The sequence below is a fragment of the Zootermopsis nevadensis genome, unplaced genomic scaffold (assembly GCF_977971745.1).
Source record: "Zootermopsis nevadensis isolate Lab colony 2312 unplaced genomic scaffold, Znev_1.0 Znev_ptg000064l, whole genome shotgun sequence".
Classification (NCBI taxonomy): Eukaryota; Metazoa; Arthropoda; class Insecta; order Blattodea; family Termopsidae; genus Zootermopsis; species Zootermopsis nevadensis.
In genome coordinates this window covers 1,360,896-1,432,984 of record NW_028259195.1, presented here as the reverse complement: position 1 = coordinate 1,432,984, position 72,089 = coordinate 1,360,896, and the positions used below count along the sequence as shown (strand labels likewise).

Below are 72,089 nucleotides of genomic sequence, written 5' to 3'. Positions count from 1 at the left end.
GTTCCCTCAAAATGACATAAGTTTTGTCTCTCAGATTAAAAGAGATCGGGAGATATTTGCCTTTTCAAAAATTGACTTTCGAATAATCTCGAAAAATTTTATTGTCTCTATCCTCGAAACCCTTGGACACACATTGACGTGACTCTGACATGAAATTGACATATACGTTCCCTCAAAGGGACATAAGTTTTGTTTCTCAGATTCCTACGGCTCGGGAGATATTTGCCTTTTCAGAAATTGACTTTCGAATAATCTAGAAGAATTAAAATATCTCTATTGTAAAAACCTTTGGACATACATTGACGTGACTCTGACATCAAGTTGACATTTACGTTCCCTCAAAGTGACATAAGTTTTGTCTCTCAGATTCCTACAGATAGGGAGATATTTTCCTTTTCAAAAATTGACTTTCGTGGAACCTCGAAAAATTTCAATGTCTCTATCCTCCAAACCCTTGGACATACGTTTACGTGACTCACACATGAAGTTGACATATACGTTCCCTCAAAGGGACATAAGTTTTGTTTCTCAGATTCCTACGGCTCGGGAGATATTTGCCTTTTCAGAAATTGACTTTCGAATAATCTAGAAGAATTAAAATATCTCTATTGTAAAAACCTTTGGACATACATTGACGTGACTCTGACATCAAGTTGACATTTACGTTCCCTCAAAGTGACATAAGTTTTGTCTCTCAGATTCTTACAGATCGGGAGATATTTTCCTTTTCAAAAATTGACTTTCGTGGAACCTCGAAAAATTTCAATGTCTCTATCCTCCAAACCCTTGAACATACGTTTACGTGACTCACACATGAAGTTGACATATACGTTCCCTCAAAGGGACATAAGTTTTGTTTCTCAGATTCCTACGGCTCGGGAGATATTTGCCTTTTCAGAAATTGACTTTCGAATAATCTCTAAAAATTAAAATGTCTCTAACCTCCAAACCCTTGGACATACATTGACATGACTCTGACATGGCGTTGACATATACGTTCCCTCAAAGTGACATAAGGTTTGACTTTCAGATTCCTATAGATCGGGAGATATTTGCCTTTTGAAAAATTGTCTTTCGAATAATCTCGAAAAAATTAAAATGACTCTTTCCTCCAAACCCTTGGACATACATAAACGTGACTCTGACGTGTAGTTGACATATACTTTCCCTCAAAGTGACATAAGGTTTGTCAGTCAGATTCATACAGATCGGGAGATATTTGCCTTTTCATATTTATTATTTATTTATTATTTATTTGACTGCAAATGGGTTTTTACCCGGTGGCAGTGGTCCTACAATAAGACACAACAAAACATAAGACAACAAAAACAATAAGAAACAACAGAACAATGAGACAGAACAAAACAATAAGACACAAAAATCATAAGACAACAAAAACAATAAGAAACAAGAGAACAATGAAACAGAACAAAACAATAACACAAAAAACATAAGACAACACAAACAATAACAATAAGAAACAACAGAACAATGAGACACAACAAAACAGTAAGACAAAAAGACATAAGACACAACAAAACAATAAGACAACAAAACAATGAGACACAAAAAACATAAGGCACAACAAGAACAGTAAGACACAACAAAGCAATGAGACACAACAATACAGTAAGACAAAAAGACATGACACAACAAAAACAATGAGACACAAAAGCATAAGGCACAACAAGAACAATAAGACACAACAAAACAACACACCACACTCAAAATAAAACAGCTCATAATATTACAAAACCGTATAACCTAAAGTACATAACTTAAAAATTAATACCAACTAGACATAAGTCAGTAACAGTAATGAATCACACGTTTCATCAGGACCTTCTCTTCACTTCACTACACTTATGAAACCTTCCCATCCTCACCCCAATTTACCCCCCTTCACTGCACCCACCCATCTATTCCCTTTACTTCACCTCATTTATCACTTTCTTAACCTTCTTCCTAAACGTACTTGGTTTACAGGAGAGAGTCCCTAAAACCTCAGCAGGTAGCTGGTTCCAGAGTTGGATGGTCCTATTTACAAAGGAATATTTTCCGATATCTGTTCTTTGTTTTCTGCTCCTAACTTTCCGAATATGATCGACTCTGCTCAGGTAGTATGGCCTTTGCAATCTGACACCTATAGCTTTCCATGCCCGATCTCCCGTGTACGCCTTGAAGAGAGCACATATTCGTGCTATCTTTCTACGCTGTGCCAGGGTTTCCCAGTTCGAATCGCTCCTGTGATATGCAAATTTACATGCTTTCCTTTGCACCCGTTCTAACGCATTTATCTGCCCCTCCCTGTAAGGATCCCAGCACGCCGCCCCATATTCCAGAATCGGACGCACTAGTGATGTGTAGGCTAGACTTTTAGTGTTACTATTCCCCTTTTTGAGAACACGCATTGTAAAATGAAGTGCCTTCCAGGCTTTTTTCACCGTATAATTTACTTGATCAGCCCAGCTTAAATCGCTGCTTAAGATAATTCCCAAGTATTTACAACTGCTCACTTCCGGAATTATTTGGTCCCGTAACGAATAGTTTAGTGGTGCCTTCACCCGACTTCTCGTGAAACTAACTGCCTTACTTTTACTTGGGTTAATTTTCATATCATTTTCAACCGCCCACTCCCCCAGACTGTTTAGATCCATCTGCATCTTTTCTATATCTTTACTATTTATAATTTTCCTATATATTATACAGTCATCTGTAAAAAGTCTAATAGTCGATTCAATGTTCCTCCAAATATCATTTACGTACGCGAGGAATAGAAGTGGACCCAATACACTCCCTTGCGGTACTCCTGATGTTACTCTGACTTCCTCTGATAATTGCCCTCCTACTCTAACTCTCTGCGTTCGGCCTAAAAGAAATTCTCTTATCCATACGACTATCCTCGAGTCCACGCCCGATGCCGCGATTTTCATAAGCAGCCGATCGTGAGGAACTAAATCGAAGGCCTTCGAAAAATCTATTATAATCGCGTCTAACCTTCCTCCGTTATCCAGTGTGTCTGCAATGTCCTGACAAACCGTGATTACTTGACTTTCACATGAATATCCCGGCCTGAACCCATGTTGACCCTCGAATAACCAATTCTTTTCCTCCCAGTTTTTCCTCAGGTACGATGCTATAACGTGTTCCATTTGTTATAACGTGTTCCATTTGTTATAACGTGTTCCATATATTGACTTTCGAATAATCTCGAAAAATTAAAATGTCTCTATCCTCCAAACCCAATGGACATACATTGACGTGACTCTGACATGAAGTTAACATATACGTTCCCTCAAAGTGACATAAGGTTTTTCTCTCAGATTCCTACTGATCGGGAGATATTTCCCTTTTCGGAAATTGATTTTCGAAAAATCTCGAAAAATTAAAAAGTCTCTATCCTCCAAACCCTTGGACATACATTGACGTGACTCTGACATGAAGTTGACATATACGTTCCCTTAATGTGACATAAGTTTTGTTTCTTAGATTCCTACGGATCGGGAGATATTTGAATTTTCAGAAATTGACTTTCGAATAATCTCGAAAGATTTAAATGTCGCTTTCCTCCAAACCCTTGGACATACATTGACCAGACTCTGACATAAAGTTGACATATACGTTCCCTCAAAGTGACATAAGTTTTGTCGATCAGATTCCTACGGATCGGGAGATATTTACATTTTCACAAATTGACTTATGATAATCTCGAAAAATTGAAATGTGTCTATCCTCCAAACCCTTGGACATACATTGACGAGACTCCGACATGAAGTTGACATATACGTTCCCTCAAAGTGACATAAGTTTTGTCTCTCACATTCTTACAAATCGGGAGATATTTGCCTTTTCAGAAATTGACTTTCGAATAATCTCGAAAAATTCAAATGTTTCTATCCTCCAAACCCTTGGACATACATTGACGTGACTCTGACATGAAGTTGACATATACGGTCCCTCAAAGTGACATAAGTTTTTTCTATCAGATTCCTACAGATCGGGAGATATTTGAATTTTTAGAAATTGACTTTCGCATAACCTCGAAAATTAGAATGTCTCTATCCTTCAAACCCTTGGACATACATTGACGTGACTCTGACATGAAGTTGACATATACGTTCCCTCAAAGTGACATAAGTTTTGTCTCTCAGATTCCTACAGATTGGGAGATATTTCCTTTTCAAAAATTTACTTTCGAATAATCTAGAAGAATTAAAATGTCTCTATCCTCCAAACCCTTATACATAGATTAACGTGACTCTGACATGAATTTGACATATACGTTCCCTCAAAGTGACATAAGTTTTGTCTCTCACATTCCTACAAATCGGGAGATATTTGCCTTTTCAGAAATTGACTTTCGAGTAATCTGGAAAAATTCAAATGCCCCTATCCTCCAAACCCTTGGACATACATTGACGTGACTCTGACATGAAGTTGACATATACGTTCCCTCAAAGTGACTTAAGTTTTGTCTCTCACATTCCTACGGATCGGGAGATATTTTCCTTTCCAGAAATTGACTTTCGAATAATCTCGGAACATTTAAGTGTCTCTATCCTCCAAACCCTTGGAAATACATTGACGTGACTCTGACATGAAGTTGACATATACGTTCCCTCAAAGTGACATAAGTTTTGTCTCTCAGATTCCTACAGATCGGGAGATATTTGCCTTTTCAAAAATTGACTTTCGAATAATCTGGAATAATTAAAATGTATCTATCCTCCAAACCCTTGGACATACATTGACGAGAACCTGACATGAAGTTGACATATACGTTCCCTCAAAGTATCATAAGTTTTGTCTCTCAGATTCCTACAGATCGGGAGATATTGGCCTTTTCAGAAATTGACTTTCGATTAATTTCGAAAAATTAAAATACCTCTATCCTCCAAACCCTTGGACATACATTGACGTGACTCCGACATGACGTTGACATATATGTTCCCTCAAAGTGACATAAGTTTTGTCTCTCAGAATCCTACAGATCGGGAGATATTTGCCTTTTCATAAATTGACTTTCGCATAATCTCGAAAAATTAAAATGTCTTTATCCTCCAAACCCTTTTACATACATTGACGTGACTCTGTCGTGATGTTGACATATACGTTCCCTCAAAGTGACATAAGTGTTGTCTCTCAGATTCCTACGGATAGGGAAGCATTTGCCTTTTCGTAAATTGACTTTCGAATAATCTCGAAAAACTAAAATGTCTCTATTCTCCAAACCCTTGGACATACATTGACGTGACTCTGACATGAAGTTGACAGATACATTCCCTCAAAGTGACATAAGTTTTGTCTCTCAGATTCCTACAGATCGGGAGATATTTGCCTTTTCAAAAATTGACTTTCAAATAATCAAGAATAATTAAAATGTTTCTATTCTCCAAACCCTTGGACATACGTTGACGTGACTCTGACATGAAGTTGACATATACGTTCCCTCAAAGTGACATAAGTTTTGTCTCTCAGATTGCTACAGATCGGGAGATATTTGCCTTTTCAAAAATTGACTTTCGAATAATCTCGAGAAATACAAATGTTTCTATCCTCCAAACCCTTGGACATACATTGACGTGACTCTGACATGAAGTTACATATACGTTCCCTCAAAGTGACATAAGTTTTGTCTCTCACATTCCTACAAATCGGGAGATATTTGCCTTTTAAGAAATTGACTTTCGAGTAATCTCGAAAAATTCAAATGCCTCTATCCTCCAAACCCTTGGACATACATTGACGTGACTCTGACATGAAGTTGACACATACCTTCCCTCAAAGTGACTTAAGTTTTGTCTCTCACATTCCTACGGATCGGGAGATATTTTCCTTTCCAGAAATTGACTTTCGAATAATCTCGAAACATTTAAATGTCTCTATCCTCCAAACCCTTGGAAATACATTGACGTGACTCTGACATGAAGTTGACATATACGTTCCCTCAAAGTGACATAAGTTTTGTCTCTCAGATTCCTATAGATCGGGAGATATTTGCCTTTTCAAAAATTGGCTTTCGAATAATCTGGAAAAATTAAAATGTATCTATCCTCCAAACCCTTGGACATACATTGACGTGACCCTGACATGAAGTTGACATATACGTTCCCTCAAAGTATCATAAGTTTTGTCTCTCAGATTCCTACAGATCGGGAGATATTTGCCTTTTCAGAAATTGACTTTCGATTAATTTCAAAAAATTAAAATGCCTCTATCCTCCAAACCCTTGGACATACATTGACGTGACTCCGACATGACGTTGACATATATGTTCCCTCAAAGTGACATAAGTTTTGTCTCTCAGAATCCTACAGATCGGGAGATATTTGCCTTTTCATAAATTGACTTTCGCATAATCTCGACAAATTAAAATGTCTTTATCCTCCAAACCCTTTTACATACATTGACGTGACTCTGTCGTGATGTTGACATATACGTTCCCTCAAAGTGACATAAGTGTTGTCTCTCAGATTCCTACGGATCGGGAGGCATTTGCCTTTTCGTAAATTGACTTTCGAATAATCTCGAAAAACTAAAATGTCTCTATTCTCCAAACCCTTGGACATACATTGACGTGACTCTGACATGAAGTTGACATATACATTCCCTCAAAGTGACATAAGTTTTGTCTCTCAGATTCCTACAGATCGGGAGATATTTGCCTTTTCAGAAATTGCTTTCGAATAATCTCGAAAAATTAAAATGCCTCTTTCCTCCAAACCCTTGGACATACATTGACGTGAATCTGACATGAAGTTACATATACGTTCCCTCAAAGTGACATAAGTTTTGTCTCTCAGATTCCTACAGATCCTGAGATATTTGCCTTTTCAAATATTGACTTTCAAATAATCAAGAATAATTAAAATGTTTCTATTCTCCTAACCCTTGGACATACGTTGACGTGACTCTGACATGAAGTTGACATATACGTTCCCTCAAAGTGACATAAGTTTTGTCTCTCAGATTGCTACAGATCGGGAGATATTTGCCTTTTCAAAAATTGACTTTCGAATAATCTCGAGAAATACAAATGTTTCTATCCTCCAAACCCTTGGACATACATTGACGTGACTCTGACGTGAAGTTACATATACGTTCCCTCAAAGTGACATAAGTTTTGTCTCTCAGATTCCTATAGATCGGGAGATATTTGCCTTTTCAAAAATTGACTTTCGAATAATCAAGAATAATTAAAATGTTGCAATCCTCGAAACCCTTGGACATACGTTGACGTGACTCTGACATGAAGTTGACATATACGTTCCCTCAAAGTGACATAAGTTTTGTATCTCAGATTCATACCGATCGGGAGATATTTGCCTTTTCAAAAATTACTTTCGAATAATCTCGAAAAATTAAAATGCCTATATCCTCCAAAACCTTGGACATACATTGACGTGACTCTGACATGAAGTTGACATATACGTTCCCTCAAAGTGACATAAGTGTTGTCTCTCAGATTCCTACGGAACGGGAGATATTTGCCTTTTCAAAAAATGGGTTTCGAATAATCTCGAAAAATTAAAATATCTCTATTCTCCGAACCCTTGGACATACATTGACGTGACTCTGACATGAAGTTGACATATACGTTTCCTCAAAATGACATAAGTTTTGTCTCTCAGATTCCTACAGATCGGGAGATACTTGCCTTTTCAAAAATTGACTTTCGAATAATCAAGAATAATTAAAATTTTGCAATCCTCCAAACAATTGGACATACGTTGACGTGACTCTGACATGAAGTTGACATATACGTTCCCTCAAAGTGACATAAGTGTTGTCTCTCAGATTCCTATAAATCGGGAGATATTTGCCATTTGAAAAATTGACTTTCGAATAATCTCGAAAAATTAAAATATTTCTATCCACCAAACCCTTGGACATACCTTGACGTGACTCTGACATGAAGTTGACATATACGTTCCCTCAAAATGACATAAGTTTTGTCTCTCAGATTCATACCGATCGGGAGATATTTGCCTTTTCAGAAATTTACTTTCGAATAATCTAGAAGAATTCAAATGTCTCTATCCTCCAAACCCTTGGACATACATTGACGTGACTCTGACAAGAAGTTGACATATACGTTTCCTCAAAATGACATAAGTTATGTTTCTCATATTCCTACAGATCGGGAGATATTTGCCTTTTCAAAAATTGACTTTCGAATAATCTCGAAAAATTAAAATGTCTCTATCCTCCAAACCCTTTGACATACATTGACGTGACTCAGACATGAAGTTGACATATACGTTCCCTCAAAGTGACATAAGTTTTGTCTCACAGATTCCTACAGATCGGGAGATATTCGCCTTTTCAAAAATTGACTTTCGAATAATCTCGAAAAATTAAAATGTCTCTATCCTCCAAACCCTTGGACATACATTGACGAGACTCTGACATGAAGTTGACATATACGTTTCCTCAAAATGACATAAGTTATGTTTCTCAGATTCCTACAGTTCGGGAGATATTTGCCTTTTCAGAAATTGACTTTCGAATAATCTCGAAAAATTAAAATGCCTCTATCCTCCAAACCCTTGGACATACATTGACGAGACTCTGACATGAAGTTGAGATATACGTTCCCTCAAAGTGACATAAGTTTTGTCTCTCAGATTTCTACAGATCGGGAGATATTGGCCTTTTCAAAAATTTACTTTCGAATAATCTAGAAGAATTAAAATGTCTCTATCCTCCAAACCCTTGGACATACATTGACGTGACTCTGACATGAAGTTTACATATAAGTTCTCTTAAAGTGACATAAGTTTTGTTTCTCAGATTCCTACGGATCGGGAGATATTTGCCTTTTCAGTAAATGTCTTTCGAATAATCTGGATAAATTTAAATGTCTCTATCCTCCAAACCCTTGGACATACATTGACGAGACTCTGACATGAAGTTGACATATACGTTCCCTCAAAGTGACATAAGGTTTGTCTCTCAGATTCCTACAGATCGGGAGTTATTTGCCTTTTCAAAAATTTACTTTCGAATAATCTAGAAGAAATTAAATGTCTCTATCCTCCAAACCCTTGGACATACATTGACGTGACTCTGACATGAAGTTGACATATACGTTCCCTCAAAGTAACATAAGTTTTGTCTCTCACATTCCTACAAATCGGGAGATATTTGCCTTTTCAGAAATTGACTTTCGAATAATCTCGAAAAATTCAAATGTTTCTATCCTCCAAACCGTTGGACATACATTGACGTGACTCTGACATTAAGTTGACATATACGTTCCCTCAAAGTGACAAAAGTTTTGTCACCCAGATTTCTACAGATCGGGAGATATTTGCCTTTTCAAAAATTGACTTTCGAATTATCTCGCAAAATTAAAATTCCTCTATCCTCCAAACCCTTGGACATACCTTGACGTGACTCTGACATGAAGTTGACATATACGTTCCCTCAAAATGACATAAGTTTTGTCTCTTTGATTCATACCGATCGGGAGATATTTGCCTTTTCAAAAATTTACTTTCGAATAATCTAGAAGAATTAAAATGTCTCTATCCTCCAAACCCTTGGACATACATTGACGAGACTCTGACATGAAGTTGACATATACGTTTCCTCAAAATGACATAAGTTATGTTTCTCAGATTCCTACAGTTCGGGAGATATTTGCCTTTACAAAAATTGACTTTCGAATAATCTCGAAACATTTAAATGTCTCTATCCTCCAAACCCTTTGACATACATTGACGTGACTCTGACATTAAGTTGACATATACGTTCCCTCAAAGTGACATAAGTTTTGTCTCCCAGATTTCTACAGATCGGGAGATATTTGCCTTTTCAAAAATTGACTTTTTTAATTATCTCGCAAAATTAAAATTCCTCTATCCTCCAAACCCTTGGATATACATTGACGTGACTCTGACATGAAGTTGACATATGCGTTCCCTCAAAGTGACATAAGTTTTGTCTCTCAGATTCCTACAGATCGGCAGATATTTGCCTTCTCAAAAATTTAATGTCGAATAATCTAGAAGAATTTAAATGTCTCTATCCTTCAAACCCTTGGACATACTTTGACGTGACTCTGACATGAAGTTGACATATACGTTCCCTCAAAGTGACATAAGTTTTGTATCTCAGATTCCTACGGATCGGGAGATATTTGCTTTTTCAGAAATTGACTTTCGAATAATCTCGAAAAATTAAAATGTCTCTATCCTCCAAACCCTTAGACATACATTGACGAGACTCTGACATCAAGTTGACATATAAGTTCCCTCAAAGTGACATAAGGTTTGTCTCTCAGATTCCAATAGATCGGGAGATATTTCCCTTTTCAGAAATTGAATTTCGAAAAATCTCGAAAAATTAAAATGTCTCTATCCTCCAAACCCTTGGACATACATTGACGTGACTCTGACATGAAGTTGGCATATACGTTCCCTTAATGTGACATAAGTTTTGTCTCTTAGATTCCTACAGATCGGGAGATATTTGCCTTCTCAAAAATTTACTTTCGAATAATCTCTAAAAATTTAAATGTCTCTATCCTCCAATTCCTTAGACATACATTGACGTGCCTCTGACAGCAAGTTGACATATGCGTTCCCTCAAAGTGACATAAGTTTTGTCTCTCAGATCCCTACAGATCGGAAGATATTTGCCTTTTAAAAATTGACTTTCGAATAATCTCAAAAAATTTAAATGTCTCTATCCTCCAAACCCTTGGACATACATTGACGTGACTCTGACAGGAAGTTGACATATACGTTCCCTCAATGTGACATAAGTTTTGTCTCTCAGATTAATACAGATCGGGAGATATTTGCCTTTTCAAAATTTGACTTTCGAATAATCTCGAAAAATTAAAATGTCTCTATCCTCCAAACCCTTTGACATGCATTGACGAGACTCTGACATGAAGTTGACATATGCGTTCCCTCAAGGTGACATAAGGTTTGTCTCTCAGATGCCTATAGATCGGGAGATATTTGCCTTTTAAAAATTGACTTTCGAATAATCTCGAAAAATTAAAATGTCTCTATCGTCCAAAACCTTGGACATGCATTGACGAGACTCTGACATGAAGTTGACATATGCGTTCCCTCAAAGTGACATAAGGTTTGTCTCTCAGATTCCTACAGATCGGGAGTTATTTGCCTTTTAAAAATTGACTTTCAAATAATCTCTAAAAATTTAAATGTCTCTATCCTCCAAACCCTTGGACATACATTGACGTGACTATGACATGAAGTTGACATATACGTTCCCTCAAAGTGACATAAGTTTTGTTTCTCAGATTAATACAGATCGGGAGATATTTGTCTTTTAAAAATTGACTTTCGAAAAATTTCGAAAAATGAAAATGTCTCTATCCTCCAAACCTTTGGACATACATTGACGTGACTCTGACAGGATATTTACATATACGTTCCCTCAAAGTGACTTAAGTTTTGTCTCTCAGATTCCTACAGATCGGGAGACATTTGCCTTTTAATAATTGACTTTCGAATAATCTCTAGAAATGTAAATGTCTCTATCCTCCAAACCCTTGGACATACATTGACGTGACTCTGACAGGAAGTTGACATATATGTTCCCTCAAAGTGACATAAGGTTTGTCTCTCAGATACCTATAGATCGGGAGGTATTTGCCTTTTAAAAATTGACTTTCGAATAATCTCGAAAAATTTAAATGTCTCTATCGTCCAAAACCCTGGACATACATTGACGAGACTCTGACATGAAGTTGACATATGCGTTCCCTCAACGTGACATAAGTTTTGACTCTCAGATTCCTACAGATCGGGAGATATTTACCTTTTAAAAATTGACTTTCGAATAATCTCGAAAAATTAAAATGTCTCTTTCCTCCAAACCCTTGGACATACATTGACGTGACTCTGACAGGACATTTACATATACGTTCCCTCAAAGTGACTTAAGTTTTGTCTCTCAGATTCCTACAGATCGGGAGATATTTGCCTTTTAAAAATTGACTTTCGAATAATCTCTAGAAATTTAAATGTCTCTATCCTCCAAACCCTTGGACATACATTGACGTGACTCTGACAGGAAGTTCACATATATGTTCCCTCAAAGTGACATAAGGTTTGTCTCTCAGATACCTATAGATCGGGAGGTATTTGCCTTTTAAAAATTGACTTTCGAATAATCTCGAAAAATTTAAATGTCTCTATCGTCCAAAACCCTGGACATACATTGACGAGACTCTGACATGAAGTTGACATATGCGTTCCCTCAACGTGACATAAGTTTTGACTCTCAGATTCCTACAGATCGGGAGATATTTGCCTTTTAAAAATTGACTTTCGAATAATCTCGAAAAATTAAAATGTCTCTTTCCTCCAAACCCTTTGACATACATTGACGTGACTATGACAAGAAGTTGACATATACGTTCCCTCAAAGTGACATTAGTTTTGTCTCTCAGATTAATACAGATCGGGAGATATTTGCCTTTTCAATAATTGACTTTCGAATAATCTCGAAAAATTAAAGTGTCTCTATCCTCCAAACCCTTGGACATGCATTGACGAGACTCTGACATGAAGTTGACATATGCGTTCCCTCAAGGTGACATAAGGTTTGTCTCTCAGATGCCTACAGATCGGGAGATAATTGCCTTTTAAAAATTGACTTTCAAATAATCTCTAAAAATTTAAATGTCTCTATCCTCCAAACCCTTGGACATATATTGACGTGACTATGACATGAAGTTGACATATACGTTCCCTCAACGTGACATAAGTTTTGTCTCTCAGATTAATACAGATCGGGAGATATTTGTCTTTTAAAAATTGACTTTCGAAAAATCTCGAAAAATGAAAATGTCTCTATCCTCCAAACCCTTGGACATACAATGACGTGACTCTGACAGGACATTTACATATACGTTCCCTCAAAGTGACATACATTTCGTCTCTCAGATTCCTACAGATCGGGTGATATTTGCCTTTTAAAAATTGACTTTCGAATAATCTCTAAAAATTTAAATGTCTCTATCCTCCAAACCCTTGGACATACTTTGACGTGACTCTGACAGGACATTTACATATATGTTCCCTCAAAGTGACATAAGTTTTGTCTCTCAGATTCCTACAGATCGGGAGATATTTGCCTCTTAAAAATTGACTTTCGAATAATCTCGAAAAATTTAAATGTCTCTATCGTCCAAAACCTTGGACATACATTGACGAGACTGTGACATGAAGTTGACATATGCGTTCCCTCAAAGTGACATAAGTTTTGTCTCTCAGATTAATACAGATCGGGAGATATTTGCCTTTTAAAAATTGACTTTCGAATAATCTCGAAAAATTAAAATGTCTCTTTCCTCCAAACCCTTCGACATACATTGACGTGACTATGACAAGAAGTTGACATATACGTTCCTTCAAAGTGACATTAGTTTTCTCTCAGATTAATACAGATCGGGAGATATTTGCCTTTTCAAAAATTGACTTTCGAATAATCTCGAAAAATTAAAATGTCTCTATCCTCCAAACCCTTGGACATGCATTGACAGGACTCTGACATGAAGTTGACATATGCGTTCGCTCAAAGTGACATAAGGTTTGTCTCTCAGATGCCAATAGATCGGGAGATATTTGCCTTTTAAAAATTGACTTTCGAATAATCTCGAAAAATTAAAAAGTCTCTATCGTCAAAAACCTTGTACATTCATTGGTGTGCCTCTGACAGCAAGTTGACATATACGTTCCCTCAAAGTGACATAAGTTTTGTCTCTCAGATTCCTACAGATCGGGAGATATTTGCTTTTTAAAAATTGACTTTCGAATAATCTCGAAAAATTTAAATGTCTCTATCCTCCAAACCCTTGAACATACATTGACGAGACTCTGACATTAAGTTGACATATGCGTTCCCTCAAAGTGACATAAGGTTTGTCTCTCAGATGCCTACAGATCGGGAGATATTTTCCTTTTAAAAATTGACTTTCGAATAATCTCGAAAAATTAAAATATCTCTATCGTCCAAACCCTTTTACATACATTGACGAGATTCTGACATGTAGTTGACATATACGTTCCCTCAAAGTGACATAAGGTTTGTCTCTCAGATGCCTACAGATCGCGAGATATTTGCCTTTTAAAAATTGACTTTCAAATAATCTCTAAAAATTTAAATGTCTCTATCCTCCAAACCCTTGGACATACATTGACGAGACTCTGACATGAAGTTGACATATGCGTTCCCACAAAGTTTCATAAGGTTTTTCTCTCAGATGCCTACAGATCGGGAGATATTTGCCTTTTAAAAATTGACTTTCAAATAATCTCGAAAAATTAAAATGTCTCTATCGTCCAAACCCTTGGACATACATTGACGAGACTCTGACATGAAGTTGACATATGCGTTCCCTCAAAGTGACATAAGGTTTCTCTCAGATGCCTACAGATCGGGAGATATTTGCCTTTTAAAAATTGACTTTCGAATAATCTCTAAAAATTAAAATGTCTCTATCGTCCAAACCCTTGGACATACATTGACGAGATTCTGACATGAAGTTGACATTTACGTTCCCTCAAAGTGACATAAGTTTTGTCTCTCAGATTATTGCAGATCGGGAGATATTTGCCTTTTAAAAATTGACTTTAGAATAATCTCTAAAAATTTAAATGTCTGTATCCTCCAAACCCTTGGACATACATTGACGTGACTCTGACAGGAAGTTGACATTTACGTTCCCTCAAAGTGACATAAGGTTTGTCTCTCAGATTCCTACAGATCGGGAGATATTTGCCTTTTAAAAATTGACTTTCGAATAATCTCTAAAAATTTAAATGTCTGTATCCTCCAAACCCTTGGACATACATTGACGTGACTCTGACAGGAAGTTGACATTTACGTTCCCTCAAAGTGACATAAGTTTTGTCTCTCAGATTAATACAGATCGGGAGATATTTGCCTTTTCAAAAATTGACTTTCGAATAATCTCGAAAAATTAAAATGTCTCTATCCTCCAAACCCTTGGACATGCATTGACGAACCTCTGACATGAAGTTGACATATGCGTTCCCTCAAAGTGACATAAGGTTTGTCTCTCAGATACCTATAAATCGGGAGATATTTGCCTTTTAATAATTGACTTTCGAATAATCTCGAAAAATTTAAATGTCTCTATCGTCCAAAACCTTGGACATACATTGACGAGACTCTGACATGAAGTTGACATATGCGTTCCCTCAAAGTGACATATGTTTTGTCTCTCAGATTCCTACAGATCGGGAGATATTTGCCTTTTAAAAATTGACTTTCGAATAATCTCGAAAAATTGAAATGTCTCTTTCCTCCAAACCCTTCGACATACATTGACGTGACTATGACAAGAATTTGACATATACGTTCCCTCAAAGTGACATTAGTTTTGTCTCTAAGATTAATACAGATCGGGAGATATTTGCCTTTTCAAAAATTGACTTTCGAATAATCTCGAAAAATTAAAATGTCTCTATCCTCCAAACCCTTGGACATGCATTGACGAGACTCTGACATGAAGTTGACATATGCGTTCCCTCAAGGTGACATAAGGTTTGTCTCTCAGATGCCTATAGATCGGGAGATATTTGCCTTTTAAAAATTGACTTTTGAATAATCTCGAAAAATTAAAATGTCTCTATCGTCCAAAACCTTGGACATACTTTGACGAGACTCTGACATGAAGTTGACATACGCGTTCCCTCAAAGTGACATAAGGTTTGTATCTCAGATGCCTACAGATTGGGAGATATTTGCCTTTTAAAAATTGACTTTCAAATAATCTCTAAAAATTTAAATGTCTCTATCCTCCAAACCCTTGGACATACATTGACGTGACTATGACATGAAGTTGACATATACGTTCCCTCAAAGTGACATAAGTTTTGTCTCTCAGATTAATACAGATCGGGAGATATTTGTCTTTTAAAAATTGACTTTCGAAAAATCTCGAAAAATGAAAATGTCTCTATCCTCCAAACCCTTGGACATACATTGACGTGACTCTGACAAGACATTTACATATACGTTCCCTTAAAGTGACATAAGTTTCGTCTCTCAGATTCCTACAGATCGGGAGATATTTGCCTTTTAAAAATTGACTTTTGAATAATCTCTAAAAATTTAAATGTCTCTATCCTCCAAACCCTTCGACATACTTTGACGTAACTCTGACATGAAGTTGACATGTGCGTTCCCTCAAAGTGACATAAGGTTTGTCTCTCAGATGCCTACAGATCGGGAGATCTTTGCCTTTTAAGAATTGACTTTCGAATAATCTCGAAAAATTAAAATATCTCTATCGTCCAAACCCTTCGACATACATTGACGAGATTCAGACATGTAGTTGACATATACGTTCCCTCAAAGTGACATAAGTTTTGTCTCTCAGATTAATACAGATCGGGAGATATTTGTCTTTTAAAAATTGACTTTCGAAAAATCTCGAAAAATGAAAATGTCTCTATCCTCCAAACCCTTGGACATACATTGACGTGACTATGACACGAAGTTGACATATACGTTCCCTCAAAGTGACATAAGTTTTGTCTCTCAGATTAATACAGATCGGGAGATATTTGTCTTTTAAAAATTGACTTTCGAAAAATCTCGAAAAATGAAAATGTCTCTATCCTCCAAACCCTTGGACATACATTGACGTGACTCTGACAAGACATTTACATATACGTTCCCTTAAAGTGACATAAGTTTCGTCTCTCAGATTCCTACAGATCGGGAGATATTTGCCTTTTAAAAATTGACTTTTGAATAATCTCTAAAAATTTAAATGTCTCTATCCTCCAAACCCTTGGACATACTTTGACGTAACTCTGACATGAAGTTGACATGTGCGTTCCCTCAAAGTGACATAAGGTTTGTCTCTCAGATGCCTACAGATCGGGAGATCTTTGCCTTTTAAAAATTGACTTTCGAATAATCTCGAAAAATTAAAATATCTCTATCGTCCAAACCCTTCGACATACATTGACGAGATTCTGACATGTAGTTGACATATACGTTCCCTCAAAGTGACATAAGTGTTTTCTCTCAGATTCCTACAGATCGGGAGATATTTGCATTTTAAAAATTGACTTTCGAATAATCTCTAAAAATTTAAATGTCTCTATCCTCCAAACCCTTGGACATACATTGACGTGACTCTGACAGGAAGTTGACATATATGTTCCCTCAAAGTGACATAAGGTTTGTCTCTCAGATACCTATAGATCGGGAGGTATTTGCCTTTAAAAAATTGACTTTCGAATAATCTCGAAAAATTTAAATGTCTCTATCGTCCAAAACCCTGGACATACATTGACGAGACTCTGACATGAAGTTGACATAAGCGTTCCCTCAACGTGACATAAGTTTTGACTCTCAGATTCCTACAGATCGGGAGATATTTGCCTTTTAAAAATTGACTTTCGAATAATCTCGAAAAATTAAAATGTCTCTTTCCTCCAAACCCTTTGACATACATTGACGTGACTATGACAAGAAGTTGACATCTACGTTCCCTCAAAGTGACATTAGTTTTGTCTCTCAGATTAATACAGATCGGGAGATATTTGCCTTTTCAATAATTGACTTTCGAATAATCTCGAAAAATTAAAATGTCTCTATCCTCCAAACCCTTGGACATGCATTGACGAGACTCTGACATGAAGTTGACATATGCGTTCCCTCAAGGTGACATAAGGTTTGTCTCTCAGATGACTATAGATCGGGAGATATTTGACTTTTAAAAATTGACATTCGAATAATCTCGAAAAATTAAAATGTCTCTATCGTCCAAAACCTCGGACATACATTGACGAGACTCTGACATGAAGTTGACATACGCGTTCCCTCAAAGTGACATAAGGTTTGTCTCTCAGATGCCTACAGATTGGGAGATATTTGCCTTTTAAAAATTGACTTTCAAATAATCTCTAAAAATTTAAATGTCTCTATCCTCCAAACCCTTGGACATACATTGACGTGACTATGGCATGAAGTTGACATATACGTTCCCTCAAAGTGACATAAGTTTTGTCTCTCAGATTAATACAGATCGGGAGATATTTGTCTTTTAAAAATTGACTTTCGAAAAATCTCGAAAAATGAAAATGTCTCTATCCTCCAAACCCTTGGACATACATTGACGTGACTCTGACAAGACATTTACATATACGTTCCCTCAAAGTGACATAAGTTTCGTCTCTCAGATTCCTACAGATCGGGAGATATTTTCCTTTTAAAAATTGACTTTCGAATAATCTCGAAAAATTAAAATATCTCTATCGTCCAAACCCTTTTACATACATTGACGAGATTCTGACATGTAGTTGACATATACGTTCCCTCAAAGTGACATAAGGTTTGTCTCTCAGATGCCTACAGATCGGGAGATATTTGCCTTTTAAAAAATGACTTTCAAATAATCTCTAAAAATTTAAATGTCTCTATCCTCCAAACCCTTTTACATACATTGACGAGACTCTGACATGAAGTTGACATATGCGTTCCCACAAAGTGGCATAAGGTTTTTCTCTCAGATGCCTACAGATCGGGAGATATTTGCCTTTTAATAATAGACTTTCAAATAATCTCGAAAAATTAAAATGTCTCTATCGTCCAAACCCTTGGACATACATTGACGAGACTCTGACATGAAGTTGACATATGCGTTCCCTCAAAGTGACATAAGGTTTCTCTCAGATGCCTACAGATCGGGAGATATTTGCCTTTAAAAAATTGACTTTCGAATAATCTCTAAAAATTAAAATGTCTCTATCGTCCAAACCCTTGGACATACATTGACGAGATTCTGACATGAAGTTGACATTTACGTTCCCTCAAAGTGACATAAGTTTTGTCTCTCAGATTATTGCAGATCGGGAGATATTTGCCTTTTCAAAAATTGACTTTCGAATAATCTCTAAAAATTTAAATGTCTGTATCCTCCAAACCCTTGGACATACATTGACGTGACTCTGACAGGAAGTTGACATACGCGTTCCCTCAAAGTGACATAAGGTTTGTCTCTCAGATTAATACAGATCGGGAGATATTTGCCTTTTCAAAAATTGACTTTCGAATAATCTCGAAAAATTTAAATGTCTCTATCCTCCAAACCCTTGGACATGCATTGACGAGACTCTGACATGAAGTTGACATATGCGTTCCCTCAAAGTGACATAAGGTTTGTCTCTCAGATACCTATAAATCGGGAGATATTTGCCTTTTAATAATTGACTTTCGAATAATCTCGAAAAATTTAAATGTCTCTATCGTCCAAAACCTTGGACATACATTGACGAGACTCTGACATGAAGTTGACATATGCGTTCCCTCAAAGTGACATATGTTTTGTCTCTCAGATTCCTACAGATCGGGAGATATTTGCCTTTTAAAAATTGACTTTCGAATAATCTCGAAAAATTGAAATGTCTCTTTCCTCCAAACCCTTCGACATACATTGAAGTGACTATGACAAGAAGTTGACATATACGTTCCCTCAAAGTGACATTAGTTTTGTCTCTCAGATTAATACAGATCGGGAGATATTTGCCTTTTCAAAAATTGACTTTCGAATAATCTCGAAAAATTAAAATGTCTCTATCCTCCAAACCCTTGGACATGCATTGACGAGACTCTGACATGAAGTTGACATATGCGTTCCCTCAAGGTGACATAAGGTTTGTCTCTCAGATGCCTATAGATCGGGAGATATTTGCCTTTTAAAAATTGACTTTTGAATAATCTCGAAAAATTAAAATGTCTCTATCGTCCAAAACCTTTGACATACTTTGACGAGACTCTGACATGAAGTTGACATACGCGTTCCCTCAAAGTGACATAAGGTTTGTCTCTCAGATGCCTACAGATTGGGAGATATTTGCCTTTTAAAAATTGACTTTCAAATAATCTCTAAAAATTTAAATGTCTCTATCCTCCAAACCCTTGGACATACATTGACGTGACTATGACATGAAGTTGACATATACGTTCCCTCAAAGTGGCATAAGTTTTGTCTCTCAGATTCCTACAGATCGGGAGATATTTGCCTTTTAAAAATTGACTTTCGAATAATCTCTAAAAATTTAAATGTCTCTATCCTCCAAACCCTTGTACATACATTGACGTGACTATGACATGAAGTTGACATATACGTTCCCTCTAAGTGACATAAGTTTCGTCTCTCAGATTCCTACAGATCGGGAGATATTTGCCTTTAAAAAATTGACTTTCGAATAATCTCTAACAATTTAAATGTCTCTATCCTCCAAACTCTTGGACATTCATTGACGTGACTCTGACAGGAAGTTGACATATATGTTCCCTCAATGTGACATTAGTTTTGTCTCTCAGATTCCTACAGATCGGGAGATATTTGCCTTTTAATAATTCACTTTCGAATAATCTGGAAAAATTAAAATGTCTCTATCCTCCAAACCCTTGGACATACATTGACGAGACTCTGACATGAAGTTGACATATGCGTTCCCACAAAGTGGCATAAGGTTTGTCTCTCAGATGCCTACAGATCGGGAGATATTTGCCTTTTAAAAATTGACTTTCCAATAATCTCTAAAAATTAAAATGTCTCTATCGTCCAAACCCTTGGACATACATTGACGAGATTCTGACATGAAGTTGACATATACGTTCCCTCTAAGTAACATATGTTTCGTCTCTCAGATTCCTACAGATCGGGAGATATTTGCCTTTGAAAAATTGACTTTCGAATAATCTCTAAAAATTTAAATGTCTCTATCCTCCAAACCCTTGGACATACATTGACGTGACTCTGACAGGAAGTTGACATATACGTTCCCTCAAGGTGACATAAGTTTTGTCTCTCAGATTCCTACAGATCGGGAGATATTTGCCTCTTAAAAATTTACTTTCGATTAATCTCTAAACATTTAAATGTCTCTATCCTCCAAACCCTTGGACATACCTTGACGTGACTATGACATGAAGTTGACATATACGTTCCCTCAAAGTGACATAAGTTTTGTCTCTCAGATTAATACAGATCGGGAGATATTTGCCTTTTCAAAAATTGACTTTCGAATAATCTCGAAAAATTAAAATGTCTCTATCCTCCAAACCCTTGGACATACATTGACGAGACTGTGACATGAAGTTGACATACGCGTTCCCTCAAAGTGACATAAGGTTTGTCTTTTAGATTCCTATTGATCGGGAGATATTTGCCTTTTAAAAATTGACTTTCGAATAATCTCGAAAAATTAAAATGTCTCTATCCTCCAAACCCTTGGACATACATTGACGAGACTGTGAAATGAAGTTGACATACGCGTTCCCTCAAAGTGACATAAGGTTTGTCTCTCAGATGCCTATAGATCGGGAGATATTTGCCTTTTAAAAATTGACTTTCGAATAATCTCGAAAAATTAAAATGTCTCTATCGTCCAAAACCTTGGACATACATTGACGAGACTGTGACATGAAGTTGACAGATGCGTTCCCTCAAAGTGACATAAGGTTTTGTCTCTCAGATGCCTACTGTTCGGGAGATATTTGCCTTTTAAAAATTGACTTTCAAATAATCTCTAAAAATTTAAATGTATCTATTCTCCAAACCCTTGGATATACATTGACGAGATTCTGACATGAAGTTGACATATACGTTCCCTCTAAGTGACATAAGTTTCGTCTCTCAGATTCCTACAGATCGGGAGATATTTGCCTTTTAAAAATTGACTTTCGAATAATCTCTAAAAATTTAAATGTCTCTATCCTCCAAACCCTTGGACATTCATTGACGTGACTCTGACAGGAAGTTGACATATATGTTCCCTCAATGTGACATTAGTTTTGTCTCTCAGATTCCTACAGATCGGGAGATATTTGCCTTTTAATAATTCACTTTCGAATAATCTGGAAAAATTAAAATGTCTCTATCCTCCAAACCCTTGGACATACATTGACCAGACTCTGACATGAAGTTGACATATGCGTTCCCACAAAGTGGCATAAGGTTTGTCTCTCAGATGCCTACAGATCGGGAGATATTTGCCTTTTAAAAATTGACTTTCAAATAATCTCGAAAAATTAAAATGTCTCTATCGTCCAAACCCTTGGACATACATTGACGAGACTCTGACATGATGTTGACATATGCGTTCCCTCAAAGTGACATAATGTTTGTCTCTCAGATGCCTACAGATCGGGAGATATTTGCCTTTTAAAAATTGACTTTCGAATAATCTCTAAAAATTAAAATGTCTCTATCGTCCAAACCCTTGGACATACATTGACGAGATTCTGACATGAAGTTGACATATACGTTCCCTCTAAGTAACATATGTTTCGTCTCTCAGATTCCTACAGATCGGGAGATATTTGCCTTTGAAAAATTGACTTTCGAATAATCTCTAAAAATTTAAATGTTTCTATCCTCCAAACCCTTGGACATACATTGACGTGACTCTGACAGGAAGTTGACATATATGTTCCCTCAATGTGACATTAGTTTTGTCTCTCAGATTCCTACAGATCGGGAGATATTTGCCTTTTAATAATTCACTTTCGAATAATCTCGACATATTAAAATGACTCTATCCTCCAAACCCTTGGACATACATTGACGAGACTCTGACATGAAGTTGACATATGCGTTCCCACAAAGTGGCATAAGGTTTGTCTCTCAGATGCCTACAGATCGGGAGATATTTGCCTTTTAAAAATTGACTTTCAAATAATCTCGAAAAATTAAAATGTCTCTATCGTCCAACCCCTTGGACATACATTGACGAGATTCTGACATGAAGTTGACATATATGTTCCCTCAAAGTGACATAAGTTTTGTCTCTCAGATACCTACAGATCGGGAGATATTTGCCTTTTAATAATTGACTTTCGAATAATCTCTAAAAATTTAAATGTCTCCATCCTCCAAACCCTTCGACATACATTGACGTGACTATGACATGAAGTTCACATATACGTTCCCTCAAAGTGACATAAGTTTTGTCTCTCAGATTAATACAGATCGGGATATATTTGCCTATTTAATAATTGACTTTCGAATAATCTCGAAAAATTTAAATGTCTCTATCCTGCAAACGCTTTTACATACATTGACGAGACTCTGACATGAAGTTGACATATGCGTTCCCTCAAAGTGACATAAGGTTTGTCTCTCAGATGCCTATAGATCGGGAGATATTTGCCTTTTCAAAAATTGACTTTCGAATAATCTCTAAAAATTTAAATGTCTCTATCCTCCAAACCCTTCTACATACATTGACGTGACTCTGACAGGAAGTTGACATATACGTTCCCTCAAGGTGACATAAGTTTTGTCTCTCAGATTCCTACAGATCGGGAGATATTTGCCTTTTAAAAATTTACTTTCGATTAATCTCTAAACATTTAAATGTCTCTATCCTCCAAACCCTTGGACATACCTTGACGTGACTATGACATGAAGTTGACATATACGTTCCCTCAAAGTGACATAAGTTTTGTCTCTCAGATTAATACAGATCGGGAGATATTTGCCTTTTCAAAAATTGACTTTCGAATAATCTCGAAAAATTAAAATTTCTCTATCCTCCAAACCCTTGGACATACATTGACGAGACTCTGACATGAAGTTGACATACGCGTTCCCTCAAAGTGACATAAGGTTTGTCTCTTAGATTCCTATTGATCGGGAGATATTTGCCTTTTCAAAAATTGACTTTCGAATAATCTCTAAAAATTTAAATGTCTCTATCCTCCAAACCCTTAGACATACATTGACGTGACTCTGACAGCAAGTTGACATATAAATTCCCTCAAAGTGACAAAAGGTTTGTCTCTCAGATGCCTAAAGATCGGGAGATATTTGCCTTTTAAAAATTGACTTTCGAATAATCTCGAAAAATTAAAATGTCTCTATCCTCCAAACCCTTGAACATACATTGACGAGACTCTGACATGAAGTTGACATATGCTTTCCTTCAAAGTGACAAAAGGTTTGTCTCTCAGATGCAAACAGATCGGGAGATATTGGCCTTTTAAAAATTGACTTTCGAATAATCTCGAAAAATTAAAATTTCTCTATCGTCCAAACCCTTCAACATACATTGACGAGATTCTGACATGTAGTTGGCATATACGTTCCCTCAAATTGATATAAGTTTTGTCTCTCAGATTCCTACAGTTCGGGAGATATTTGCCTTTTAAAAATTGACTTTCGAATAATCTCGTAAAATTAAAATATCTCTATCCTCCAAACCCTTGGACATACATTGACGTGACTCTCACAGGACGTTTACATATACGAGGGTCGCTCATTAAGTAATGCCCCACATTTTTTTTCTCAGCCAATAATGAAGATAGAAAAGTGTACTTTTACATGCTTGAGATTTGATGTTTCCCGCGTTCGTGTACGGAGTTTCAAATGATTCCAACCGATAGCGGAGCTGTAGTGAACTGTTAAAATGGCGTCTGTGAACGACTCTCGTTACAAGCAACGAGCTGTAATTGAATTCCTTGTTGCTGAAAAAGAAACGGTGGTGAACATTCATAAACGTTTGTGTGCTGTGTATGGAAGCTGTGCAGTCGATAGGAGCACCGTTGGTCGCTGGGCTAAGAGAGTTAAAGCTTCAGGAAGTGAAGAAACCGAGCTCCGTGATCTGCCGCGCTCTGGGCGTCCTGCCACAGCCACCACTCCAGACATGTTGAACCGCGCGGATGCCATTATTCGTGAGGATCGGCGCATCACAACTCGACAATTGGCCCAACAGCTTTCAGTCAGCAATGGAAGTGTGATTGCAATTATCCAGGCTCTCGCATATTCGAAGGTGTGCGCAAGATGGGTTCCACGAAGTCTCACAGCAGACCACAGGATTCAAAGGAAAACGATTTCTTCTGAATTGTTGGAGCGTTTTGATGCTGAGGGAGAGGTCTTTCTGTCCCGGATCATTACAGGTGACGAAACCTGGATACACCTCTTTGAGCCAGAGACAAAAAGGCAGTCAATGGAGTGGCATCATCCTCAATCACCGAGAAAGAAGAAATTCAAGACAACTCCCTCCGCCGGAAAAGTCATGATGACTGTCTTTTGGGACAGTGATGGGGTCATTCTTGTGGATGTGATACCAAGAGGTGCGACCATCAATTCAGACGCGTACATCAGGACCCTGAAAACCCTCAAGAAGCGTTTTCGACGAGTTCGGCCTCACAAGCAATTTTGCTCCTGCACGACAATGCACGCCCTCACACAAGTCTGAGAACCCGGGAAGAAATCACCAAATTGGGTTGGACGGTGCTACCCCATCCACCCTACAGTCCAGATCTGGCACCCTCCGACTTCCATCTCTTTGGGCCACTTAAAGATGCTATCCGCGGAACAAGATTTGAAGATGACGAGAGCGTGATTCAAGCAGTGAGGACATGGCTACGTGCACAGGACAAGAGCTGATACCGGCAAGGCATGCATGCACTTGTTCCACGCTGGCGTAAAACCGTACAAGTTGATGGGGACTATGTGGAAAAATAGTATGTGTAAAGGAAACATTGATTTATATTGTCACTAAATTTGAGCCATCTTGAATAAATATGTTCTGAGGAAAAAAATGTGGGGCATTACTTAATGAGCGACCCTCGTACGTTCCCTCAAAGTGACATAAGTTCTGTCTCTCAGATTCCTACAGATCGGGAGATATTTGCCTTTTAAAAATTGACTTTCGAATAATCTCTAAAAATTTAAATGTCTCTATCCTCCAAACCCTTGGACATACATTGACGTGACTCTGACAGGAAGTTGACATATATGTTCCCTCAAAGTGACATTAGGTTTGTCTCTCAGATTCCTACAGATCGGGAGATATTTGCCTTTAAAAAATTGACTTTCGAATAATCTCCAGAAATTAAAATGTCTCTATCGTCCAAACCGTTGGACATACATTGACGAGACTCTGACATGAAGTTGGCATATGCGTTCCCTCAAAATGACATAAGGTTTGTCTCTCAGATGCCTGCAGATCGGAAGATATTTGCCTTTTACATATTGACTTTCAAATAATCTCGAAGAATTTAAATGTGTCTATCGTCCAAACCCTTGGACATACATTGACGAGAATCTGACATGAAGTTGACATATACGTTCCCTCAAAGTGACATAAGTTTTGTCTCTCAGATTAATACAGATCGGGAGATATTTGCCTTTTAAAAATTGAATTTCGAATAATCTTGTAAAATTAAAATGTCTCTATCCTCCAAACCCTTGGACATACATTGACGTGACTCTGACAGGACATTTACATATACGTTCCCTCAAAGTAAAATAAGTTTTGTCTCTCAGATTCCTACAGATCGGGAGATATTTGCCTTTTAAAAATTTACTTTCGAATAATCTCGTAAAATTAAAATGTCTCTATCCTCCAAACCCTTGGACATACATTGACGAGACTCTGTCATGAAGTTGACAAATCCGTTCCCTCAAAGTGACATAAGTTTTGTCTCTCAGATGCCTACAGATCGGGAGATATTTGCCTTTTAATAATTGACTTTCGAATAATCTCTAAAAATTTAAATGTCTCCATCCTCCAAACCCTTCGACATACATTGACGTGACTATGACATGAAGTTCACATATACGTTCCCTCAAAGTGACATAAGTTTTGTCTCTCAGATTAATACAGATCGGGATATATTTGCCTATTCAATAATTGACTTTCGAATAATCTCGAGAAATTTAAATGTCTCTATCCTGCAAACGCTTGGACATACATTGACGAGACTCTGACATGAAGTTGACATATGCGTTCCCTCAAAGTGACATAATTTTTGTCTCTCAGATGCCTACAGATCGGGAGATATTTGCCTTTTAAAAATTGACTTTCGAATAATCTCGAAAAATTTAAATGTCTCTATCGTCCAAAACCTTGGACATACATTGACGAGACTCTGACATGAAGTTGACATTTGCGTTCCCTCAAAGTGATATCAGGTTTGTCTCTCAGATGCCTACAGATCGGGAGATATTTGCCTTTTAAATATTGACTTTCGAATAATCTCTAAAAATTTAAATGTCTCTATCCTCCAAACCCTTGGACATACATTGACGTGACTATGACAGGAAGTTGACATATACGTTTCCTCAAAAAACATAAGTTTTGTCTCTCAGATTCCTACAGATCGGGAGATATTTGCCTTTTAAAAATTGACTTTCGAATAATCTCGAAAAATTAAAATGTCTCTATCCTCCAAACCCTTGGACATACTTTTACGTGACATTGACAAAAAGTTGACATATGCGTTCCCTCAAAGTGACATAAGGTTTGTCTCTCAGATGATTACAGATCGTTAGATATTTGTTTTTTAAAAATTGACTTTCGAATAATCTCGAAAAATTTAAATGTCTCTATCCTCCAAACCCTTGGGATATACATTGACGTGTCTATGACATGAAGTTGACATATACGTTCCCTCAAAGTGGCATAAGTTTTGTCTCTCAGATTCCTACAGATCGGGAGATATTTGCCTTTTAAAAATTGACTTTCGAATAATCTCTAAAAATTTAAATGTCTCTATCCTCCAAACCCTTGTACATACATTGACGTGACTATGACATGAAGTTGACATATACGTTCCCTCAAAGTGACATAAGTTTTGTGTATCAGATTCCTACAGATCGGGAGATATTTGCCTTTTAAAATTTGACTTTCGAATAATCTCGAAAAATTTAAATGTCTCTATCCTCCAAACCCTTGGACATACATTATCGTGACTCTGACATGTAGTTGACATATGCGTTTCCTCAAAGTGACATAAGGTTTGTCTCTCAGATTCCTACAGATCGGGAGATATTTGACTTTCACAAATTGACTTTCGAATTATCTCGAAAAATTAAAATGTCTCTATCCTCCAAACCCTTGAACATACATTGACGTGACTCTGACAGGAAGTTGACATATAGTTTCCCTCAAAGTGACATAAGGTTTGTCTCTCAGATTCCTACAGATCGGGAGATATTTGCCTTTTGAAAATTGACTTTCGAATAATTTCTAAAAATTTAACCCATTGACAGGGGCTTGCTCTGTTGTGGTAATTGTGTTGCAAGTGTGATAGCAACTTAGATATGAATTATGTGAACGTGTAAGGTGTGGATGTCTAGTTATGTGTGTGGGGTGTTCTACGGAGTGTAGTAAAATAGTAGAAATGTCGGCCGCAATCACATTGCGTTGATAAGAGTCTGCTTCCTGGAAAGAATATGTTATTTCCTTTTATCTGCTTCATCCCATTTCACATTCTCAGTTCAAGCTAATACCACAGAAAGATCTTCAAAACGTCAGTCATTGTGAATATGTTCGGAAGCAGATGGGGGGGGGGGGGCTCTGCAGTTTCACTCGTTTAGGAAGTGCGGTAATGAAGATCTCTGGCATAGCTATACCGGACAGTCTTGATAATAGTGGGTGTCCGTTCTCTGACCCAGGAGGGCTTTAAAAGTGTGCTGACCACGCATTACTTAGTTTGTATTTTCTTCATGTAAATCTGTAAAGTGATGTCAAAGCGGGAGGTAACGGGAATACTTGGTGATCATCACCGAGAGGGAGTTTCCAAACAGTCGTTAACGGGAGATGCGCAATAGCAGTTGTCCTATGATCGAAAAGTTTGACTTGCCAGTGATGAGATTGCTTTTTGTAAGTCAGGTAAGTGCAATGAGTTTTATGGATTGTGTGTGTTTTTCTGCAAGTGGTTTTCAGCGAATATTGCCGGCATTAATTTTGTTGGTAGTGTATTAAGTGTTGATTGCTGCATGTGCCAAAATGAAGTCTGACGAAGTGAAGTTGGTGTTGTTGAAGTACGGTCACCAGTGGGCTGGGTCGTTGGGTGTGTTATAGATGCTCGTGAAGTACAACCTGGTGGCAGAGGGGCTGTGTAGTGGCGACATATGCAATAATCGTTAATAGTGCTTCGTTCATTGAGCTGTAGTTTACGAAATCCCACCTGTTTTCATAAATGATGGAAGATATTTAGGTTATGGAAATGTTTATTAGTTGGTGTCTTATAGGTGATGTTGGTCGTATTTTTCAAATGACTCAGCTCGCGAGACATTTTCGCCCTTCTGCAAAATTACTTGTGAGAAATTATCGCGCAGGGAGAATGTCTGTGCTGAATTTGCGTGATGTCTTGAGTGCCAACATGAAATGTGACGAGGATAAGTTCGTGTTGGAAAGGACGTGGACGATTTCACTGGGTGATTTATAGGTAGACGTGCAGGTATTCAAGAGTTGTGTCTGGTATCAATCTGAGCAGTAACATAACGGCGACCGACAGGTTATGTGACAAATGTGCCCTAGGATGTAGGCGATGTAGATGCAAATTGTGGGCTACTTGTTTCATAGTGCTTCGTGCTAAGTTGATTGAGCTGTAGTTTATTGGGTGTGGTTGGATCCATAAATTATTTTATGATTTTTGAGGTGATGGAAGTGATTGGTAGTTGGTTTCTTATAGGCGAAGTTGGTAGCTCGTTTCGCCTTAATTTTTTTCTTTACTTCCTGTCGTTTTTAAAGGAGAAGATGTGTCACTAATGGTATTCACGGAATAAAGTTTGAGGTCTTCATAATTTTACAGTCTTTGGAGTGGTATTTCAGTCAGCATTTGGTTCGTCAGTGCCGTGTAGTGTTCGCGGACGGGCATGTACCTCAGGTGTATTGTCGGTAGATGACAGGACAGTTCGTCAGGGTGCGCACATATTGATCATTGAATATCCCTCATGCTCCGCCGGTGGCGGGATGTGTTCGCTGTTTTTCAGACGTTGCCGTCCCTGCGTGCGAGAAAATGGCGCAGCTCTTCTGCTGTTATTGTTTACTTCGGACGGCGTGATGGTAGGATGCATGGCCAGTCGAGTGCAGCTTTACTCTCTTATATTTCCAATGCTTGCAAGTTTATTTGAACTGATGTTTGTCATCTTTCTCCTGTGTGAAGTACGTAAAGTGGGAAATATTTTGGTTGCACGAAAGGCCGGATTAGTTGCCAGTAGGTTATTAATGTGGTGTAGAGTGCCTTCGTTGTAAGAATTAATACTGGTCTCTCAATGCGGATGTTTATTTCTGTACATGGTTTTGTTTCAGGTAGGCGTGAATGCAAGCATATGGGATACTTCAGCCGTTATGCAGTTTCGAGTCCATCATTACTACGGAGGTAGCAAGACTTTGCTCCGGTAGCTGACATGACCACTGTGCATGATGGACACAATTCATCAGTCGATGCGGTTGGGATGACCCACAGACTCGTGGTGGCAGCCTCTGTTTTTGTGACTTGCATGTGGAAATTCAGTAGCTGTTGATTTAACTTTGTGCAAGAGCTTATCGCAGTGAAGAAGGTAGAAGTAAGCAGCTAGGGTTACAGGTTGTAATGTTGGTTATGTGGCCACCACACCACACCACACCACAGTTGCCCACTTTTGATTCCTAGTGACCAAGTATGGGGTGTTCGTAGCATGCCTCACAATGCCACAAGGAAGACCTCAGGCCCTCGTGCGATTATATACCTTGCTTTCCGAGGAGGTGTACTGTTATAGATTTAGTGGGAGTGCCTAGTCTGTCTCAAAGAGGAGTTTGAGATCAGGGGATGTGCTGAGTAGCAACTTTCATGTGAACTGTAGCTGTAGTGTGTGTTTACTGGCATCAACGAAGACATGGAGGACCAATTTGTCTGAATATCAGTGTTTCAGAAGATCAGTTGTGTGCGTGATGGGGAAGCAGCTTATTTGGAGTTGGAGTTGTGAAGAACCAGACAGAACGAAGCACCTGGAGTGTTTGTGACTTGGATAAGGAATTGCATTATTCAGGTATGTTAGAGAGTAGAGTTTCTTTGCATTCCATAGATCTTTCTTAGGACTAAACCATGGGATGCAGAGCAAGTCATTTCATACAGTAAACATAAACTTCAGGACTTCATTCAATATACTTTTGACACAATTACAAGAACGTGTTTCACATATGAATGTACATAACCTTCAGATTTTGCAATTCAAGTATGAAAGCTAATTTCAGTGCAGGCTTGAATACATTTATATCACAATTTAGAGTTTTAATTGTTGGTTGGTGATTATTAAATAACTTGACACGTGTAAAGTACACTCCTCTTTGACATTTAGCAAGGTTTACATCTTGTAATTCAATTATGTACATCTGTATTTCTTTTAAAATTATCCAACTTTTCCACCACAAATGATAGCAAGCAGAATATAAATTCACTTGCAAGTGGAAGTATATTAAATTTACGAAATTATTCTCTATAAGGTAAGCAGCTTTTGACACCTGCCATTGTTGTGATTATTTTCTTTTGCATGTAAAAAGCCTTATTAGTGTGTGTGATAAGGAATTGCATTATTCAGGTATGTTAGAGAGTAGAGTTTCTTTGCATTCCATAGATCCTTCTTAGGAGTAATCCAAAGGATGCAGTACAAGTCATTTCATACAATAAACATAAACTTCAGGACTTCATTCAATATATGTAAACCTCAGTACTTTTGACACAATGCAAGGACGTGTTTCATATGTGAATGTACATAACCTTCAGATTCTGCAATACAGGTATTAAAAAAAATTACAAATTAATATACATAAACCTCAGAATTTTAAATAGAAATGCAAAACCACTTTAAATATAGATTATAGATATACATAAAACTGAGGAAATTTCAGCAGAGGTGAAATAAACTGCAGAATGGAAAGTGTGAGTGATGAGGTGACCTCTCAATGCACGCTTGAACACCTTTAAATCATTTAGAGTTTAAATTGTTGGTGGAAGATTATTAAATAACTTGGTACGCGTATAGTACGTTCCTTTTTGACGTTTATTAGGGTTAGCATAGACTATACAAAAATTATATGCTTGTAGTTAATTTTTATTTCAGTGTTGTTGAGATTTGTCAAACTTGTTTCCACTTGCAAAATAAAAGTCTAGGTGTCCATGAAACCCAAAGTTTCTGGAAATAAATATGACATGCGCCCTGATGTGGAGAAAAGGTGTTTAGAGTATTACAGTAAGTGCAGTACGTGAAAGTATTATAACAATGCCGCATGGAAGTTACTGTAACTAAAACATTTCACTTTCCTTAGTCGTTATAACTTGAAACTGTCGCTTGTGTTTTCCAGGTCGTGGAGACAGCATCTAGTGCTCAGAAGTCAAGCACGACGGATCCGTTCTACCGTCGTCAGTGCTGGGAAATAATTTGCTGTTTCTTGGTGGCATCCCTGAATTTTAATGATGATGAGAATAGAGTGCAGCAGCTTTTCTCCTGTCCAAGGTATATAAGAGCAGTTGGAGGCAGAAGAATATTGTCAAACTAACCTCATTCTTGATATTAAAATAGTGTACAAAATAAAAGATGTTTTTCCAGCCTGATGGTACTAACATGACATAACAGATTGTTAATCACTGGCTTTTCTTCGCAGAATTGTAAGCGAGTCCCAAGGCAGTCTATGAGGCACTGATATAGATTTTTCTCTGAGCACCCAGAACTCATTATTTACTGGTACAGTGAGCCCGTTAGAGGCTGTATCACAATTAGTTTGTGTTTAGTATCCTGCCAGTACCAGGAGGCTTCTACAAGTAATGTATTTCTTTGTCATATCATAAACCCAGTTTTCCCATTTGCTCTGTGCCTCTTACATCAGTTGCTGATTTAGGAAGCAGCTACTGCATTGGCCACTGTTGTGACCATTGAACATTAGGATGTGAGTGTAATTATCTGTACTCATTGTGATTCGCTGTTGCAGTTTTGATGATCCACATGTGGAGATCTCCGCAGTCCATGGGATTCCGTTCAGATTGCAGGACAAGCAAGACAGAGCCACTCACCAGATGGCAGTCACAGGTAAGTTCATCCATTTGAGTAAATTGTTTAATAAACTTCTTTTCTGAATTACAATGCCATTATTGAAGGAAGAAGACCTTTTGTCCTGAAAAGTAGTAAATGGTTTTAATGAAATAAAGAACTTGTCTATTTCTTCTATTGAGACTACAAAGAAACAATGAAGAACGTGATTTTTCTTTGCCAGTTTAAGGAACCACATTTTGAGGCTGACCTCCACATAGTTCTATAATTGAGAATGCATGGAGTTTACCTCCATGCTCCCACTGCCTCATGGCATTGCGCTTAGTCACAAGGATAACTTCAGCTGATATAGCGAACCATTAAATGTTTAAAAACCATAATCGGTGTTGGTTTTCTGTAAGTCCAAGTGGTGTTAGAACCCAAAGACCACTGTGAGAACCTGAAATCTCTCTTAAAACCACATTTAGTACGTGAACTTGTTGAAAGCGTCTGCTTCATATCTGGAACAGCCAGTAAGGCCTGTTGTGTATGTTGGTAGGTGTGTTTGTTGCTGCAGCCATGAAAGAGTTACGACGGTGTTCCTTGTGTGTCACTGCACAATGGTGGCGATATCACAGGCAGCTGGTGAGTTCAGTTTTATAAATTTAGATTGTTCAACATTGAAACAATTTATATTACTGTTGGTGAAGTTTCCACCTTTGCTTCCAGAAGGCATTATAAAGTGGCATTACTGATGGTGATATGGAAAATAAATCTAATTGATACGGCTACCTCTTGCCCCTTGTCGGTTGAATTCACCTTAGTAGTAGAAGTGCTACAGATGTTGGCTGTGTTGTAGTGGCTTGCCATTTCTTAATCTTTCATTTACGTCCTTTCTTTATGACATCAAAACAGGCGAACCTGAAGGGCATGGACCGACTGGTGTTTATAGACTCCCTTGCTGTCATAATGGGGCACGAGGAGAGGGAGCCGTGTAAGCCGGGACACCTGGCACTTGTTCCTATCTTGGAGACAGCGATCAACATCCTCGGCTCCAGACAGACGGCAAGCGAACTGTTCGTTAAATATCCACTGAATCAGTGGCAAGGGAAGTTGCGTGGGACTGACGTGACGTGTGTGAGTTGTAGAGTTTGTAGTTGCAGTATTATGACGTGTGGAATAATGGCCCACTTGGCGAATGTTTTAAATTTGCTGGGGAGGAGGAAAGAAAGGCTCCAGTATGAATCTGTGAGCGAGGGAGTTAAGAATTTGTCAGGTCGCTGGTTGTGACCCGTATTTAAAGTTAACTTGTGAATGGGTTTGTAATGAACTTGACAGAATTTGTCTTCTGAAAATGGAAGGTCCTTGTTCATTGGCTAAGGTGGGAGTGTTAACTGCTTGGTGAAGTAAAACTGTGTGTTCTTAGAAGAGTGTGATGTCTTGATTTCTTGAATGTGAATGTATTTTCTCTTTCTGGGAGTAGCAGATTACGAGAAACAGAATGATCCTTCAGATTCTACTGAGCACCACGTGATCCGCGTACTGCCAGCCAGAGAAGCGTTGAAGTACGTGCGGCAACAGTTGGCAGACCGACTTGATGTCAGAAGATTAAACCTGCTGGGACAAAGAAGGAACCTCGTATCCGCAAGAGACTGATATCGGTCTGAACCAGGCATTCGTTGTGTGAGTACATGAGCATTAGAATGTATTTGATGTGGTTGTTGTGTGAGAGAGATGAGTCTGTCCAATTTTATTAGGTACTTTAGATGTTGTGACTGTAAGTGTGAGAGTTGATATGTTGAAAGACGTAAATGTGGTGAGGGATTGGCATTATTGCAGTATCTGTGGTACGCTAGAGGCATTCATGATATTGTTCATAGGATATCAGAATGTGAGGTTTATTTATCCTTTTTAGACGAGGGTGGTGACTATTTGTGATAAGGTTTTGTTACATGTGAGATGTGTGCAGTGCTGAGGAGCCTTTAATGTGGTCTGTTTACTAATTAATAAGTGAGCATTTGCCAGTGTAAGTAATTTAGTTTTGTGCACAGTGAGCGGAGCTGCCGGGATATTTTCTGTGCTTTTGGTTAATTTTGAGAGTTTGCTGTGTTGAGCAAGGGGATCGGTTACAAAACTTGTAAGTTTGTGGTGTGGTATTCGTTATGAATTTGGATTTGCTTGCAAAAATGGAGATGACTGTCAGAGGTTCCATTTATTTGAGACTTAACCATAAGTTGAGAGTTGTCAGGTGTCAGTCTCATGGACATGTGATGAGGCTCAGTATTACTTCTGGTATATTTCATGGTTGGGGGTGGGGATGGGATTTGCATTAGGATCGAGGAGTGGTGTGGTTGGTTGGAACCAAGTATAGAAAGGCAGTGCCACTTATGTGGGTCACAATGTACCAGTGCTGGTGTTGTCAGGATTGTTATATTATGTGTGTAAAATGGTTGTGAAGAGTTCTTGGCTTAGGAAAGACTAATTTGTTAGTCTTGTCAGTCAGATTGTTTATAGGAAGAATGTAGAGTTATTGACCATTTAGTTTGGTTAAAGATTGTTGACCTGGAAATGAAATGATATATGATGTCTGTTTGGTGTTCGTTGACCACCTTGGCTGCTCCCTCATAAATATATTTTTACATAACCCCTCCTTCCTCTCATCTTGGGCTCCCATATCGCACCCACGAAACCCTCAGTTATTTTTTTTAGAGGGCAGAAATCAGGAAGGAAATGCATACAATACGAAACCCGTGTCTCCCCTCCTTTCATTTCTAAAACGTATTACTACTGTAAGAATCTGTGCTGAAATGGAAGGGAGAGGACTTTAAGTGGTACAGCTCTTTTGCAGGATGTTTGTTAAAATATTAGATGTTCGAGCCGTCTGTGAGTGAAGATTCCTTTGCGTATGATTCTTGGAGGCAGAACGTAGCTTTGTTTGTTGCACGTTTTATTGATCTTGTTATTGGGTAGTCAGTCAACATACGATGACGATGTTGAAGGGGTCCCGGGATCTTAATAAACATTGTGACCACAATCAGAAATTCTCATGCAGACATGCTGGCAATTCAGTAATCAGCGTGCACTAAAACTCATCTCGTAAAACTGTTTATTGACGTAATGTCAGATGCAAAATATTGTTTTGTAGAATTGCTTTCTTTATTTTGTTGTGTTTCTACTTGTTAAAGTTGTTACATTGAGAGTGCTGCTGCTGGTGTCATGGAGAGATGTTTCCTCAAAGTAAGAAATTTTTGGTGGCTCTCCTTTACTTAGTGGGGAATCCCCATGTCCACAGTACAGAGTGTCTAAGTATTTGCGACCGGGTTGGTGGCCCCAGCACCCTGCCAGTTTCTTTAGCACTTACAGTCATCCTTCCATCATGTTATGTGAATTGGGTGTGGAGCGACAGAGAGAAGGCAGGCAGTTGTCTGCTGGTTCTGTAATTGCTGGAAATGTGACCATACGAGTAACCAAGACTTCGAATAAAAATCTTCCCCAAGATGTGGGCGTAGGTGTGCGGATTGTTTTAAAAAGGGTAGCAGAAAAATTGAACGTAGTTTAGCATAATGAATGGCGCGTTGCTTTGGTTAACAAGGAAATGATCATTTTTTTTACCGTAGCCGAAACAAATTATTTACGAACACACAGTCACGAAGGTCATATTGAACGGCTTTTCGCGTTTGCTTTACTTCATCGTTTTGTAGTCTGATTTGACTTCGTTTGTCCCCACCATTTTCCTACGTAATACGACCATAATTCGTTGCGTTGGATACGTTACTGGGGGGGGGGGGGGAAGGGTCCCTTTGTAATTTATGAAAGTGACATTTGACAACTTCCTGAAGCGTAGCCTAGAACGTTTGTACATTGGCCGACAGAATTCGTGTATTTCTACATTGTTTTGAGGTCTTGTTCGTCCTCGTAATCTTTAAAAAACAACTCAGCTCAATTTGAATACTAAGAAAAGTGTTAAAACTAGTTACTACGTGTTTGTCCAGGAAGGCACTGATGTTTTGTAGTTGGTAATATTACCAGTTTGTTACGATTCTAGTGAGGCAGTCAGAAAGGGAAAGAATGAGCACGGAAGTTGCATATGGCAGATTAGATGTTTGGAAGAAGATGGCAATAATGATGATGACAGTAATTGCAGTAAACTTGTCTTCGCGATGTGTGTGTTACTTTTTCTTCAGAATCGTCACCTTTACTCGGAACACCTGATGTGATCTGGATATGCCATTCTGGTCGCTGTGGTGTGACAGCAGATAGGTTGCGGTGTTTAAATATCAGTGTTGTAATGCAGTTTGGAATATGCAGGGTTCCTAATGACGTAGGATGTGGAAAGAGGCAACTCCATTCTGAATGAACCTGGTTTCATGCGGAATGTCACAGACATTGCACTTTGGAATTTCCTGGAAACTCGGCTATGCTGTCAGAGGAATTTTGCACTTATCTTCATCCAAGATTGTTTCCTTCCACACAAGAGACTGAGCTACTGTCGCAGTTTAAAATATAAGGTGACATTTTCATTGATCTGTCTTTTACACGAACATTTGTCATTTCAGAGTTGGTGACCTTGAAATAATGACTTTTTGTACAGACTGGATGCAGCGGCTTGTCACCATTTAGATTCAGCTGTAACGAGTATTGCCCAGGTAAATGTTAGGTGGAGGGAATATGTTGTTTGTGGCAATTCTTACTAATATAGAATATCACAAGTTCTTATCTAATAAAAGAATTATTAAGAAATCTGTGCTCCTGCCCTCCACTCTCTCCGTTTTAGTTTTGATTAGATCGATCATTGACGGTGGACGTCATGGTCTCTTACAATTGAACAAAGTTTGAGATAAGGGATTCCTATTTATTATTAATGTTCATCACATTTAATGTTTTCGTCTGAATTTGTGAACTCTTGTAAGAGAATTAAACTTTTTTAACACAATTTCAAGTAACATTAGATTGACTTCTGTTTGTTCACGGCAACATTGATAATAAAAGAATATTCCAGTAGGCAATTAATATTTTAAAGGAATGAAAGGTGTTTCGTATCCCAGAATCTTAATAAAAATTAATGGATCTTAAGAAGTGGGGTTTATATTCTGAACAATAATTCTAACACTTTACATCTCTTGATACATGGACATTATTAAAGCGTTTTAGGGAGCTGAAAGAAATTTTTATTCCGGATTTAGAGGAATAAATATCGAAGAATCTCCCTCTCATTATCTCCTACATCAGCAGATTAAATCCGGGGAATGCTTGCTATTATTGAGTGCAAAGTATTTATGGGTGCAAAACGTGGTCTTTCACATTGAGGGAGGAACATAGACTGAGGAGCTCTGAGAACAGAGTGTCGAGGAAGATGTCTGGACCCAAAATGAAGGTGGGACGGATAATAGAGAAAAATGCATGACGAGCTCCTCAGCCGATGTTTTTAGGGCGAGTTGAAAGTTTACAAGGCCTGAAGGGAACACCTCGGCGTAGGTGGGAAGATAACATTAACACGAATCTTACGGAGATGGGGTCTCAATGGAGTGAACTGGATGCAACTGACTCAGGATAGACCCCGGTGGCGGACTTTTGTGAACACGATGATGTACCCGACAGACATTAAGGTGGCTCATAAATCCTTTGAAAGGGTTACAAAGTTCAAATATCTGGGAACAACAAAAACGATTCAAAATGATGCTCACGACGAAGTTAGGAGGAGACTAAATTCCGGAAATGCTTGCAACTTCTCAGTCCAAAATATTTTGTCTTCCCGTCTGATTTCTAAGAACCTGAAAATTAAAGTATACAAAACAATAATCCTGCCTGTTGTTTTGTATGGGTGCGAAACATGGTCTCTCACTCAGAGGGAGGAACACAGATTGCAGGTGTTTGAGAATCGGGTGTTGAGGAGGATATTTGGGCCTAGGAGGGAAGACGATGGGGCGTGGAGAAAACTGCACAATGACGAGCTTAAAAATCTGTACTCCTCCCCCAATATTGTCAGGCTGATTAAGTCGAGAAGAATGAGATGGGCTGGGCATGTAGCGCGCATGGATGGGACAAGAGGTGTGCACCGGGTACTGGTTTGGAAGCCTAAAGGGAAGAGACCGCTGGGGAGACCTAGACGTAGATGGGAGGATAATGTCAGGCGGGATCTATGGGAGATAGGATTTGAAGGAGACTGGATTTTGTTGGCCCAGGACAGAGCTTTGGTTAGTTCGGTGATGAACCTTCGGGTTCGGTAAGCCATCTAGTTAGTTAGTCAATCGGTCAACGACATGGCCAGCTTCCTTATTAATTATGATTGTCCCAGTTGTCGCTGCTCGCAACAGTTACCTTCGTTACAACTAAAGGTACGACATTTTATTTTACATCCATTGTCCTAGCACTGTGCGAGATTATGTCAAGAACTTCTTTACAGTTCGTGTACTGATTAAGTTACAAGTTCACGCTGCAACCTGTAGCAACTAGATATCCCACCCGATATGTAGGACTGTTTGTAGTGGCAGCGTGCTGCAATGGAGTGCGATACTGGCCGGGTTAATACGACCCACACAATCGTATGTCCCAGTGACGCATTAAACCACGGAAGACATTGTAAAGAACCTTGACTTAATCACATTAACGTATAGATGCTTCTGGAGTGTGTGCCCATAAGAATAGCAGTAACTTGGGTGTTCTGTTTTAATGGATTTATCTGAAATGACATATGGGAATACCTTCCCCTACAAGCGTTGATGGGTACCTCATTCAGGCGTAAGCTCCCAGTCTATTTGCGCAAACGCAATTATGACAGAAACAATATCTGCTGTGGAAACCTCAAATCTTACAATATAGTTCTGGTTTGAGGGGGTAAGTAGAGGATTACATGACCTACGAAGCTAAGATGCTAGCCAAACCTCGACTGCTAACACTTAATTGTTCATCATGGAAGATAAATTACGATCCAAAAACTCAACTACCAAAGTTTTAACTCCCCTGACCCCCATCCCGGAGTGGGATTTGGCCAACACTTTTGAAAAAGTCACGCTTTGCCACTGTGGGAATTCCTTTTCGAAATTTTTTGCTCAGAATATAACTTTTGGGCCAAGCTGGTGCGGCATTACTTTTCTCTCTTTAACTCCCTCTGCATTTATGATCTCCTCCCTCCCCCCCCCATCTGGACACATCACATCAACTGGATGCTGTATGGACGTAGAATACCACACGGCAAACACGTACGTACTGTGGCAAAGTCCGTCATAAATAAATATGAATCTGCCTTCAATGTGTGGATAATGGCAACCCATATCAACCTTCAGACATACATGAATGTACAAAAGAAATGTATCTAATCTCGATCTTATGTGTACATGATGCCTTTTATGTTGATTTTATCATTTTGTTTTCTATATTACTCCATATTTATTAATGTTTTCTTTAAATCATTGCTTTACAGACTAATATTGAACATCAGATGAACCACGCCATATAAAAAACAATACCTTCGTTCTAATATATAAGAGTAATCTGATAAGAACATCTTTCATAAACTGCATAACATTGTAAAGGATTGTAATTCGAGTTTTAAATTTACCAATCTAATTTATACCTGAAGACGGTTAAATATAACCGAAACATGTCGTAAGAGACGTTCCAATTTGTAAATCGATCATTCGATGCGGAACGTGAAATGATATTTTAAATATTTTATATTTTATCATCTTATTAAAAATTGTGATTTGACGGCAAATATTAAAACATTTATCAGTGTTGTTTTGCATGTCTTACGTTTGCACAAACTTGGTGACTATGAACTGTCTGCTGGATATATGATTGATTTCTTAGTTACCTAACCAGCAGACATTCGCAAGTACGTTATTCTGAAGTTTTGTCATTTCCTTTTGGTTTATTGTCTGGTAACTTTCAAGGATCTGTATTAGGACCTTTGTTGTTTAATGTGCAATGTCATTAAATTGTAAGGCCATAAAGTCTCCTCAATATAGTTCTTTACTTCGAAAGGACGCAGAAAGCTTAAAGAATTTGAAAAATGTAAACTTCAAAAAATTTTGAAAAATTTCAAAATTTTTGGGTTTTGTGTTGTTTTTTTTGACAATTTCCAGCAATTTTAGTTTTTTCAAAAAAATTAAAAAAATTATGAAAATGTCGAAATTTTTCCCATTCTATACCTACCAGAAACGTTGAATGACACCCAGTCCATGCGAGACTCCGTCTGTGCAGCACCCAATCTCTGCTTCTCACGGTCTCGGCCCGGCTGGCCATGGGGCCTTTCCCGCGAAAGAGTTCCCGGCGACCGGCCGACCATTGTATCTGTCCCCTCTTCGAGGCCTGCCTCGCTCGCGGCACTGCGTTCTGAGCCACCCGTAAATCAGCAATCGCCGGTCGTCGGGGTCCGCAGGCCGGCAGTCGGCTCCTCGGCTGCCGCCAGAGGCACGGGCAGCCTCCCCTTGACAGCTCACTAACACTTATTTGCAAAAATATATATAAATACGTACATAAAAACGTATGTATGCATATATATATTATTTTTTATTCTTATCAAGTCGGTATCGCCGAGGGGTTTGTGGTGCCAAGCATTACAGAAAACTACGACGCACCGCCGGACATTGACTCGGAACTCGACCGACCAAGTAGCATGCACCGCACTCGCGCGCGCACACAGAAGCCACGGCAACGTACTTTATGTGATTTCTTATTATATTATGTTTTTACTCTTTTTTGATTCTACCAAAATTTCTTATTCTCTCAAAAATATATATGCATATTTATATACACATGCGTATTTATATATTCTTAATTTTATTCTTATGTAGTCGGTATCGCCGAGGGACTTGTGCTGTCAGGCAACGCGGAAAGTAGCACGCACCGAAGAAGTTAGCCAGTCAGATATTACGCACCGTGTGACTTTGACTCAGGCAGCCAACTACCGCACACAAACGAGACACGGTAAGCTGCTTGTACGTGATGTTTATTTATATTTTAATTTGGAGTTCCCCCCTTCTCTTATTGTTTCATTCTTCGCACTGCGTCGTACATGGACGGTCGAGCTCTGCGGCTATGTCCCACGGTGCGTGGTAGTTAAGACAGTCGAGCAAAGTCCGTCATAAATAAATATGAATGTACAAAAGAAATGTATCTAATCTCGATCTTATGTGTACATGGGATATACGGATATCCGCACGTAGGAACGTTGAAACTTCGATATCAGCAGACGTGCGTGATTACACCAAACGCACTGATGATAATGTTTGGCATGTCAGTGGTCCCCAACCTTTTTTTTGCCCAAGGGCACATTTGAGAGTTTATGAGATTGTGGCGGGCACCAACCAATTAACAAAGCCAAATTTTGTTTTCTCTGGACAAATAAGATACGGACACCAAATAATACACAAAAGAACACGACGTTTATTGATACAAGAAACCACGCAATCAAAAATACGTACTTTTATAAGTACAATTATTATTACCCAAGTGGGAAGTCAGTGTGATGTTTGGCACTGCATTTCAGCGGCCAGTTTTACAAATTTGGGAGAGTAGGATGATGTTGCTGCTCGCAATCGTCAAGATGGGCATTAGTACGTGGAGAACTGTGCTTTGATTTTATAATGTTCATGGTTGAACGGCCTTTATTATTCAGTATAACCTCTTTCCGTATCAACGCGGGCACCGCGTTGGGGACCACTGTTGTACATTATTTCGCCCTCACATCTTCATCAGTTATCAGAGTGATTATTCTCTTGTAACATTGATGTCACTGTTAGGTCAAGGTCATGACAAAGTCAAGACAAGATCGCCCCAATAGTTTGCCAGATAGAGGTCTTTAAAATTCTCAAGGTCATACGTATTTATGCCAAACGGTGAATACCTGATTGACCATACTCATGTCAAAATGAGGTCACGTATAGGTCAAGGAAGCCACGACAAATTCGGCCCAATAGTTTCGTAGATACTGGTCTTAAAAAATCTCAAGGTTATATCTTCTCACCAATATTTCTGCTAGCCAGCCACCCTAGGGCCACACCCTTTACCCCAGGGCCACTACCCCAGTCGCACCCCTTCCCAGGGCTATCCCCTTCTTTGGGCCAACCCTCATGATCACCCCTACCCAAGATCGCCCCCCCCCCGGGACCATCCCCTTAGGATCCTTTCAGCATCACCATATCCCAGGAACCACAGCATCCCCTAGGACCCAAGGATTCCCTGATGAACTCCAGGGACACTGCCCTCTAGGACCACGGCAGGATCCCCGAAGACAATCACCTCTAGAATCCCCTATAACCCCCTCCAGGATTCCTCGGATTTACCAGGACTCCCCATGACCATCCTAGTATTCCCCACAGATTTCCTAGGATCCCCACCAAGGATTCCCTACCCAGATCTAGCAGAATCTGCCACCAAACATTTCCAACAGAATTTCCCACGGTCGCAACCCACGATCCCGCAGGATTCCCCACCAAAAATTCCCATATTATCCCACATAGGATCCCCAACCAGAATTCAAAACGAGGGGCCGCCACCCCAAAAAAATTTCACCCCCGCGCCCTAACCCCCGCGCCCTAACCCCCGCGCCCTAATCCCCGCGCCCTAAACCCCGCGCCCTAACCCCCGCGCCCTAACCCCCGCGCCCTAACCCCCGCGCCCTAACCCCCGCGCCCTAACCCCCGCGCCCTAACCCCCGCGCCCTAACCCCCGCGCCCTAACCCCCGCGCCCTAACCCCCGCGCCCTAACCCCCGCGCCCTAACCCCCGCGCCCTAACCCCCGCGCCCTAACCCCCGCGCCCTAACCCCCGCGCCCTAACCCCCGCGCCATAACCCCCGCGCCATAACCCCCGCGCCATAACCCCCGCGCCCTAACCCCCGCGCCCTAACCCCCGCGCCCTAACCCCCGCGCCCTAACCCCCGCGCCCTAACCCCCGCGACCCACGAAGGGAGGTGGAGGCCCAGGCTGTTTCTTGAGCGAGCAGAGGCGCGGACCCGGATCCGGACAATGGCCTGGGCGCCGGGCGCCTGGTGGCGGGTTCCAACGAACCGCCCGAGTCGGACGAGTCCAACTCGTTGGCTTTGCGCTCGCACGCTACGGAAAACAGAACCTTGTGGGCGAGGCGAGTCGTCCAAGTCTTTCGACTAACCGACCTGGCAACAGATCTTGTCTAGGGGATATAGCAAGAGCATAGTAAGATTAGGTATAATGAAAGGACCACTCAAAATTCGAAAATTGTACCATCAGCGAAAGCGCAGTAATTGATATGGAATAATACCGACAGGGGGGCTCAACCGCAGCCGCTAAGTGGTCATAGGAACTTAAAACAAACCTCTTAAAGCAAAATAATAACTTGCGCCCTCTGTGCGGGACGGCGCTTGTGGTGGGTCCCGATGTTCCCGCACAGAGGACGCTGCCGTTTATTTTATGTTTTTAAGCTTTGTTTTATTCTCTACGACCATTTACAGTCTGAGGCTGACCCTCCGTCCCGCGATTTAGTTTCATTCGATTAAATCATTGAGTTTTCGCTGCTCGTAGTATTTTCGCTTCTAGTGTTTTATTACTGGACGTATAATTTTATCTGCCCCTTAGTCATCTCTGCCGACGCGCGTTGGATGAGTTTTTCATCTTTGCCTTTCCCAGCATGCTCCGCGAAACTTGTTTCCTACGGACAAGTTGAGTTTTTTCCGGTTGTCTGTCTCCTGCTTCGGTACAGCGCGTATGTACGCAGTCTTTACGTAAGTTGGGGCTTCAGTCGGCCATTTTGATATTACGTCTCAGCTTGTATTTGGTTTAATTCTCGATTTATTCGACAGCCAAAGAGTTGTTGAAGGTTTCGTGGTGGTAGTACGAGGCTCTAAAGAATGCAGGCGATTTCGTGATATTGAAAATACTAACCGATTTTCTCTAGAAATTACAAACGTCTTTGAGTTAGATTTTATTAACCCTTGCACCATTGAAAATGTAATCCTGAAATCTGAAGCGAAAATAATAATAATAAATTCTTATTGTGTGGATTTCCACCTCTTTTGCCATTCACTGTACGTGTAATGTAAGCACAAATCGATGAAAATTGTAATATTGATTATAATTGACTCCTGGATTTGACCTTATCATAATGAATACAGATTTAACCTGGTCGGATAGATAACGACCCTGACTTATCGGCATTTCTGTCTGGCGGCTTTACAGGTGAATTACGTCGCTTTTCCATGGAGAAAGTGGAGTGATATAAGATCGTCTATATATTTTTCTCTAGGACTGTGACAACGCACATGCGAGAGTACATGTGTCCTGTTGTGGGTCCTCGGGTGCTACGTCCTGTACAACGCGAGCCTACTTAAGTCATTCAAGGTGAGTTGCATGAAATATTCCGTCCTCTGAAGAAGAGAGTTCTGAAAGTACGTTGAGAGAAAAACTTATATTGCGTGCTGTTACCGATACAACGTGACTTGGCCTACGTCACACAAGACAAGATGGCTGAAATGACGTTGCAATACTGAACTAAGTATTCTGAGATATTATTTTATTTTACGTTTTGATTGTTCTGTGATTCTGCCCACGCATTCCGTCTCCTTCTAGGTCAGTGGTAACAACCACGTGACACTCGTTCAAGACTTGAGGTTTACGGAGCGGTGAGGATGACGGCCGTTTACATCGTGAGGTCGCTAACACGACAACCCGAAAATTATATTACAGCAGCAGCGAACTAAGGACTCCCGTGAGTACAATGAGAAATTGTCAGATAATGCCCACTGATCGAGTTTCAGAGCGTACGTACAGAAGCGACGTAATTATAAATTCTTGTCATTATGTCTGCTTTGAGGTGATTGGCGGAGCCCTCTTCACATTCACGGTGATTATGATATCATCATTCTTCATCGCCGTCGTGAACCTCTGAACCAGAAGATTTTTCCACGTCTCGCTCCTGGACGCTGCTCTGTGACGTCGTCTGGCTCGAGACGTCTGAAACGATGAGGCACCTGTGAGCGATGGACTCGGGTGAGTACGGTGATGTATTATTTCGAGGTTGATTCAAAATTATAATGACTTTCGTAGATAGTGTTCTGTGGGAAATTAGAAATTAGTATGTCTCGACGGTAATGTAGTGTCTGAGTAAAACCTGGTCTACGTGGATGGGATTTCGCGAAGGTACCGATATCGTCAAAAATTAAAGAATGTTTGAAACCCCCTACGTACGGTAAGGAATCGAGTTCTTTTATGAGTTGGAAACAGAAAGGAAAAGTTACAGATCATTTGAGAATTGTTGATAGGAAAGATTGGAAAAGGAGAAAATGCAGACAATCGCAGAGACGTTGCGTGTCCGGTGATGGACACGCACACTTGCGGTATGAGACCAGTTTCTTGCGTCTGTCTTGTAAACATGTACGGCAGTCATCGTGTAGCTGACAGTCGTTTAACTGGTCAAGGCCGTTCTCTTCGTGTATAAACACAGAAATTTTAAAAACTGACTGGTCGTCCTTACTTCATTTCTGTTGGATAAATTTCGTAAGGAAATGCTGTTGGTGTTAGGTGGACCGAGTATTGCGTACGGAGTCTGTATTGCTTGGATTTGCCGTCTGCCAGGGACGCGACTAGTTTTGTGAGCTGTTTATTCCGAGAATCATAGTTCGTCTGATTAATATTAAAGAATTCAGTCCGTACCGCGAAGAAAACACAACACTTCACCATTACGAAGATCAACTGGTTAACGCTGTTTAAGGAAATGATCGCTGTTTATTCCGAGAATCATAGTTCGTCTGAATAATATTTAAGAATCCAGTTCGTACCGCGAAGAAAACACAACTCTTCAGCATTACGAAGATCAACTGGTTAACGCTGTTTAAGGAAATGATCGCTGTTTATTCCGCGAATCATAGTTCGTCTGATTAATATTAAAGAATTCAGTCCGTACCGCGAAGAAAACACAACACTTCACCATTACGAAGATCAACTGGTTAACGCTGTTTAAGGAAATGATCGTTGTTTATAGTGAGAATCATAGAAAATCCATAAATATAAAAGGCATCATAATTAAAACACTTGGTACATACGTTGAAGTAAACTTTCAGAATTGAACTAATTGGTATTTAGCATTCTCTGTTGAAGGCTTAATGTACCGTTTACATACCTTTTTCTTTATCAGTATTACTTCGCCCCACTCGCTTGTAAATAATCTTCTTGAATCTCTTTCCCTAAGTGTTTTCAAGTTCGGATTGTCTTACAGAGTGAGAAACGAAGTATTACGCCTGTCTAAATCATCAAGAAATATTATAGGACTGTTAACTTAGTTGAAGCATCTCTCTCTCTCTCTGTCTGTCTGTCTGTGTTTTTAATAAGTTCCGAAGATTAGGATGGGTTGACACTCAGGTTACAGTAAATTGGTTCATCGATTCTCGACAGATTCTGACGAATTTAGGACCGCGTTCAGGTGTGTGTTGCTCTAAAATCCAGTCGTTCCTCAGCTCGAATATTTGTTGCGCCATTGAACATTGTCTCGAGAATAATAGCAAAACTTGAAAAAGTCGCTGTTTCCAGCACTTCGTGTCCCATTTAATAAGTTGAACACGTGTACGTGTTCAGTACGAGAAAGAAATTGCTGCCGTGTTTGAAAACATGTTTTAAGCTGGAAGAAACCAGCAGATAGTCTCAATAAATGCACCGCGTGAATGGAATTCTTAGGAATATTACACATTCTCCAACTTTGTCGCATTGCTCATATCACGTGTAACCATGGATTAAATTCCTTGTGGAATCGAATTCAGACAAATAATTATCTTTTTCTGTTATTTCGTGTCATGAACTGATGACCTTGGTTGAAAGAGTGCGTCTTAATGCACTTCCATAAAATTCTCCGCTGTTCGTGGAGACGCTTTCAAAAAATTATGCAGTACTTGAAAGAATTGGCACAATGGCGGCGTGACCTGTTGATTTGACCCTAGGGATCCGTGTAATGTTTGCCCAAGTGCATGGTAACAAATTAAACATGTCTGTGCGCACGGGCGTAATATCGAAAGTCAATTTTGGAGCTACCTGCCTTGTCCAATGCCTAATCCATTCAGAATTTTTTGTCCTAGATGCATGCAAGTTTAAATTTATGGATATTCTTAATCGTGGATTTGTACTTTTAATACATAAATTAATAACGAGGGTCATGGCTGATAGTACCAATGGAAGGTAACAGATAGTGACATACAGTTAATATCGAATTTGACGAAAATCGGCCTGTGTAATGTTAGTAGTACGTGTTAGAAACGAAGAGTATTGACTGCGAATGGTTGTTTGGAAATGGGGGGCACGTTTTGACCTTAAGGTCGTATCGCAGGGCCGGTATCCAGCCGATATTCCAGCAAGCTTCTGGTAGCGTCGGACACCATCGTACATATACGTGCGTTCGACTGTGAGTTATACAGTAGCTGTGCATGGTCCCAGATCAAAATAACCCTTTAATGCAAATATTATTATTATTATTATATGTCCAAATTTCTGTAATAATCAGTGAGACTTTAATTTCTATTTTTATCGTATGCGTGTATGGCATTATTAATTATTTTAGAAAGAATTTATTTTATTGAAATGACACCAGATGCCATACAACTTTCTTTTTTAAATTTTACATGCTTTGCCATCGATATGACCATCAAAGGTAGTCTTGCGAATTTCTGAGGTGGGAGTTAGAAGCTAACAATAGGCTCAGCCAGTAAAATTATCCGCCTTGAATGGAAAGTTCAGCTTAGTGTTCACAAAATCCCGTCACTGGTGTCTTTCCTGAGCTATATTAATCCATTTCGCAACCTTGAAAAGTACTTCCGTAAGAACAATTTTAATATTATCCTCCCAGTTACACCTAATGTTATAGAATGTAACATTAATGCTCACCAATCTTTAGCCCTGAGGATGGAAGAAATATATTCCTCGGAAATATTTGTTACTCCACATGATACTTGAACGAATAATATCTGATTTCTTTAAATCCGGGTCGTATGAGTCATTACATCCAGACTCTATATCCTCTGCAATATGTCAATTTTAAAAGAGATTATTCTTGTTTAATGTTTCACGGACTAATCACATTTCTGTTCCTTGTTTGAGTCTCTCATATCTTTGTAAACTTTTCCGCATAAAATGATTATTATCCAATTTCTTTTAAATCGAATATTGACAAATTACACCCGTATCTGTTTTGCCAGAGCATGGGATTATGAACATGTGGACGTCATTCTCTGTTCCGTAATACGTCGTTAACTGGTCAGATGTTTACAGCAGGTCGCAGTAACCCCGTACCCGTTTAACCGTTGAGCACACTGGCTAGAACCTGGTGCTGTTGGAATGTCTTGGTGTAGATAGAAATCACTGTCTTCCTTTGATGTATGGTCCCTCATCATGCACGTAGTCTGTTTAATGATCGGTCAGGGTTAGTTCCACAGATCAGGAGAGGTGGGTAAGTAAACATACAAGAAATAAATATTGAGTTGTCCTACTCGATAGGTTTCGGGTTCGAATCTCTCCCCGTCGACAGACAATCGTTAGAGATCTTTCTCGTCCTTTTTAGTATTCTGAAGCATATTTTAAGACACATTAAATGTAGACAGCTATCGCTTTATTCAATGTAATTTCAAGTTCATATTTTAGAAGAATCATGCCATTTTATGGGGTATAACGGACAAAATTTTAAGACTAATAAATTGCCCGCTAAGAATGACGGCAAAAATGTAAGTAGTAAACAATAATAATCATAAGAATTATCCGATTAGACCCAACATCTCTTAGCAGCGTTACCATGGCAACGGTTATTTATAAATGTTATCCCGTAAGGTCCAAAATCGCTTGGGAGCAAATAATCATAACCGAAAAATGTTTTATGAATGTCTTTTGTGATGTTGCGTCATCATAAGGGCCCACCATCATCGCTGTTATGATGGAGGTAGCAATATCATTTCCTAAACGTCGGTAAAATTAATCATCACAATCACCACAGTGAGAACAGGAGATAACAATTTACGCGCAGATTGAAGATGTAAGGCACAAATTTCTATCTTGCGAGGCCGAGGCGTAGTGTCGGGACAGATAATACCCGCATCCCCCCCCCCCCCGAAGCTGCTTTTAATGAGTGCTTTTTCTATAATTAGTCTAGCATTTCAGAAAAGAGTGTGTTGTGTTTAGGAGATAACTTTCAACCAAGCTGTTTGTATGTTCTAATCAAAATAACGTTGACCATGAATTTAGAATCTTTTGTCTTCTAGTCTGATAAATAAAAGTTGTAAATATTAATGAACAACACACGGTTATGTTTAAATTTGGTTTGCTATCATCGTAATTAATGTTAATATGAATAATATGGAGCTTCAGACCCTACATATAAATTCTTGTCATTATATGGGACATTCTGTCTGGTTTCAGGGGAACGGCAAGTGAATCTTCGTGGTTCCGAAACTCAGAGGAGGATCTTCATGGCATTTTCACCCGTGCGGTTGCGTCTACACGCTCCGGGGAACCCGGACGCTGCACTCTTGTCGTGTTTCCAGTGTCGGCGGTCATCTCTCCGGCATATTTCGTTTCTACCATCTTTGCTGGCGAGTGAAACGAATTACTTTAATTTTAAATTAACACACGACTAACGCCTGGGGTGCAGGGGTTAAACTCCTTCCAATGTTCCTTAATTTTGAGTCTCCAATTAATGTTTTGCTTGTTCCATCCCTTGAGCAAAATGAATTCAGATTCTTTCTATTTACTCGTCTTCTTCTTTCTTTTCTTCTTTTTCGCCTTCTTCCTACCCTCAGAGGATAGACGGGTTAGAGTAGAGTTGTAGCTGCATGCATTCTTAACCACTAACAACATCATCGACCCTGCAGTCCAGCCGCTGCGCTGCAACGGAATATCAGCGGAATCCAGCAAAGACGCAGTTAGTTTGCCCACAATATTAGAAATGTTGAGGGTGTGAGGTCACAGACCATGCGTTAAGTTGCAGTGGTGGGATTTGCTAAAGCATATATAGAAGATATTGAGGATTTTAAAAAGTGGGGATTTTCTGTTTTGATGATCTGAGTAACGGCTAGCTTTTCAAGTTAAGTAATTTTGAGGTGACTTAAGCGTCTGCTAACACAAACTATAAAGCGGGGAAGATTTTAAATTTGGAAAATTTCATGGGGCTGAAAACTACATTATCGTTCTTTATTTACATAGCTTTGCCCTTAGATTACAATCATATTGCAGGACAGACGTACAGTTCAAATTTAACCACCTCTGACGCAGACAAAGTTCATTCAGTGAAAGTGATTGAGATTTATGGTATCGTAGGCATCAGTACTATGACATTAAAGTGTGGATTGATGGGAGATCCACACTGAAATTAGGGACGAGACGTAGTGGACAACGAAATCACATACAAATAACATGTGAATAAAATAATACAGGCTTTTTGAAGCCGAAATAATTGAAACGCCGCCACTGAGATTTTAAATGAAGTTTTCAGATTGTTATATGTTCAAGATGTTATTTAATAAATAAATAAATAAATAACTTGTACTTTTATTTTTTCCGATTGTAGAAACATCGAAAACTGTAACACTTGCTTGTATACCTCTGTTTTCATCTCCCTTTATAACAGGTAGAAGAACGACATGTCACTATTTCGTCTTTAAATTTTCGCATATGAGTTGACTTTCAATGAGATCAGATTTTAACAGCAGCTAAAATTTCCATGACTTGTTACATTATAATTATTAATTATATAGTAGCGTACTAGCAAATTAAAGTGTGCATTGATGGCAAACCAAAAGTTCTCAATTGGATTTAAATCTAGCGAGTTTGGTGGCAAAAATTCAACTTTGCATCCGACACTTTCTATTAATTCCCTTGTTCTTTCAGAGTTATGAAAGCTTGCATTGTCAAGTCATTTGCAAAGAACGTCGCTCATATTATATATAAATCAAATAATACAGAAATCATAGAGAGCCTCCCCCCCCCAAAAAAAGAAGTCAACTAAAATTGCTCATTGCTTTGTGAATGGAGGCAGCGCGTAGCTCTGAAACGTGAGTGAACTTGTAGCAGACGACACGAGAAACAACGGACGATTGCCATGTCCAGCGACGACGTCATCTAAGAAACCTCCAGTTCATCGCTGGTGGGTGAAATTTATCTCTTCAATGTTGTAGTAGAAGTAGTTTGTAGCTTAGTTTTTGCCAGTATCCCGTAGTTGAGAGGTTTTATCTAATGAAGTCCTTGTTTCCATCCTTGAAGGAAAACGAATTGCAAATCTTCATCTTCTCGCTCTTTCTCATCATCTTATTACTTACACGGGATAGACTAATTTCTTTTTAAATATAAGTTGCGTCCGTGTTTAATTACGCACTACGGCATGAAGGCGTATGGGTTATTGAAGGTTTAGGTACGTGCATCTTTAACAGCTAGCTAGATAGAGATACGTGGACAGCATCACGTTCCAGCCGGTTTTACCCGAAGGAAAAATTCACGGTATCTTCTGTGTATATTATTGAATTGGACCGAACTTGATTGTGTCGCTGTCGGTAGTTGAACCGCGGACTTGCAGAGGATCCAGAAATAAAGTATTAATCGTGGTAAAAATCGGGGATGACTTAGAAATTACAAGTGAATACGGATTTTGGGTATGAAAAAAACCCCGAAGGGAAGACATAAAATTTGATGTGAAGATAATATAGTGTCTAGTAGTAACAGGTGCTGTGAACATGGCAACTGTCCAAGTTTCTCATGCTTACTGCGTGGCCAGTTTCAAAGATGGCGTTGCAGCAGGAGAAGGCTTTCTGTGTGCTCCGTTTTGAGGTGTCCAGAGCGTGAGTTTCGTGCACGGTTTCAAAAAGACGCACCACACAAGAATAACATAAGCAGGTGGTACCGACAGTTTGTAGAAACTGGATGCTTGTGTAAAGGCAAGAGTCCTGGTCGACCTCGTATGACTGATGACAACATTGAAAGAGTTCGTGAGGCGTTTCAGCGAAGTCCCCGCAAGTCAGTGGCTAGAGGAAGCATGGAATTGGACATGCCAAACCGTACAAGATTGCGATTGGTGCAGGCCCTTAAACCATCAGACAAAGTGAAAAGGCGAGGCTTTTGCGAGGAGATGCGGTTTAAAATGGAGGAAGATGGGTTCGTCGAAAGACTGATCTTCTCCGATGAAGCCACATTCCACATCAGTGGCAAGGTGAACATACACGATGTCCGTATCTGGGGAACCGAGCACCAGCGTGACTCTCCAAAAGTCAACGTTTTCTGTGCGGTGGCCAGCAAAAAAGTGCACGGCTCATCTTTCTTCGCTGAAGCAACTTAGACAGCGACTCATTTCTGGACATGTTGGAAAGCTGGTTGTTACCCCAACTGAATACCAATTATGACGATTACATTCTACAACTGGACATTTTCATAGGAATGTACGAGTGCTTCTCAACCATGTCTTTCCACAGCGCTGGTGTGGGATGAGTTTGATTACCATGTGGATGTGTGTCGTGTGATCCAGGATGCACACATTGAAGGATTGTAATGAACGCATGAGAAACTTTGAGAGTTGCCGCCGCTGACGGTGTATGTTGTGCACATGTAAGTTGGTAAATAATTTTTTTATTAACGTTTGAAACCGCACCATTCTTTTGTGTATACACTGTACTGCCTCTCCAGCCAAGCGTCCCACATGGCGTGTATGAGGACTGCGTTACTTTTTTCATATGACATAATAGATTTTTGGCTACATGAGTGGATACACTTGAGTATGTGTGGAATACATTCTTGGATTAAATATTTTAGTTTAGTTATTTAGAGAAAGAAGCCAATTATATTATTAATATGTTATGAATACAAATACTCATTAGAGATGGGGTTTAGGTATTTTCAGAATTAGCTTCGAGGATGTAGTGAAAAGCGATCCTTACTCATATAACATTTGATGACAGACGGTTGTTCACTCAGGCCACAGAATAGTAGGAGTATAAAAGATTATCAGGCCGGCTTTAGATATCTCGGTTTCTCTACCTATATAATCTATCTATTCTATCTATCTGAATATCTCTATCTCTCTCTCTCTGTGTATCTGTTTCTCTGTCTCCTGTCTATGTGTCTGCCTATTTATCTATTTACCCATCTACATATCTATCCATCCGTTCATGTATTTACCAATCTATGTATACATACGAAGATTAACCCAAACACGCACCCACCCACATCATGCATGTTTTGTAGCTCGTATTTTGTTTGTTAAGACAAAAATTAGTCACACATCACACAGAATTTATAATATTTCAAATGGCAATTTATTGTGTCATACGCTACTGTATGATGATGTATTGTGTTCCTTGAGCTGGTGTGCTGTATGCAAGTGCGTTGTTTTGTGATATTTATACTTTATTCCGATGAATTCCATAAGACACGACAAGAGTACATTTACCTATGACGTACGAGATTGAGAAAAGACAGTACCACCGTGAAGACAAGGCAGAGGTACATTTAGCAATGACACGCGTGTTTCAGATACGTTACCAACAGTTTGAAGACACGGCAGGAGTTTTGTCTCTCAGTTTCCTACAGATCGGAAGATATATGAATTTGAAAAATTGACTTTCGAATACCCGCGAAAAAGTAAAAGTTCTCTATCCTGCAAACCCTTGGACGTACATTGTCGTGACTCTGACATGAAGTTGACATGTACGTGACCCCACAGTGACATGAGTTCTTTCTCTCAGATTCCTACACATCGCGAGATAAATGCCTTTGAAAAATTGACTTTCGAATAACCGTGAAAAATTAAAATGTCTCTATCCTTCAAACCCTTGGACATACATTGACGTGACTCTGACATGAAGTTGACATATAAGTGTCCTCATACTGATATGAGGTTTGTCTCACAGATTCCTACACATCGCGAGATATATGCCTTTGAAAAATTGACTTTCGAATAACTGTGAAAAATTAAAATGTCTCTATCCTTCAAACCCTTGGACATACATTGACGTGACTCTGACATGAAGTTGACATATACGTTCCCTCAAAGTGACATAAGTTTTGTCTCTAAGATTAGTACAGATCGGGAGATATTTGCCTTTTCAAAAATTGACTTTCGAATAATCTCTAAAAATTCAAATGTCTCTATCCTCCAAACCCTTGGACATACAATGACTTAAATCTGGCATGAAGTTGACATATACGTTCCCTCAAAGTGACATAAGTTTTGTCTCTCAGATTCCTACAGATCGGGAGATATTTGCCTTTTCAAAAATTGACTTTCGAATAATCTCGAAAAATTCAAATCTCCCTATCCTCCAAACCCTTGGACATACATTGACGTGACTCTGACAGGACGTTGACATATACGTTCCCTCAAAGTGACATAAGTTTTGTCTCTCAGATTCCTACAGATCGGGAGATATTTGCCTATTAATAATTGACTTTCGAATAATCTCTAAAAATTTAAATGTCTCTATCCTCCAAACCCTTGGACATACATTGACGTGACTATGACATGAAGTTGACATTTGCGTTCCCTCAAAGTGACATAAGGTTTGTCTCTCAGATGCCTACAGATCGGGAGATATTTGCCTTTTAGAAATTGACTTTCGAATAATCTCGAAAAATTCAAATATTTCTATCCTCCAAACCCTTGGACATACAGTGACGAGACTCTGACATGAAGTTGACATATAAGTTCTCTCAAGGTGGCATAAGGCTTGTCTCTCAGATTCCTACAGATCGGGAGATATTTGCCTTTTAAAAATTGACTTTCGAATAATCTCGAAAAATTAAAATGTCTCTATCCTCCAAACCCTTGGACATACATTGACGTGACTATGACATGACTCTGACATAAACGTTCCCTCAATGTGACATAAGTTTTGTCTCTCAGATGCCTACAGATCGGGAGATATTTGCCTTTTCAAAAATTGACTTTTTAATAATCTCTAAAAATTTAAATGTCTCTATTCTCCAAACCCTTGGACATACATTGACGTGACTCTGACATGAGGTTGACATATACGTTCCCTCAAAGTGACATAAGTTTTGTCTCTCAGATTCCTACAGATCGGGAGATATTTGCCTTTTAAAAATTGACTTTCGAATAATCTCTAAAATTTAAATGTCTCTATCTTCCAAACCTTTGGACATACATTGACGTGACTCTGACAGGAAGTTGACATATACCATCCCTCAAAGTGACATAAATTTTGTATCTCAGATTCCTACAGATCGGGAGATATTTGCCGTTTAAAAATTGACTTTCGAATAATCTCTAAAAATTTAAATGTTTCTATCCTCCAAACCCTTGGACATACATTGACGTAACTCTGACAGGAAGTTGACATATACGTTCCCTCAAAGTGACATAAGGTTTGTCTCTCGGATTCCTACAGATCGGGAGATATTTAAATCTTAAAAATTGACTTTCGAATAATCTCTAAAAATTTAAATGTCTCTATCCTCCAAACCCTTGGACATACATTGACGTGACTATGACAGGACGTTGACATATACGTTCCCTCAAAGTGACATAAGGTTTGTCTCTCAGATTCCTACAGATCGGGAGATATTTGCCTTTTAAAAATTGACTTTCGAATAATCTCTAAAAATTTAAATGTCCCTATCCTCCAAACCCTAGGACATGCATTGACGTGACTCTGACAGGAAGTTGACATATACGTTCCCTCAAAGTGGTATAAGTTTTGTCTCTCAGATTTGTACAGATCGGGAGATATTTGCCTTTTAAAAATTGACTTTCGAATAATCTCTAAAAATGTAAATGTCTCTATCCTCCAAACCCTTGGACATACATTGACGTGACTCTGACAGGAAGTTGACATATACGATCCCTCAAAGTGACATAAGTTTTGTCTCTCAGATTCCTACAGATCGGGAGATATTTGCCCTTTAAAAATTGACTTTCGAATAATCTCTAAAAAATAAAATGTCTGTATCCTCTAAACCCTAGGACATACATTGACGTGACACTGACAGGACGTTTACATATACGTTCCCTCAAAGTGACATAAGTTTTGTCTCTCAGATTCCTAAAGACCGGGAGATATTTGAATCTTAAAAATTGACTTTCGAATAATCTCTAAAAAGTTAAATGTCTCTATCCTCCAAACCCTTGGACATACATTGACGTCACTGCGACATGAAGTTGACATATACATTCCCTAGAAAGCGGCATAAGTTTTGTCTCTCAGATTCCTACAGATCGGGAGATATTTCCCTTTTAAAAATTGACTTTCGAATAATCTATAAAAATTTAAATGTCTCTATCCTCCAAACCCTTGGACATACATTAACGTGACTCTGACAGGAATTTGACATATACTTTCCCTCAAGGTTATATAAGTTTTGTCTCTCAGATTTGTACAGATCGGGAGATATTTGCCTTTTAAAAATAGACTTTCGAATAATCTCTAATAATTTAAATGTCTCTATCCTCCAAACCCTTGGACATACATTGACGTGACTCTGACAGGAAGTTGACATATACGATCCCTCAAAGTGACATAAGGGTTGTATCTCAGATTCCTACAGATCGGGAGATATTTGCCCTTTAAAATTGACTTTCGAATAATCTCTAAAAATTTAAATGTCTCTATCCTCCAAACCCTTGGACATACGTTGACGTGACTTGACAGGAAGTTACCATATACGTTCCCTCAAAGTGACATAAGTTTTGTCTCTCAGATTCCTACAGATCGGGAGATATTTGCCTATTAATAATTGACTTTCGAATAATCTCGAAAAATTCAAATGTCTCTATCCTCCAAACGTTTGGACATACATTGACGAGACTCTGATTTGAAGTTGACATATACGTTCCCTCAAAGTGACATAAGGTTTGTCTCACAGATTCTTACAGATCGGGAGATAATTGCCTTTTAAAAATTGACTTTCGAATAATCTCGTAAAATTAAAATGTCTCTATCCTCCAAACCCTTGGACATACGTTGACGTGACTCTGACAGGAAGTTGACATATACGTTCCCTAAAAGTGACATAAGGTTTGTCTCTCAGATTCCTACAGATCGGGAGATATTTGCATTTTAAAAATTGACTTTCGAATAATCTCGAAAAATTTAAATGTCTCTATCCTCCAAACCCTTGGACATACAATGACGTGACTCTGACATGAAGTTGACATTTGCGTTCCCTCAAAGTGACATAAGGGTTGTCTCTCAGATTCTACAGATCGGGAGATATTTGCCTTTTAAATATTGACTTTGGAATAATCTTTAAAAATTTAAATGTCTCTATCCTCCACCCCTAAGACATACATTGACGTGACTCTTACAGGAAGTTGACATATACGATCCCTCAAAGTGACATAAGTTTTGTCTCTCAGATTCCTACAGATCGGGAGATATTTGCCCTTTAAGAATTGACTTTCGAATAATCTCTAAAAAATAAAATGTCTGTATCCTCTAAACCCTAGGACATACATTGACGTGACACTGACAGGACGTTTACATATACGTTCCCTCAAAGTGACATAAGTTTTGTCTCTCAGATTCCTAAAGACCGGGAGATATTTGAATCTTAAAAATTGACTTTCGAATAATCTCTAAAAAGTTAAATGTCTCTATCCTCCAAACCCTTGGACATACATTGACGTCACTGCGACATGAAGTTGACATATACATTCCCTAGAAAGCGGCATAAGTTTTGTCTCTCAGATTCCTACAGATCGGGAGATATTTCCCTTTTAAAAATTGACTTTCGAATAATCTATAAAAATTTAAATGTCTCTATCCTCCAAACCCTTGGACATACATTGACGTGACTCTGACAGGAATTTGACATATACGTTCCCTCAAAGTTATATAAGTTTTGTCTCTCAGATTTGTACAGATCGGGAGATATTTGCCTTTTAAAAATAGACTTTCGAATAATCTCTATTAATTTAAATGTCTCTATCCTCCAAACCCTTGGACATACATAGACGTGACTCTGACAGGAAGTTGACATATACGATCCCTCAAAGTGACATAAGGGTTGTATCTCAGATTCCTACAGATCGGGAGATATTTGCCCTTTAAAATTGACTTTCGAATAATCTCTAAAAATTTAAATGTCTCTATCCTCCAATCCCTTGGACATACGTTGACGTGACTTGACAGGAAGTTGCCATATACGTTCCCTCAAAGTGACATAAGTTTTGTCTCTCAGATTCCTACAGTTCGGGAGATATTTGCCTATTAATAATTGACTTTCGAATAATCTCGAAAAATTTAAATGTCTCTATCCTCCAAACCCTTGGACATACATTGACGTGACTATGACATGAAGTTGACATTTGCGTTCCCTCAAAGTGACATAAGGTTTGTCTCTCAGATGCCTACAGATCGGGAGATATTTGCCTTTTAAAAATTGACTTTCGAATAATCTCGAAAAATTCAAATATTTCTATCCTCCAAACCCTTGGACATACAGTGACGATACTCTGACATGAAGTTGACATATAAGTTCTCTCAAGGTGGCATAAGGCTTGTCTCTCAGATTCCTACAGATCGGGAGATATTTGCCTTTTAAAAATTGACTTTCGAATAATCTCGAAAAATTAAAATGTCTCTATCCTCCAAACCCTTGGACATACATTGACGTGACTATGACATGACTCTGACATAAACGTTCCCTCAATGTGACATAAGTTTTGTCTCTCAGATGCCTACAGATCGGGAGATATTTGCCTTTTCAAAAATTGACTTTTTAATAATCTCTAAAAATTTAAATGTCTCTATTCTCCAAACCCTTGGACATACATTGACGTGACTCTGACATGAGGTTGACATATACGTTCCCTCAAAGTGACATAAGTTTTGTCTCTCAGATTCCTACAGATCGGGAGATATTTGCCTTTTAAAAATTGACTTTCGAATAATCTCTAAAATTTAAATGTCTCTATCTTCCAAACCTTTGGACATACATTGACGTGACTCTGACAGGAAGTTGACATATACCATCCCTCAAAGTGACATAAATTTTGTATCTCAGATTCCTACAGATCGGGAGATATTTGCCGTTTAAAAATTGACTTTCGAATAATCTCTAAAAATTTAAATGTTTCTATCCTCCAAACCCTTGGACATACATTGACGTAACTCTGACAGGAAGTTGACATATACGTTCCCTCAAAGTGACATAAGGTTTGTCTCTCGGATTCCTACAGATCGGGAGATATTTAAATCTTAAAAATTGACTTTCGAATAATCTCTAAAAATTTAAATGTCTCTATCCTCCAAACCCTTGGACATACATTGACGTGACTATGACAGGACGTTGACATATACGTTCCCTCAAAGTGACATAAGGTTTGTCTCTCAGATTCCTACAGATCGGGAGATATTTGCCTTTTAAAAATTGACTTTCGAATAATCTCTAAAAATTTAAATGTCCCTATCCTCCAAACCCTAGGACATGCATTGACGTGACTCTGACAGGAAGTTGACATATACGTTCCCTCAAAGTGGTATAAGTTTTGTCTCTCAGATTTGTACAGATCGGGAGATATTTGCCTTTTAAAAATTGACTTTCGAATAATCTCTAAAAATGTAAATGTCTCTATCCTCCAAACCCTTGGACATACATTGACGTGACTCTGACAGGAAGTTGACATATACGATCCCTCAAAGTGACATAAGTTTTGTCTCTCAGATTCCTACAGATCGGGAGATATTTGCCCTTTAAAAATTGACTTTCGAATAATCTCTAAAAAATAAAATGTCTGTATCCTCTAAACCCTAGGACATACATTGACGTGACACTGACAGGACGTTTACATATACGTTCCCTCAAAGTGACATAAGTTTTGTCTCTCAGATTCCTAAAGACCGGGAGATATTTGAATCTTAAAAATTGACTTTCGAATAATCTCTAAAAAGTTAAATGTCTCTATCCTCCAAACCCTTGGACATACATTGACGTCACTGCGACATGAAGTTGACATATACATTCCCTAGAAAGCGGCATAAGTTTTGTCTCTCAGATTCCTACAGATCGGGAGATATTTCCCTTTTAAAAATTGACTTTCGAATAATCTATAAAAATTTAAATGTCTCTATCCTCCAAACCCTTGGACATACATTAACGTGACTCTGACAGGAATTTGACATATACTTTCCCTCAAGGTTATATAAGTTTTGTCTCTCAGATTTGTACAGATCGGGAGATATTTGCCTTTTAAAAATAGACTTTCGAATAATCTCTAATAATTTAAATGTCTCTATCCTCCAAACCCTTGGACATACATTGACGTGACTCTGACAGGAAGTTGACATATACGATCCCTCAAAGTGACATAAGGGTTGTATCTCAGATTCCTACAGATCGGGAGATATTTGCCCTTTAAAATTGACTTTCGAATAATCTCTAAAAATTTAAATGTCTCTATCCTCCAAACCCTTGGACATACGTTGACGTGACTTGACAGGAAGTTACCATATACGTTCCCTCAAAGTGACATAAGTTTTGTCTCTCAGATTCCTACAGATCGGGAGATATTTGCCTATTAATAATTGACTTTCGAATAATCTCGAAAAATTCAAATGTCTCTATCCTCCAAACGTTTGGACATACATTGACGAGACTCTGATTTGAAGTTGACATATACGTTCCCTCAAAGTGACATAAGGTTTGTCTCACAGATTCTTACAGATCGGGAGATAATTGCCTTTTAAAAATTGACTTTCGAATAATCTCGTAAAATTAAAATGTCTCTATCCTCCAAACCCTTGGACATACGTTGACGTGACTCTGACAGGAAGTTGACATATACGTTCCCTAAAAGTGACATAAGGTTTGTCTCTCAGATTCCTACAGATCGGGAGATATTTGCATTTTAAAAATTGACTTTCGAATAATCTCGAAAAATTTAAATGTCTCTATCCTCCAAACCCTTGGACATACAATGACGTGACTCTGACATGAAGTTGACATTTGCGTTCCCTCAAAGTGACATAAGGGTTGTCTCTCAGATTCTACAGATCGGGAGATATTTGCCTTTTAAATATTGACTTTGGAATAATCTTTAAAAATTTAAATGTCTCTATCCTCCACCCCTAAGACATACATTGACGTGACTCTTACAGGAAGTTGACATATACGATCCCTCAAAGTGACATAAGTTTTGTCTCTCAGATTCCTACAGATCGGGAGATATTTGCCCTTTAAGAATTGACTTTCGAATAATCTCTAAAAAATAAAATGTCTGTATCCTCTAAACCCTAGGACATACATTGACGTGACACTGACAGGACGTTTACATATACGTTCCCTCAAAGTGACATAAGTTTTGTCTCTCAGATTCCTAAAGACCGGGAGATATTTGAATCTTAAAAATTGACTTTCGAATAATCTCTAAAAAGTTAAATGTCTCTATCCTCCAAACCCTTGGACATACATTGACGTCACTGCGACATGAAGTTGACATATACATTCCCTAGAAAGCGGCATAAGTTTTGTCTCTCAGATTCCTACAGATCGGGAGATATTTCCCTTTTAAAAATTGACTTTCGAATAATCTATAAAAATTTAAATGTCTCTATCCTCCAAACCCTTGGACATACATTGACGTGACTCTGACAGGAATTTGACATATACGTTCCCTCAAAGTTATATAAGTTTTGTCTCTCAGATTTGTACAGATCGGGAGATATTTGCCTTTTAAAAATAGACTTTCGAATAATCTCTATTAATTTAAATGTCTCTATCCTCCAAACCCTTGGACATACATAGACGTGACTCTGACAGGAAGTTGACATATACGATCCCTCAAAGTGACATAAGGGTTGTATCTCAGATTCCTACAGATCGGGAGATATTTGCCCTTTAAAATTGACTTTCGAATAATCTCTAAAAATTTAAATGTCTCTATCCTCCAATCCCTTGGACATACGTTGACGTGACTTGACAGGAAGTTGCCATATACGTTCCCTCAAAGTGACATAAGTTTTGTCTCTCAGATTCCTACAGTTCGGGAGATATTTGCCTATTAATAATTGACTTTCGAATAATCTCGAAAAATTTAAATGTCTCTATCCTCCAAACCCTTGGACATACATTGACGTGACTATGACATGAAGTTGACATTTGCGTTCCCTCAAAGTGACATAAGGTTTGTCTCTCAGATGCCTACAGATCGGGAGATATTTGCCTTTTAAAAATTGACTTTCGAATAATCTCGAAAAATTCAAATATTTCTATCCTCCAAACCCTTGGACATACAGTGACGATACTCTGACATGAAGTTGACATATAAGTTCTCTCAAGGTGGCATAAGGCTTGTCTCTCAGATTCCTACAGATCGGGAGATATTTGCCTTTTAAAAATTGACTTTCGAATAATCTCGAAAAATTAAAATGTCTCTATCCTCCAAACCCTTGGACATACATTGACGTGACTATGACATGACTCTGACATAAACGTTCCCTCAATGTGACATAAGTTTTGTCTCTCAGATGCCTACAGATCGGGAGATATTTGCCTTTTCAAAAATTGACTTTTTAATAATCTCTAAAAATTTAAATGTCTCTATTCTCCAAACCCTTGGACATACATTGACGTGACTCTGACATGAGGTTGACATATACGTTCCCTCAAAGTGACATAAGTTTTGTCTCTCAGATTCTTACAGATCGGGAGATATTTGCCTTTTAAAAATTGACTTTCGAATAATCTCTAAAATTTAAATGTCTCTATCTTCCAAACCTTTGGACATACATTGACGTGACTCTGACAGGAAGTTGACATATACCATCCCTCAAAGTGACATAAATTTTGTATCTCAGATTCCTACAGATCGGGAGATATTTGCCGTTTAAAAATTGACTTTCGAATAATCTCTAAAAATTTAAATGTTTCTATCCTCCAAACCCTTGGACATACATTGACGTAACTCTGACAGGAAGTTGACATATACGTTCCATCAAAGTGACATAAGGTTTGTCTCTCGGATTCCTACAGATCGGGAGATATTTAAATCTTAAAAATTGACTTTCGAATAATCTCTAAAAATTTAAATGTCTCTATCCTCCAAACCCTTGGACATACATTGACGTGACTATGACAGGACGTTGACATATACGTTCCCTCAAAGTGACATAAGGTTTGTCTCTCAGATTCCTACAGATGGGGAGATATTTGCCTTTTAAAAATTGACTTTCGTATAATCTCTAAAAATTTAAATGTCTCTATCCTCCAAACCCTTGGACATACATTGACGTGACTCTGACAGGAAGTTGACATATACGATCCCTCAAAGTGACATAAGTTTTGTATCTCAGATTCCTACAGATCGGGAGATATTTGCCCTTTAAAAATTGACTTTCGAATAATCTCTAAAAAATAAAATGTCTGTATCCTCTAAACCCGAGGACATACATTGACGTGACACTGACAGGACGTTTACATATACGTTCCCTCAAAGTGACATAAGTTTTGTCTCTCAGATTCCTAAAGACCGGGAGATATTTGAATCTTAAAAATTGACTTTCGAATAATCTCTAAAAAGTTAAATGTCTCTATCCTCCAAACCCTTGGACATACATTGACGTCACTGCGACATGAAGTTGACATATACATTCCCTAGAAAGCGGCATAAGTTTTGTCTCTCAGATTCCTACAGATCGGGAGATATTTCCCTTTTAAAAATTGACTTTCGAATAATCTATAAAAATTTAAATGTCTCTATCCTCCAAACCCTTGGACATACATTGACGTGACTCTGACAGGAATTTGACATATACGTTCCCTCAAAGTTATATAAGTTTTGTCTCTCAGATTTGTACAGATCGGGAGATATTTGCATTTTAAAAATTGACTTTCGAATAATCTCGAAAAATTTAAATGTCTCTATCCTCCAAACCCTTGGACATACAATGACGTGACTCTGACATGAAGTTGACAATTGCGTTCCCTCAAAGTGACATAAGGGTTGTCTCTCAGATTCTACAGATCGGGAGATATTTGCCTTTTAAATATTGACTTTGGAATAATCTCTAAAAATTTAAATGTCTCTATCCTCCAAACCCTTGGACATACATTGACGTGTCTATGACATGAAGTTGACATGTACGTTCCCTCAATGTGACATAAGGTTTGTCTCTCAGATTCCTACAAATCGGGAGATATTTGCCTTTTAAAAATTGACTTTCGAATATGTCGAAAAATTCAAATGTCTCTATCCTCCAAACCCTTGGACCTACAATGACGTGACTCTGACAGGACGTTGACATATGCGTTTCCTCAAAGTGGCATACGTTTTGTCTCTCAGATTCCTACAATCGGGAGATATTTCCCTTTTAAAATTTGACTTCCGAATAATCTTTAAAAATTTAAATGTCTCTATCCTCCACCCTTAAACATACATTGACGTGACTCTGACAGGAATTTGACATATACGTTCCCTCAAAGTTATATAAGTTTTGTCTCTCAGATTCCTACAGATCCGGAGATATTTGCCTTTTAAAAATTGACTTTGGAATAATCTCGAAAAATTAAAATATCCCTATCCTCCAATCCCTTGGACATACATTGACGTGACTCTGACAGGAAGTTGACATATACGTTCCCTCAAAGTGATATAAGTTTTGTCTCTCAGATTTGTTCAGATCGGGAGATATTTGCCTTTTAAAAATTGACTTTCGAATAATCTCTAAAAATTTAAATGTCTCTATCCTCCAAACCCTTGGACATACATTGACGTGACTCTGACAGGAAGTTGACCTATACGATCCCTCAAAGTGACATAAGTTTTGTCTCTCAGATTCCTACAGATCGGGAGATATTTGCCCTTTAAGAATTGACTTTCGAATAATCTCTAAAAAATAAAATGTCTGTATCCTCTAAACCCTAGGACATACATTGACGTGACACTGACAGGACGTTTACATATACGTTCCCTCAAAGTGACATAAGTTTTGTCTCTCAGATTCCTAAAGACCGGGAGATATTTGAATCTTAAAAATTGACTTTCGAATAATCTCTAAAAAGTTAAATGTCTCTATCCTCCAAACCCTTGGACATACATTGACGTCACTGCGACATGAAGTTGACATATACATTCCCTAGAAAGCGGCATAAGTTTTGTCTCTCAGATTCCTACAGATCGGGAGATATTTCCCTTTTAAAAATTGACTTTCGAATAATCTATAAAAATTTAAATGTCTCTATCCTCCAAACCCTTGGACATACATTGACGTGACTCTGACAGGAATTTGACATATACGTTCCCTCAAAGTTATATAAGTTTTGTCTCTCAGATTTGTACAGATCGGGAGATATTTGCCTTTTAAAAATAGACTTTCGAATAATCTCTATTAATTTAAATGTCTCTATCCTCCAAACCCTTGGACATACATTGACGTGACTCGGACAGGAAGTTGACATATACGATCCCTCAAAGTGACATAAGGGTTGTATCTCAGATTCCTACAGATCGGGAGATATTTGCCCTTTAAAATTGACTTTCGAATAATCTCTAAAAATTTAAATGTCTCTATCCTCCAAACCCTTGGACATACGTTGACGTGACTTGACAGGAAGTTGCCATATACGTTCCCTCAAAGTGACATAAGTTTTGTCTCTCAGATTCCTACAGATCGGGAGATATTTGCCTATTAATAATTGACTTTCGAATAATCTCGAAAAATTCAAATGTCTCTATCCTCCAAACGTTTGGACATACATTGACGAGACTCTGATTTGAAGTTGACATATACGTTCCCTCAAAGTGACATAAGGTTTGTCTCACAGATTCCTACAGATCGGGAGATATTTGCCTTTTAAAAATTGACTTTCGAATAATCTCGTAAAATTAAAATGTCTCTATCCTCCAAACCCTTGGACATACATTGACGTGACTCTGACATGAAGTTGAGATATACGTTCCCTAAAAGTGACATAAGGTTTGTCTCTCAGATTCCTACAGATCGGGAGATATTTGCATTTTAAAAATTGACTTTCGAATAATCTCGAAAAATTTAAATGTCTCTATCCTCCAAACCCTTGGACATACAATGACGTGACTCTGACATGAAGTTGACATTTGCGTTCCCTCAAAGTGACGATAAGGGTTGTCTCTCAGATTCTACAGATTGGGAGATATTTGCCTTTTAAATATTGACTTTGGAATAATCTCTAAAAATTTGAATGTCTCTATCCTCCAAACCCTTGGACATACATTGACGTGTCTATGACATGAAGTTGACATGTACGTTCCCTCAATGTGACATAAGGTTTGTCTCTCAGATTCCTACAAATCGGGAGATATTTGACTTTTAAAAATTGACTTTCGAATATGTCGAAAAATTCAAATGTCTCTATCCTCCAAACTTTTGGACCTACAATGACGTGACTCTGACAGGACGTTGACATATGCGTTTCCTCAAAGCGACATACGTTTTGTCTCTCAGATTCCTACAATCGGGAGATATTTCCCTTTTAAAAATTGACTTTCGAATAATCTTTAAAAATTTAAATGTCTCTATCCTCCAAACCCTAAGACATACATTGACGTGACTCTGACAGGAAGTTGACATAGACGTTCCCTCAAAGTGATATAAGTTTTGTCTCTCAGATTTGTTCAGATCGGGAGATATTTGCCTTTTAAAAATTGACTTTCGAATAATCTCTAAAAATTTAAATGTCTCTATCCTCCAAACCCTTGGACATACATTGACGTGACTATGACAGGAAGTTGAAATATACGATCCCTCAAAGTGTCATAAGTTTTGTCTCTCAGATTCCTACAGATCGAGAGATATTTGCCCTTTAAAAATTGACTTTCGAATAATCTCTAAAAATTTAAATGTCTCTATCCTCCAAACCCTTGGCCATACATTGACGTGACTATGACATGAAGTTGACAACTGCGTTCCCTCAAAGTTACATAAGGTTTGTCTCTCAGATGCGTACAGACCGGGAGATATTTGCCTTTTCAAAAATTGACTTTCGAATAATCTCTAAAAATTTAAATGTCTCTATCCTCCAAACCCTTGGACATACCTTGACGTGACTATGACATGAAGTTGACATATACGTTCCCTCAAAGTGACATAAGTTTTGTCTCTGATTCCTACAGATCGGGAGATATTTGCCTTTAAAAATTGACTTTCGAATAATCTCGAAAAATTAAAATGTCTCTATCCAAACCCTTGGACATACATTGACGTGACTCTGACATGAAGTTGACATATGCGTTCCCTCAAAGTGACATAAGGTTTGTCTCTGAGATTCCTACAGATCGGGAGATATTTGCCTTTTCACAAATTGACTTTCGAATAATATCGAAAAATTAAAATGTCTGTATCCTGCAAACCCTAGGACCTACATTGACGTGATACTGACAGGACGTTTACATATACGTTCCCTCAAAGTGACATAAGTTTTGTCTCTCAGATTCCTACAGACCGGGAGATATTTCAATCTTAAAAATTGACTTTCGAATAATCTCGAAAAATTTATATGTCTCTATCCTCCAAACCCTTGGACATACATTGACGTGACTCTGACATGAAGTTCACATATGCGTTCCCTCAAAGTGACATAAGTTTTGTCTCTCAGATTCATACAGATCGGGAGATATTTGCCTTTAAAAAATTGACTTTCGAATAATCTCGAAAAATTTAAATGTCTCTATCCTCCAAACCCTTGGACATACAATGACGTGACTCTGACATGAAGTTGACATATGCGTTCCCTCAAAGTGACATAAGTGTTGTCTCTCAGATTCCTGCAGATCGGGAGATATTTGCTCTTTTAAAAATTGACTTTCGAATAATGTCAAAAAATTCAAATGTCTCTATCCTCCAAACCCTTTGACCTACATTGCCATGACTCTGACAGGAAGTTGACACATGCGTTCCCTCAAAGTGACATAAGCTTTGTCTCTCAGATTCCTACAGATCGGGAGATATTTGCCTATTAATAATTGACTTTCGAATAATCTCTAAAAATTTAAATGTCTCTATCCTCCAAACCCTTGGCCATACATTGACGTGACTATGACATGAAGTTGACATATGCGTTCCCTCAAAGTGACATAAGTTTTGTCTCTCAGATTCCTACAGATTGGGAGATATTTGCCTTTTAAAAATTGACATTCGAATAATCTCTAAAAATTTAAATGTCTCTATCCTCCAAACCTTTGGACATGCATTGACGAGACTCTGATATGAAGTTGACATATACGTTCCCTCAAAGTGACATAAGGTTTGTCTCACAGATTCCTACAGATCGGGAGATATTTGCCTTTTAAAAATTGACTTTCGAATAATCTCGAAAAATTAAAATGTCTATTTCCTCGAAACCCTTGGACATATGTTGACGTGACTCTGACAGGAAGTTGACATATACGTTCCCTAAAAGTGACATAAGGTTTGTCTCTCAGATTCCTACAGATCGGGAGATATTTGCCTTTTAAAAATTGACTTTCGCGTAATCTCTAAAAATTTAAATGTCTCTATCCTCCAAACCCTTGGACATACATTGACGTGACTCTGACAGGAAGTTGACATATACGATCCCGCAAAGTGACATAAGTTTTGTCTCTCAGATTCCTACAGATCGGGAGTTATTTGCCCTTTAATAATTGACTTTCGAATAATCTCTAAAAAATAAAATGTCTGTATCCTCTAAACCCTATGACATACATTGACGTGACACTGACAGGACGTTTACATATACGTTCCCTCAAAGTGGCATAAGTTTTGTCTCTCAGATTCCTAAAGACCGGGAGATATTTGAATCTTAAAAATTGACTTTCGAATAATCTCTAAAAAGTTAAATGTCTCTATCCTCCAAACCCTTGGACATACATTGAAGTCACTGCGACATGAAGTTGACATATACATTCCCTAGAAAGCGGCATAACTTTTGTCTCTCAGATACCTACAGATCGGGAGATATTTCCCTTTTAAAAATTGACTTTCGAATAATCTATAAAAATTTAAATGTCTCTATCCTCCAAACCCTTGGACATACATTGACGTGACTCTGACAGGAAGTTGACATATACGATCCCTCAAAGTGACATAAGGGTTGTATCTCAGATTCCTACAGATCGGGAGATATTTGCCCTTTAAAATTGACTTTCGAATAATCTCTAAAAATTTAAATGTCTCTATCCTCCAAACCCTTGGACATACGTTGACGTGACTTGACAGGAAGTTGCCATATACGTTCCCTCAAAGTGACATAAGTTTTGTCTCTCAGATTCCTACAGATCGGGAGATATTTGCCTATTAATAATTGACTTTCGAATGATCCCTAAAAATTTAAATGTCTCTATAATCCAAACCCTTGGCCATACATTGACGTGACCATGACATGAAGTTAACATTTGCGTTCCCTCAAAGTTAAATAAGGTTTGTCTCTCAGATGCCTACAGATCGGGAGATATTTGCCTTTTAAAAATTGACTTTCGAATAATCTCGAAAAATTCAAATGTCTCTATCCTCCAAACCTTTGGACATACATTGTCGAGACTCTGATTTGAAGTTGACATATACGTTCCCTCAAAGTGACATAAGGTTTGTCTCACAGATTCCTACAGATCGGGAGATATTTGCCTTTTAAAAATTGACTTTGGAATAATCTCGTAAAATTAAAATGTCTCTATCCTCCAAACCCTTGGACATACGTTGACGTGACTCTGACAGGAAGTTGACATATACGTTCCCTAAAAGTGACATTAGGTTTGTCTCTCAGATTCCTACAGGTCGGGAGATATTTGCATTTTAAAAATTGACTTTCGAATAATCTCGAAATATTTAAATGTCTCTATCCTCCAAACCCTTGGACATACAATGACGTGACTCTGATATGAAGTTGACATTTGCGTTCCCTCAAAGTGACATAAGGGTTGTCTCTCAGATTCTACTGATCGGGAGATATTTGCCTTTTAAATATTGACTTTGGAATAATCTCTAAAAATTTAAATGTCTCTATCCTCCAAACCCTTGGACATACATTGACGTGTCTATGACATGAAGTTGACATGTACGTTCCCTCAATGTGACATAAGGTTTGTCTCTCAGATTCCTACAAATCGGGAGATATTTGCCTTTTAAAAATTGACTTTCGAATATGTCGAAAAATTCAAATGTCTCTATCCTCCAAACCCTTTTACCTACAATGACGTGACTCTGACAGGACGTTGACATATGCGTTTCCTCAAAGTGACATACGTTTTGTCTCTCAGATTCCTACAATCGGGAGATATTTCAATTTTAAAAATTGACTTTCGAATAATCTATAAAAATTTAAATGTCTCTATCCTCCAAACCCTAAGACATACATTGACCTGACTCTGACAGGAATTTTACATATACGTTCCCTCAAAGTTATATAAGTTTTGTCTCTCAGATTCTAACAGATCCGGAGATATTTGCCTTTTAAAAATTGACTTTCGAATAATCTCTAAAAATTTAAATGTCCCTATCCTCCAATCCCTTGGACATACATTGACGTGACTCTGACAGGAAGTTGACATATACGTTCCCTCAAAGTGATATAAGTTTTGTGTCTCAGATTTGTTCAGATCGGGAGATATTTGCCTTTTAATAATTGACTTTCGAATAATCTCTAAAAATTTAAATGTCTCTATCCTCCAAACCCTTGGACATACATTGACGTGACTCTGCAAGGAAGTTGAAATATACGATCCCTCAAAGTGTCATAAGTTTTGTCTCTCAGATTCCTACAGATCGAGAGATATTTGCCCTTTAAAAATTGACTTTCGAATAATCTCTAAAAATTTAAATGTCTCTATCCTCTAAACCCTTGGCCATACATTGACGTAACTATGACATGAAGTTGACAACTGCGTTCCCTCAAAGTTACATAAGGTTTGTCTCTCAGATGCCTATAGACCGGGTGATATTTGCCTTTTCAAAAATTGACTTTCGAATAATCTCTAAAAATTTAAATGTCTCTATCCTCCAAACCCTTGGACATACCTTGACGTGACTATGACATGAAGTTGACACATACGTTCCCTCAAAGTGACATAAGTTTTGTCTCTGATTCCTACAGATCGGGAGATATTTGCCTTTAAAAATTGACTTTCGAATAATCTTGAAAAATTAAAATGTCTCTATCCAAACCCTTGGACATACATTGACGTGACTCTGACATGAAGTTGACATATGCGTTCCCTCAAAGTGACATAAGGTTTGTCTCTGAGATTCCTACAGATCGGGAGATATTTGCCTTTTCACAAATTGACTTTCGAATAATCTCGAAAAATTTAAATGTCTGTATCCTCCAAACCCTAGGACCTACATTGACGTGACACTGACAGGACGTTTACATATACGTTCCCTCAAAGTGACATAAGTTTCGTCTCTCAGATTCCTA

The 72,089-nt window shown here is 38.4% G+C and overlaps 1 protein-coding gene across 11 annotated transcripts; it reads left to right on the top strand.

Moving 5' to 3' along the window:
- The first annotated feature begins 31,261 nt into the window (after nt 1–31,261).
- LOC147871110 (transcription-associated protein 1-like) lies at nt 31,262–50,546 on the top strand. Of its 11 annotated transcripts, XM_087341133.1 has the most exons (11): nt 31,703–32,272; nt 32,745–32,842; nt 33,342–33,427; nt 33,698–33,919; nt 34,266–34,465; nt 37,339–37,428; nt 41,578–41,710; nt 44,937–45,098; nt 45,327–45,465; nt 45,571–45,746; nt 50,145–50,546. In XM_087341133.1, exons 2-5 carry the CDS (start codon nt 32,830–32,832, stop codon nt 34,314–34,316), a joined length of 372 nt encoding a protein of 123 aa, XP_087197259.1. In that variant the 5' UTR covers nt 31,703–32,272; nt 32,745–32,829; the 3' UTR covers nt 34,317–34,465; nt 37,339–37,428; nt 41,578–41,710; nt 44,937–45,098; nt 45,327–45,465; nt 45,571–45,746; nt 50,145–50,546. The 11 variants fall into 11 exon arrangements, with proteins under 11 accessions (XP_087197262.1, XP_087197263.1, XP_087197264.1 ...); XM_087341135.1 differs by lacking the exon at nt 33,342–33,427 and having other exon boundaries at nt 31,697–32,272; nt 33,698–33,847; nt 34,269–34,465; XM_087341132.1 differs by lacking the exon at nt 33,342–33,427 and having other exon boundaries at nt 31,705–32,272; nt 34,269–34,465.
- The last annotated feature ends 21,543 nt before the right edge of the window (nt 50,547–72,089 follow it).

Coding starts and splice junctions, on each gene's coding strand:
- LOC147871110 (XM_087341129.1), top strand. CDS start 32,230: ATGATGATGAGAATAGAGTGCAGCAGCTTTTCTCCTGTCCAAG. Junction 32,273..32,744: donor CAGCTTTTCTCCTGTCCAAG/GTATATAAGAGC, acceptor TCGCTGTTGCAG/TTTTGATGATCCACATGTGG. Junction 33,920..34,265: donor GTGGGACTGACGTGACGTGT/GTGAGTTGTAGA, acceptor TTCTGGGAGTAG/CAGATTACGAGAAACAGAAT.